The 72,089-nt window shown below is 35.4% G+C and overlaps 1 protein-coding gene across 3 annotated transcripts; it reads left to right on the top strand.

The window, feature by feature from the left end:
• The first annotated feature begins 5,861 nt into the window (after positions 1–5,861).
• LOC128983111 (transcription factor Sp9) lies at positions 5,862–49,958 on the top strand. Of its 3 annotated transcripts, XM_054402277.1 has the most exons (6): positions 5,862–6,097; positions 29,599–29,673; positions 45,343–45,733; positions 45,948–46,611; positions 47,205–47,290; positions 48,229–48,332. In XM_054402277.1, exons 1-5 carry the CDS (start codon positions 6,020–6,022, stop codon positions 47,248–47,250), a joined length of 1,254 nt encoding a protein of 417 aa, XP_054258252.1. In that variant the 5' UTR covers positions 5,862–6,019; the 3' UTR covers positions 47,251–47,290; positions 48,229–48,332. The 3 variants fall into 3 exon arrangements, with proteins under 3 accessions (XP_054258252.1, XP_054258249.1, XP_054258251.1); XM_054402274.1 differs by lacking the exon at positions 47,205–47,290 and having other exon boundaries at positions 48,229–49,958; XM_054402276.1 differs by lacking the exon at positions 47,205–47,290 and having other exon boundaries at positions 45,948–46,601; positions 48,229–49,958.
• The last annotated feature ends 22,131 nt before the right edge of the window (positions 49,959–72,089 follow it).

A 72,089-nucleotide genomic window follows, 5' to 3' on the forward strand; every position in this document is an offset into this window, starting at 1 on the left:
TTACTTAAGTCGAATTGGCTATCATTATAACGTCAAATCAAGGATTTCTAAAAAGATTGGGACAATGTAATCTGCACATACAACCAAAGTGACTATTTAGTTAGAAACCCCGACACGTTGAGTACAATTGACCTACATAAAGAAACTTGGACATTTCCTGACTTTAGAAATAATCACTAGACATGCCGAATGTGATTACTGGCCAAACTCCAAACACAGCTAGGGGTGAAGGCAATTCAGGTACATACGTGTACTGCGGGTGTTGCCTACCGCAGGGGTAGCACGGCGCACCCCACTACTAGTAGGCACATCATAATGTGTTCTAACATCTTACGTATTCATTTTTTAAGTTTAAAATACTCAATCATTGGTTTATAGAAACTCGTGCTATCGATATATTTTAAAATTTTATTTGAAATGCCTTGCTGAGCTATGAATACATTCTATAGATAGTGTCCTTTCCTAAAATATTGGTTTGGAGGTTTTTATATTAAGTACACCTGAGGGTTATTGCTACAAATAATTAATTATTATGTCTATTTGCAGTGAAAAGTATTTTAACTAATAATACAGGAATCAATGCTTTAAACAACTAATTATTAGTTACGGATGAAAATAGTTTAACTAATGATATTGCAGCTGCACACAAACAATTTTTACATATAATTAGTGAGTCGGTGGCTCAGTCGGTAGCGTCGCTGACTTCGGGCCCAAGACAGCGATGTCGTGGGTTTGGAATTCGGATCCTGGTCACTGCCGAAGACTTTTTATCAGTACAGGTCACCTTTGTACTGTACTGGCTCACTCCTTATACTTTGCTGTAAACGATCCACGCACGCGGTTAGTCTATGTGAACGGGCAAATTCAATGTTAAAATAGGCTGCCAACCTCTTAATTTATATATGTATATATATATATACAGTATATATATTCATATTTCATATTTCATGTGATTCGCTTATACACACTATAAACATTAGTTTTAAGTTAAAATTAGTACTTATTATTTTTAAAAGATATACTTTGATAACCCTTACATCATATTTCTCAAAGCAATTTTATGTATACAAATTGGCCGTATTTTAAACAAATTACCCAATCAGCTGAGATCAGTGGCGGGCTGAATGAGTATTATTAGCGCGTCGCCAGCGAGTAATAAGTCACTGGGAGAGTAATTCAATTGCCACAGAGTACAGAGAGCCAACTCAAGACATACAGAGCCCATACATCAACTGAGCAATCATCACCCCTAACAGGCTGTGATTAATAGATATCAGGAGTTGTTGCTAACTTACGAAACACTTTGATTTCATTGTCTAAAAAACTATTCACAGACGATTGGATTTGATTCGTATCTTTTTATCAGTTGTTTGTAGCCAACTTAATACCGTACTGAATGATAGCCTAATAATGATAATAATTGTTTGGTAATAGTTATTTAAAACCTGTAATGCTGTAATACTCATAAGTGGAGAGTGATAATAATAAATTACACTCTGTAATTAAAGCACATATGTCATGTTTTACTAGGTCCAAACAAATTATTTTCAATATATCCAATCATTTACAAAATCGTTCATTCACTTTAGACTTACTGCAATGGTTAAACTAAAATTATGATTAGGATAACCAATGCATAAACCAGTCATTTTTGGATTGCTACGAAAGTAAATAAAATAAAACAAAACACATAAAGGGATTTTTCGGAAAGGCACATCGCTTGGTTGTTGGTAATTCAACGTATATCGAACAGACCATCGCATTGGTTTTTTGGTGATTTGGAGGAACCTCTAGTAAATATTTTCCACATATCATCAGATCATATTTTGCTTGTGAAGAATTAAATTATATATATAGTGTTTTTGGGTAACATCTAGCAGAGAACGAGCTTAAATACCCAAATCACTAAGCATTTATATAGGTATATTAATCGTAAATAGGACTACTACTCAGGAATTAACCAATTTTCAGTTCAGATGCATGAATAAAAAGGTTTAAAACTTTTTTAGCAGAACACATTTCAGTAGCAATACATATGAATGAGACATTTAGCGTGAATACCTCGTGTGGGTATACAATAATTTTCAGATAATTGTAGGTTAGCGGACAATATTACTTACAGTAAATAGCTACTGCGTGTGGTGTAGATAGGAACACGAATGTTGCGAAATGTTTTGTTCAGTTGCGCTGCACGTGGGGCATGCACACAAACATACATTCGTGTAATGTAACATACACACATACATTCGTGTAATGTAACACACAAACACACATTCCTGCAATGTAACACACTTATACATGCTGTTTATAACATTATTTCACACTGTTACACAAAAACAAACTGTAGTGGAAGGATTTTAAGATGTAAAACATATTTAAAGGATAGTATACAATGGCTGTGCTGTGTTCAATGATCATAGTTCTGTGCGATATCTTTTCTTATCTATAAGTATAAAAGAGTATGTTTGTATATATATATATATATATATATATATATATATATTTGTTTGGCAGTGATAAACTCAGACACCGCTGAACCGATTGCCACGAAACTTGGTACATACGTGTAGAATTTCATGGAATAGGATTATACACCATCAATTCCGTGATCCGTCCAATCGGCTCCGCCCCAGTGGCTCTGGAGTTTCCCATGTTAACCTTATGAGAAATGGAATTAATGAATCTTAACAGCTGTTTCAATTAAACAAGTTGGTTCTGTTCTATGATGTTCAATAGCATTAAAGTTACAAGGATTACCAACAGGGTGCAGCACTATTATTTCTTTTACATTTATGACAACAGCTAATTTGCAACCAAAAGGTGAGTGAGCGTAGCGAACGAACTTCAACCTGGAGGCGAGTTAGCGTAGCGAACGAGCTAACCTGAAGGCAAGTGAGCGCAGCGAACGAGCTCTAACCTAAAGGTGAGTGAGCGTAGCGAACGAACTTCAACCAGGACGTGATTGAGCCATGCGAACGAGATCATCTTGAAAATTAAGAAGTTAAACGGGGCAAAGGCCGCGGGTTACAGCTAGTATACCCTATATGTATGTGTCCGTTAGCACGATAACTCGAGCAAAAATGATCCGATTTTGATTAAATTTGGTATAAACGTGTAAACCTACATGTATTTGAATGAGTTCGCGAACCAGCATGATCGGACGATGGGAACGGGGTTTATGGGGGGTTCTTATGGGGTAAAAATTGGTTTTTCCTTTTTTTTGACCCAAAAAACTAACCTTTTAGCAATTTCTTTCCATACCATTTTGTAGAGCTTAAAAACAAATAATTTAGTATATTGAAGCGTTATTATGCGCCTAATGGTTACGGAGAAAATTCCAAAAAAACTGTAAATTTAAAATTTCCTTGTTATTCTTATAGTGAATAAGTAAACTATTGTAGTTTGCTTGTTTTTGAACATATTTTGACCAAATTTGTAAAATGCATTCATATCTTACTAAACTATTTACATTTGAAAAAAAAAAACACTTTTTTGCGCTCCCTGTTGCAGCAAACCTAAGTACTCGTTAAACTAATTATATTTAAATAGGGAATAAATATGATATTTTTAAGGAGACATTTTAGTGTAAACATATACATCTGTGTTTGTAGACCTGTGTTAGCCTACAAGAGACCCGCTCCCCACACACATGTTGCCTAGTCGCCACTATCATTAGCGCAGGTCTAGTCGTGGCTCAATATGCACATTTGAATGGCAAAGCAGGGCCTATCGTGCGGTAAGTGGGACTCTTCCAAGAATACTTTTGTTTTTAGTTTCCTGTTTGAATAATTTGCATATCGGCGTGTCTCTGTCGGCAACCCGACTGTTGAAAGGTGCACGTCAGTGAGGAAGGTCTCACGAGTTGAAATTTACATGGTGTCTTTACTAAACATTGTACTAAACATTGTCTTTACACAAACATGTTTTTAAATTGTTAACCCATTACATTCGTTGCCCACGTCTACTTAAAAAACTGTTTACTTTGCTTAAAAAAATGTTAACTATTTTCAAACATTTTGTTTTACTATTTTATATTTCTTATACATTGGTTATACGTTTATCATACTTACTTGCTTTTATTATTAATGATAAATTTCGTGTTTCCAAAGTAGAAATTTATAGCCAAGTATATTGAAATAACAGTCATAATACTAAGTCCCTACTAATTTTCAGTTCTCGTGTAAGTTATTTATTTTTTAAACCTCTGTCTTCAGGTTCTAAGGATTTCTGTTGAAAAGGAAAACAAAATGTAAAACCATATTTATAAATATCCATTTCAACGTACACATCCTATAAATCGTGTAGAACCGTAGACCTATATCGGTCTGAAGATGACCAACGTCCTAAACTATCTAAAGTTTATATTTCGACCTTAGATTGCAAGTATCAATTTGAATTTAGTGTTGAGGTTGGATATTAAAAAAATATATCTATTAAGAATAAGTTCGAGTTTAATAGGAAATACTTTTTGCATTTGATAAAACACAACGTCATAACCAGTTATATTTCAAATCAAAAGAACACGAGGGAACCGAAACACAGTTAATAGCATTAAATATCCGTATCAAATTACAATTTACGCCCTCTCCATTTCATAAAATAAATATCAAAATGCAAATTTAATTAATGGCCCAATAACGCTGACCAAATGGAGGCAGGACATCGCATAAATATAGCAGAGTTCCACGCGTTCTTTGGGTTGTCCGGTTGATAAAGTGCTTTGCCATACTGGGAGAGTTTATAGATCAGGTAAGAATCAGCTGTAAGGCTTAAACCAGAAAAATGACTGCATTGTGGAACGTATTTTATATACACATCATATTCAATCCAATCGGATACAGTGTATTTAGAATTGATTTACTATTGAAGATCAAATAAGAATATTAACACACATTAGTGATACACAACACCTAAAGTAATTAGAATTCACATAAATTAATTTGGTCTTTGAGTTTAAGTAAACGGCATTAAGCAGAGAGGCATCAAGAATATAGCGTTTATTTCAGGCTTGCTTTAAATTAAATTATAAACATTGAGATCATGTTTCAGCCAAACAGAAAATTGTTGAGATCTACGACGCTAAGATTAGGTTTAATCAAATAAAATTACCTTTATTCATCAAGTACTTTAGGAATATATACATGAATAGTGTTAGATTTCTTAATGATAAAGTTAAAATAAAATATACATGCTTATAAATATGAGAAAAATTGTAAAAGAACAAAGAACTAACAGTTAAAACATACTTTGATTAGTAGGGAAAGAGAAGTCCATTACAGTTCATCAAATGAGTAAATAGCCCTGCTAATGAGAAATTTCTTAAGTTTGTTTTTAATTTTTTTTATATTTACTTCTGCTTGTATGTCCTTTGGAAGTTTATTATAGAATTTTGTACCGGCGGATTTGGGTTTCTTTTCTTTTAGAGTCGTCAAATGCTCATGCAATTTTTGTATAACATTTTAGTCAACACATTCTTATGTATACAGATCTCAGATAAGAGACCGTTCCTCCTAATCAATTGAACAAAGTGTATTCTTTGTTAAACACCAGTCCACACAATATATCTTTGTGTACCATCACTAACTCCTTCTGGTGGAGATAAGATAAGAGGTACAAGCAGCTACATGTTATCCCCATTCCCATAGAGTTACGACCGCACCCTGAGTACAGACGGTACAGACGCGACGGACAGTACGAAGTACACGGGGTAAGAAGGTGTAAATATTCATCGGCAGCGCGGAGAGTTATAGTTGCAAGGAGGTCCGCACCGAGCGCTTGTATCGATTGTTGCGAGGAGAGGGGATACGATAAGAGACCGTTTAAGTGTCGGGTTGTTCCCCTATTACAAGGCCGCGCACTGATTGGCTCTCTGTGACGTCAGCCCCGCCTCCTCACAGTGGAGGGGGAAGTGAGGAGACATGGCATCCTCAGTGTTTGTTTGAACGTCGAGCGGGATGGACCTACCTTTGTGCGCGCGTTGACGTTTTTACCGGCTTTCAGATTTAGGATTGTTTTGAAGATGTTGACAGACGTTAACCCAGTCACGAGGGTGGCCGGTCCGCTGTACAGCACGCATCAGCTGCCGATCAACAAATCTGTGAGTTTCAAATAAACCCTAAATATTAATATACCTACATATTAAATTTAAATATACCACTGTTTTGAAAAAAAACTAAGTCCAAGTTTTTTTTTAATTTCTTGAAACAGTATTAGGTCTAACATTTATTATCACTTATAATCAAAGATATTTTCTCAGATCTGAAGCCATTAACTTTAACTTAACCTACAACTTTTTAGCTGATCAGCATCGAAACATTGCTAGTTATCAGATATTATAAGGAAAAGAAATAAATGCTAATTCAAATCCTCTAATTTCTATTCTTTATTTGAAAAAATATTCAAATTCTATATAGCACCATTTCGTATAGAATTATAAGTTACCACAAATTTTAAAATGGCTAAATTAATTGATATTGATATTTCAACTTTTGTTTTATTTGAATAATTATGGACATGCAAACTAAATGTCCTAGCGAGTCCTGAAAGATGTATAATAGTCGTGCGTGTTAATATAATAGAAATAGCAACTATGAGTTTGGCCTTTTCCTTCCTCTATTATCACAATTCGGCCAAGCGCCGGCAACGAATCGTCCATGGACTGATATGATCACCAAAGTGAAGTGACCACAGATACCTCGCGTCATACAAAATACTTAAAACTTTATTAGTAAATTGGTTTAATCAGCGAACCAACGAACCTGGCACACACACAAACTGACGATATTTGTGCTTTTTGTGTTTGTTACTACTGTAATAGCTTATTTTCATTATATAGGTATCTTTTCCATATGTTAGTTACCCGTGTAATTTTATTTTTTAATAGTAATGCAAGAGGTTGAGAAATAAATGTCGGCTATTTTTAGCGCTTAAAATAATTTCCCATTAAAATCTATACAATATTTAAATGTGCACGTAAAACAATTAATTTAGTAGAAACCATTGAACTATAAGGGCCAAAATCTTAAGTAATAGACAAAAAATGGCCCATAGCTGCTAGTACCATCGTTGGCTATTACAGTAATAATATGTAGATGTCCATAAATTAGCGGTGATGCTACCCCATCCATGGTCCATCTGGACAAGACTCCTTAAAAACTGTTTTCATTTATTTATTCATCCAAATGAAAACCCCCATTTCACAAAAAATAACAATGATCTAGCATACATGCGTCAAGATTGATGTTAACAATACATAAAGATAGTATAACACTGTAGATGTGTTAATACTATCTAGGTTTTCTACTATTGAAATTGTTTACGATTTTACAATGCGGTAATCTTAATATACTCGAACTTTAAATGCTTGTCACTGAAAACAGTGATAAGTTCAGTTGCATACAACGCTTATAAACATTAAAGTAATCATGTATCCTAAACATCTGCAACAATCACTGATTATTGGTAAATTGGTAATATAAATTAATTGTTATTGTATTGTGTTATTGTATTATGGATTAATTTAGCCATAATAATTTATGTATTCTGAAACATTTAGAGTATAGTCATAAGGCTATATGATATTGTATACATATCTACAGTATAATTCCTTACGGAATACATATTTTATTTTACCCTCCAACGGTTAAGAACCAATTTACAATGGTATAGGCTACAATGATGACTTATTCCAACTTAAACTTTACATACAAATAAATTTTCTTGAAAATGGCATTCAATACAAATTAATAAATACTATTGAGTAGTAACGAAATAAAAATGAGCTCATTTATATCAGGTACAAAGCATATCAAATAGACATTTCCAAAGCAAATCAATAAATAACAACCAATGAACATGAACAACACACAAGAAGTACTTTGAATAAATGTATAAAATATCAACAATAACAATAAATATATGAATTATCAACAATAACAAAGATATTTTGCAAGTATGTTCAGTTTGTAATTAGAACAATTCATAAGTTGTATAGTAACAACAAATGTAAACTTAGGATATCAAAAATGACATGCTTACCTAAACAAACAACCCATCCAAGAGAGTAAACATATGAAAGAAAACTAGTGTTTTATGTCAATTTAACATTTTGTATTATTTCCATTAATTGACAAAACATAATCACATTTGAATGTACCTTAACATGCATCATAATCAGCTGCGTAATAGAAAACAAGTATTCGTTGATATTCACTGGCATATTTTAATCAAAGTTCTTCATAACAAGCTTAACATTTTTTATCTATGCTTTAACGCATTTCTTTAAAATCTGGAAATAAATTTGCTGGAAACTATAACTATTTTGACATACAAATTTAATATTATACTAACGATACTTCTATGTTTCTATGGAAGTAAATATTTGTCTAAATGGTAAACTGGATTAAGCCCGCCGAGGACCAAGGATCCAATAAGGCTCCAGATCGGGTAATGCACAGGAAGTGTTTCCAATTTGGCTCCAATGGTCTATTAGGCAGGACATTAGAGTCATCAATGATCTGACGTAAGCCAAACATCTTTAGCTGCGGAACATCATTCGTCGCTTTTTGTGATGACCAGCTCCAAATGAGTTTTCGATGATTAATTGTTTGACACTGAAAAATTCTGAATGGGATGAGTTCTGGCTCGCTTGTCTCCGTATAGTCTACACTAGATTATTATAATGTACATGATCTTAACGGCGGCGATAAATAGGAGTGTTGGAGGGATAGCCTACATTAGGAATATATCTATTTTCAATCAAATACTTTTCATAGGAAATATACTATAAACACTATTAAATAAAAGATATCACGAATCATCATATTACGTATTTTAGAAAGAGCTTTATCTGAGCAGGATGTGTTTTCCTTTTGTGTAATGAAACTGATAATTTCGTTGAAATTTATAAATGGCTGTTTAACGTAAACATCATGTTATGAGGGGTTTTTAAAGAGTTAACACTAAAATTGTATGTAGCCTAAATAAACAAATCGCCAATACCAACCAAATCAAAGTAATCAACTATTTCCTACCTGTAATGATGCTGTTTAGTAGAAACCATTGAACTATAAGGGCCAAAATCTTAAGTAATAGACAAAAAATGGCCCATAGCTGCTAGTACCATCGTTGGCTATTACAGTAATAACAACTAAGTTATTACCTCATTCAACTGCCTCATTTTAGCTGCATTTCAGCTGCCTCATTCAACTGTTGAGGTTCAACATTCTACAGTCAACTGTAACATATTGTAGATAACATATTGTCATTGACTCTGGTGGATTTGCAATAAACGATGATCAAAATATGTCTGATTTGTTCAACGAATTTTCGTTCAATATAATGTATTAGTAAAGTCGAGGGTTTTATTTATTTTTTTACTGTAGAGCTCTTACAGCATCAGGTACACTCATAGGTTTGCCGGGTTATAAACATTTCCTATAGCTAGTAATATTTTATCCTAGCGTAAACAGGTAGGCTAAGTCCTTTGGTAAAAAGGCAGTATTTAAACCATATTTTAAAGTACGAATAAATAAATTGTCTACAATCCTGTTAGTTCTACATTTGCAGATAATAATATTTTTACAATACAATGTTTTAACAAACACTTAAAAATACAAATAAATTATTAGATCAATTACTATTTGTTCTAAAACCTCTTCCATACGACGTTACAAAACATCCATATCGATGTCCAAAGTCACAAAACACGATATTGATTTAAGGCTGTGCGACAGAAGTGAGATATCAAAAGAGATGTTCCGTAAAACAATTGTAAGTGATTGTCCTAGTGTCGTGCTTCATTGAGCGGCGCGGCGCGGCGTGGCGTGTGCATCACTGTACTATACCACATATCTGCATATTGTGGCTACATTGTGTGGTTCTCTGTTTCAATAATCAGAGCCAATAGAAAATTTTAAAAGCAATCTATATTATTAATAAGCTACATGAAACCTTATGAACAAAAAGACTTTTTGTTTTAATATTTAACCCCACATATTATATACCAAAATGTTCGTCTAGGTGTTTAGGTTTTCACACTGACATTACATTTTTGAAAATAAACTCTCGGGCTCTGCCCCAGTGGCTTTAAAAGTTTCCATGTTATCCTTATAAAGGTCATATTTGTTTAAATTATAATCAGCTGGATTCCTCGCATTATTGCAGCATCTCATAACCCAATTTCAAAAATATTTCATACAAACAAAGGAAGGCATTAACTTGAAAATATCACTGGTATAGAAAAATACCCCCCTCCGCAGCAAACCTGCAGACTAAGTGAATTTCCATCTACCTGGCTGGAATTCCAATAAATTATTCCCATAAAATTGTCAGATTTATTTCCTATTTAAATATCATTAATTTTAATGAATACTTTGGTTTGTTGCCACTGGGAAGAAAATAGGGGGAGGGGGGGGTTATTAAAATATTTATATCTTAGTAAGAAGTAAACAAAATTTTAAAATTTTATTAAAATATGTCCATATACAAGGAAGCTACAACAGGTTATTTATTCTCCTTAAGACAATACACTAAATTACTACAAAATGGTTTGGAAAGAAATTACAACCTATTTTTACCCCATGAAACCCTCCATAAACCCCTGTTCCCATAGTCAATCATGCTGGTTCGCGAACTCGTTCGAGTAAATGTAGGTTTACCCGTTTATACCAGATTTCATCAAAATCGGATCATTTTTGCTCGAGTTATCGTGCTAACGGACACATATATAAATATATATATATATGAATTCGAACGAAAGGTGGTTTTGGCCTCTGGGGACCTCAAAACGAAAAAGTAAATCGGTCCTGAGCCTAGATCTTACTATGAGACCTATGGTAATAGCTTATTACCTATATTCTATAAAATGGGAAATTCGTTAAAAACATAACTCATCATCACTAAGACTAAATCTAGGTCGTTGTTGATCCTTATTCTCCTATATCAAGGTACCTAATCTAATTACATTCTAATTGATACTAAGTAGACGATAAATTAGCATTGTAAGGAGAGTAAATTAGTAGATGGACGTTGTAGGGAGGAGCGTGAGATTATGATAATGTTGCGAGTGTCAACAACACAGTGGTGCTGCTCTGTTATTATCTGAGGCCCCGGGGTAAACAAAGCAGAGTATGTTAGAAACCAGCTGGTCTTGGTCACACAAACAGCTGATCTGGGTGATCGTCGATCTAGGAGGCTACTATCGACGACGGCGACGCAAATGGAATCCCGTATGCGTGAGTTTACAAGGTAGAAAGTGATAATTTCATTGTTAAATTGCAAAACATACAAAGCATGTGTACGTTATATCAAACACTTCATATAAAGAATCTCATTCAAACGACAATTTGCCTACCATAATATTAGATGATGGGAATCAGCTGATGAAATAAATGGTAATTTGTCCACAGTTTAAAATGGTGTATCTTGTTAGTTTTTATGTATTAATATTTCATACTTTGTAATCTATACCGGTTACACAACTGAATAGATGATTTATTTTTTTAATGTTTTACATACTACAGCAGTAATATTATAGTATGGGTTGGAAATAGTGAGTTTTCATCCCGATTTGTAGTCGATGATTCGAGTATCCTGTTATTGTTCGTGTCCGTGTTGTATTCCTTCACATTTGTACCTTTTGTAAACCATTCTGAAGTAAATTCTAATTACCATTTATAATCGAAAATCTTCAACGAGTTTTAAATGCAAATTCAAATATGTTTTGTTTACATTGTCTAAAGGAACTGAGTGAAACATGTGAGATGACTTCAGCAGTTCACTATAGACCAGAACATCAATAGGACGTGCCAATTATCTCGGTTGCAATCAACGTCCCATCTCGTTTAGCTGACACCAGGTACATCCCCATATAACTAGGTCACCGTATCACCAGGGGGCGACTAGGGAACATTTCGCCACATGTCGGACAGCCCAACACTTGTTTGCGGCCCCGGGTCGAGCCTAGGACCCCCGCCGCGTCCTCACATTTAACGTTTTTTCCCTTTTGGGAAATTAACCGTGTGTATAAAGTGTCAAAGGCGGTGCCGGCCTAGCGCCGGGGCCTCTCTGTCTCAAATTTGGATCACCAAAATGAGATATGTTTATGGGTTCCTCAAACTCGGCCGCCGCGGTTTTGACTTTTACTGCCTCGAGAAGGACCGCGGAGTCGCACATTTGCATCGAGATATGAGCGAGAAGCCACTGAGGTGGTCGACAACTGTTGAGGTTCAACATTCTACAGTCAACTGTAACATATTGTAGATAAATATACTACATTAACGAGATATGAGCGAGAAGCCACTGAGGTGGTCGACAACTGTTGAGGTTCAACATTCTACAGTCAACTGTAACATATTGTAGATAAATATACTACATTAACGAGATATGAGCGAGAAGCCACTGAGGTGGTCGACAACTGTTGAGGTTCAACAATCTACAGTCAACTGTAACATATTGTAGATAAATATACTACATTAACCAGATATGAGCAAGAAGCCACTGAGGTGGTCGACAACTGTTGAGGTTCAACATTCTACAGTCAACTGTAACATATTGTAGATAAATATACTACATTAACGAGATATGAGCGAGAAGCCACTGAGGTGGTCGACAACTGTTGAGGTTCAACATTCTACAGTCAACTGTAACATATTGTAGATAAATATACTACATTAACGAGATATGAGCGAGAAGCCACTGAGGTGGTCGACAACTGTTGATGTTCAACATTCTACAGTCAACTGTAACATATTGTAGATAAATATACTACATTAACGAGATATGAGCGAGAAGCCACTGAGGTGGTCGACAACTGTTGATGTTCAACATTCTACAGTCAACTGTAACATATTGTAGATAAATATACTACATTAACGAGATATGAGCGAGAAGCCACTGAGGTGGTCGACAACTGTTGAGGTTCAACATTCTACAGTAAACTGTAACATATTGTAGATAAATATACTACATTAACGAGATATGAGCGAGAAGCCACTGAGGTGGTCGACAACTGTTGAGGTTCAACATTCTACAGTCAACTGTAACATATTGTAGATAAATATACTACATTAACGAGATATGAGCGAGAAGCCACGGAGGTGGTCGACAACTGTTGAGGTTCAACATTCTACAGTCAACTGTAACATATTGTAGATAAATATACTACATTAACGAGATATGAGCGAGAAGCCCCTGAGGTGGTCGACAACTGTTGAGGTTCAACATTCTACAGTCAACTGTAACATATTGTAGATAAATATACTACATTAACGAGATATGAGCGAGAAGCCACTGAGGTGGTCGACAACTGTTGAGGTTCAACATTCTACAGTCAACTGTAACATATTGTAGATAAATATACTACATTAACGAGATATGAGCAAAAAGCCACTGAGGTGGTCGACAACTGTTGAGGTTCAACATTCTACAGTCAACTGTAACATATTGTAGATAAATATACTACATTAACGAGATATGAGCGAGAAGCCACTGAGGTGGTCGACAACTGTTGATGTTCAACATTCTACAGTCAACTGTAACATATTGTAGATAAATATACTACATTAACGAGATATGAGCGAGAAGCCACTGAGGTGGTCGACAACTGTTGAGGTTCAACATTCTACAGTCAACTGTAACATATTGTAGATAAATATACTACATTAACGAGATATGAGCGAGAAGCCACTGAGGTGGTCGACAACTGTTGAGGTTCAACATTCTACAGTCAACTGTAACATATTGTAGATAAATATACTACATTAACGAGATATGAGCGAGAAGCCACTGAGGTGGTCGACAACTGTTGAGGTTCAACATTCTACAGTCAACTGTAACATATTGTAGATAAATATACTACATTAACGAGATATGAGCGAGAAGCCCCTGAGGTGGTCGACAACTGTTGAGGTTCAACATTCTACAGTCAACTGTAACATATTGTAGATAAATATACTACATTAACGAGATATGAGCGAGAAGCCACTGAGGTGGTCGACAACTGTTGAGGTTCAACATTCTACAGTCAACTGTAACATATTGTAGATAAATATACTACATGAACGAGATATGAGCGAGAAGCCACTGAGGTGGTCGACAACTGTTGAGGTTCAACATTCTACAGTCAACTGTAACATATTGTAGATAAATATACTACATTAACGAGATATGAGCGAGAAGCCACTGAGGTGGTCGACAACTGTTGAGGTTCAACATTCTACAGTCAACTGTAACATATTGTAGATAAATATACTACATTAACGAGATATGAGCGAGAATCCACTGAGGTGGTCGACAACTGTTGAGGTTCAACATTCTACAGTCAACTGTAACATATTGTAGATAAATATACTACATTAACGAGATATGAGCGAGAAGCCACTGAGGTGGTCGACAACTGTTGAGGTTCAACATTCTACAGTCAACTGTAACATATTGTAGATAAATATACTACATGAACGAGATATGAGCGAGAAGCCACTGAGGTGGTCGACAACTGTTGAGGTTCAACATTCTACAGTCAACTGTAACATATTGTAGATAAATATACTACATTAACGAGATATGAGCGAGAAGCCACTGAGGTGGTCGACAACTGTTGAGGTTCAACATTCTACAGTCAACTGTAACATATTGTAGATAAATATACTACATTAACGAGATATGAGCGAGAATCCACTGAGGTGGTCGACAACTGTTGAGGTTCAACATTCTACAGTCAACTGTAACATATTGTAGATAAATATACTACATTAACGAGATATGAGCGAGAAGCCACTGAGGTGGTCGACAACTGTTGAGGTTCAACATTCTACAGTCAACTGTAACATATTGTAGATAAATATACTACATGAACGAGATATGAGCGAGAAGCCACTGAGGTGGTCGACAACTGTTGAGGTTCAACATTCTACAGTCAACTGTAACATATTGTAGATAAATACTATACTAAATTAAGCATTGGACATTAACAAATGTTAATCTGACATAAAAACAAAGCTTTAAGTAAAGTTTCTAATAAGACGTTCACTTTGTTAATTCGAAGTGTTCTCTCAAAATATTCTTCTCTAGCTAGCCACTATAATTCAGTATCACAGTAAATACATTAATTTATTGACAGTTCAATAATTAATGGTATTAATAGATTTACATACATCTATTTCTCAATTTAATATATTTCACTTAGTTTCTTTTAACAACGACAAAAACAAAATAAATAATAAAAAACTAAAAAAATATTCGTATTAATACATAAAAATAATGCATACACATTACATTGGTCCTCAACCAGAAGAATTTACACATGTAGCTATATACAGATGAAACGCAAACGGGAAATTAACTTATAAATCGCAAAAATAGAAACATAACACTATATCGTTAGTATGGGCACAAACGGCGCCTTGAGGTTGTATAGTGACCCCATAAACTACCCCATAACAACCCCGTGTCACGACAAGTCCCTTATCACCACTCCCTTATCATCGTGTAACCGCCTTGTCCTCTGTTTGCCCCGGCTTAGTAAATTTTTCATCGATTCTTGATAAGTATTTTGCCCGTGTTGTTGCTATGAGTAATGGTAATTAACATATGTCGCTGGTTAACTTAAGTAGATAAGTAGAAATTGATAAGTATTTTGTGCACCATATGGGAGGGTTATTAATTTTGCGCTTGATCTAGATTGCTGGAGAGTAATTGTTTCAAAGTTGTGAGTTATTAGCGAGTTTGTTACTGATGTTTACTTTATGAAGGCTGCTTGCTGGTAATAAAAAGTTATGCAATTTTGGAGCTTATTTATTAGAATACCTATTTAAGGACTATTTTTCTAGCAATTAACTTGGCACGAAGCTTTCTCAACGTTCATGTAGTTTTACTACTATTATTTTTTAAATAAAAGATGGATTTAATGAAGTAGAGTCTATATGAGGTTTATTTCATTACTTACATCCCAAATCCCGAGACATTATTATTATTATTATTTTTTAGTGAAGATAACAACTAAGAAAAGATGATCATTTTTTGTTGGGCACGGAGAGTATACAAATTAAACCTCAACAAAAGTAAAAACCCCCCTACCAGTGAATCCTACTTAAAAGTCTGAGTTTTTTTTTCAAACAAAAATTTGAACAACATCCTCCCAAATGCAAAGCTTTGCAAAGTTTTCCAAGTCTCAAACGTGGCTCTAAAAAAGTTATTTTCTTTCCTTGCTTTCACTGTTTGGATTATATCAACATCCAATGATAAATAATAACATACGAGGTGTTAGCCCGTCCTACGTACGGGAATTCAGTAATCAGTTAAAACAGTGTACAATTCAGATCGGCTAGTTTACACATATAAAGACAAAGATTCTTTCAGTTTTAATGTGGAAAGTCATCTTGTAAACAAATGTTGTGTGACCAAATATGTTTTTATTCCATCATAGGCCTATACGATATGCATTTTAAATCCGATAATTTTACAATAAAACAGCAATTCTGCAATTTTTAAGATGTGAAAAGCGTTGAAGTGAGATTTGCAGCCGATTCACACAGACGCACACTGATTATAAGTAGCCTACAGTAGAGAGAGCAATAGTCAATTGAGAAGTGTATAAATAGACCTAGTCAACGATACCACCTTCCATAGCATACCTGTCTCTTCCTTAAATATTATCACCACAATACAACTACTATACACAATTTCCAGTAGGTCTGAATAGAAACAACGTAAAATAAAACGATAATATCCAATAAAATTCACAGTACACATAATTTAACTTTGGTGTCCTAACATCAAAACTAATCGTCACACCTATCCATTATATCAATTTCACTGCATTAATTGCTAAATAAATAAGCGTAAACAAAGAAAAGTAAAAACAAAAACAGTTTGTTTTGAAACAACTGTTTGGTTCAAATAACATTCATTTGAAAAAAAAAAATAACTGGTCACATATAGCAGGAATATAAAAAGTAAACACGCTAGTAAAGCTAATAACGTAATTGTCAATGTTTATTATCCATACCGTTATCAGTTCTATCCTTGATAATTACCCACCCTCATTGAATAAATGTACGTCGTAATTTCCCATATTATTTAATTTAAACTACAGTATATTCATAGTTAAAATAAAAGTTATATTTTCACGTTTGGGGGCGCTGATATAGGCGCCCCCAAACGTAACCACAACTGAACACGATTTCATAAAAGGATGGTTTGTCTAATTAATTGCAGTATCCTAGGTCAATGTTGACGTTGTGTTCAATCTATTTCATCCATCTGTTTATCTTTGTATAAAACCCGGCTGAGGTTGTGGTGGTAATTTAAAATCGTGATTCCTGATTCTGATTATTCTTAATCTTCTTTTTATGACATCAATATTTCCGGGCCTAATCCAAATAAAGTTAAAGCAGACAAACATTAATTGTAAACAAAAAGCAACCATGAAGAATTAAAACATGTAAACATCGTTATTTTTCTATTCTTTCCTTGAAAAGTGTAGCAGTAAAATAATTTGCATTTATCCTTTTTTATTAAGACTCGTGTACAGAGCCTCGATTTGTACTGTGGTTTAATTAATTTTGGTTAAAACTGTGGTATAACTATCTCTACTAATCTTACTTATTTCCTATAATCAATGACAAAATAAGAGTAAATAAAATAACCTCATTGTTCCATAGTTTATATTTAACCAGCTGTTAGTTGAAACAAATTATATTGCTCTAAAACAAATCGAAGATTTAAAAGATTGCATTAAAAAAATATTTAAAAATCCTAGTATTTTACTATGTATATTTAATTAATCCGTCATCTTCTTACAGAAGAATGAACGTATCAATGATTAGCATTACACATAGTATAAATAAGTCAACCCCAAGTATGTCTTTACATTTTTATCCAAATGCTGAATTTGTGACACAAAAGCTGAATGTTTACAGCTGTTCTGTTAAGCAAATTATTTTATGCCAAAAGCTAGTTTAGAATCTTAGCGTCGGCTGCTAGACTTTTTCAAAATTAAAACTTAATTTCTAAAAAACTGGTGCCCTAAACTAAAATTATGGCTTCGACATTCCCTAGTTCTCAAAACTATCTTTCTTCCAACACAAAAATCATGAAAATCCATCTAGTGGTTGATTCAGAATCGTGAAATAAAAAAAACACTGTTTCGTTTTAATATTATAGATGTGCTTTACAATTTTATTGCAAAATACACTCGCAGTAAATAATCTATTCCTGGTCCAAAACTATGTTGTTAACTATTTTGGGCTTTACAATGTGTAGTCATTGGCCAACGTCTGCACAAGTATATAGTCAAACTAAATCAATACCAACATAAATATAATTTAATTCGTGAAAGTATGTCCATCCACTGAAATGTTCTTTGCAGAAAAGAACAGTTCGGTTAAGAACAATATTCACAATATAAGTCATATCGACATGTCTAAAGCTAACTTATATAACACTGGCACATTTTGGCGCAACCATTATTCCACACAGCTTCTCTTTGTGGTACAGTAGCAAAACAACATAAAAACTTTCGCTTTGGTGTCTTTAAACGCTATTGGTGATATAAAGCCGTGCCATCTATACGAGTATAGCACGGTGTTTGCTGGGCGTGGTCCCTGCTAAACTGTATTTTATCGAGGGGTAGTCTATAGAAACACCCCTGTCCCCCACCCTCTCATACACATCTGTCGGTTAACGGACAACGCCATCATTAATAGGGTAAAATAATTACTTTTGTCTGGGGTGTGGAAAGGTGTCGAACTATCATTACTCACTCACTCCCGAGTTTATTCCCTAAAGATCTCATGTGAGTGTCTACATGGGGTTAAAAAGTGGGTAATACCAAATACACAATGCTATCATGTTCATGTAATACAATTTTCTTTTGAACGTGAAAAATGCATTCTCATTACTAAATTTGTATAGTAAATGCGCCATCCTAACTAAAATGTATGAGGTCATTGAAGAGTTACAGATTATCTCGTCAAAAATATTCTTTACAAAAACCCAATGCATTCTACAGGTGTAACGTAACCTATTCAGAGATAACACCTATGCTGCGTCGTTAACATGTAAGGTTTGTTGTAACTATATATACAATGTATAATAAAGGTTTTGGTGTCATTTTGAAGAGGGATACACTGTAGTAACAGTATTGGTTTAACCTATTTGCCATATTACTTAAATTAAAATTATTTTTTAAGTCTAAGGGAATAGGGATTTTAAACTTGTAGTTTTCATTAGAGAATCATTATCACAAAATTCCAAAACTATAGTTGAATGGATTGCTGCTATTCATGCAGTGATTCCCTTAAATTGTTTGTTGCTAGAGGTAATTCACTAAATGGCTGCACGTAAACCTATACAACTACCAAATTTGCTTTAAGGTAATGTAAAGTGCAATCAATAATTGCCATAATAATGGCATAAATGTTTAATAATTGCCTTTCAACAACAGTGATTTGTCAATAGTGTTTTTAATCACAATCAAGTGTTAATGGATGTTTTGGATTCCAAACAGTTCCTGACTTCCTGTAATGACAATTTACCGGTCAACTAGGCTCGGCATGTAAATATCCGGCATGTTGAGGACTCACCCTCGCACGAACCCCTGCTCGCGTGTCGTGTCATAACGAATTTATAGGGTGGAAACGTGTAAAAATACCCCAAAACCGCGGCAACTCAACAAGTACACACGCGGACAACCGCACTTGACTCCGACTGTATTCATGTTGGTGTTGATTTATAGGACTTCGTATTTCTAAAAGCCCTTTTAGTTTTTGCTCCGGGAGGAATAAGATTCACCAGAAGGAATAACTTAAGAACTCAATGCATTATCAGTAAATTAAAAAAAGTGAACACCTAGCTATACATTGGGAATAACATAATGCACTTTTAAATAAAGATTTATGTCTATGAGTAAGTAGTATCGCTCATAAGAAATTGCCTAAAACCCCTCACATTAGTCTTTTCTAGAAAAGCATTCAATAGTTTCCTTTGTCAATTCATTACTTTATATTGTATATTATATATTTCAGTTAAGTCCAATACAGGATATGTATGTAAATAATCAAGCTACTTAAATGCAATTATTTATATCACGTGTTAGGATAGGGTCATTAATAAACCACATTGTGTACAGTGTTGCCAAAAAACCTATAAAAGAAAATCCATTTGTAGAAAAATTGAAATTTTAATAAATCAGAATACCACACTAATGCATTCTTAAAATATTAAATTAGGTTATTATATATATTTATATCATGACCTAGTGCAGCAAGATAATTTTCTATGTCAGTTTAACGTGGTGGTAATACAGCTTTATATAGCATATTGGAGCATATTGTTGCCTCAGGAGGGTACGCGCGGCGCTCCAAGCCTTACGCAATGGACTTTTAATGCGCACAATTAAAATATCAAGCAGTTGGAGTTGATGTTTCACCCCGAGGCTACTTTTTGCATATTTATACCTTAAACACATTACTCGCTAATGAGTAAATCTGCGTCAATTAATCCCCTCTAAGTGGGTCAAACCGTGTGCACATGATTACGTTATATTTATGTGTCGCAACCGGAATCTTGTTTGAAAAATTGTCTTCGATGCCTGCCAGGTTACTTATACAGTATTAATCCTGCATGGAACATTACCTACTGTAGCTGATCATTCATTACAGTAGCTGCATAAAGTCAAAAGTAATGTACAATAAACACATGATCGTATTCTTGTTTGTCAATTTTAAGAGACTATTTCAAATGAATAATACAATGTTTCAATAAGACACATGTACAACAAAAATTAAACACATGTATGTTACAATGTACAATAATGTCAATGTTTTTATCCAACAATGTGTAGACTCGTTGTATCTGTTAACCTGTTATCTTCAACTTCGGAGAAATGCTTTTTACATATAGTTCTAAAAATAGGTTAAGTTGAAGTGTATAGCTTTATTGGGAGTTGCTGAATTGTTTTACAATATGTATCGAACATAAAAATACTGTATCAGGGTATGTGTACCCTGTATCAAGTATTTGTTTTTATCAGTATTGAGCGCGACAACCATTTCTATTTAGATCGATCAGCTCACCCCTTTACCTTTATGACTAATCTTGACAAACTCTGCCAAATGATGCCAATTATTCAGAATCAATCAACAGCGGGATTGGCCAATCGCTTGTCTAATCTCTCACCCTCTTGGCTCCCTTGGACAGCTCTTGGCGATGGCTTGATCTTGATAAATGGCTATTGACAGATCACTTCAACCTCTACGCCTCTATTTTAAGGTGTCTAATTCAATTTAGCGTCAAGTGAAGATAAGTTGTACACCTTTACAGATGTCTAGTAAATAACTTCTTAATCAGTGGATTTCGTGTTATGAATTACACAGAAAGTAAAAAAAAATAGTTCCATTAATACTTAAAATTTGAGAGAATTTACCTATTTGGTCTGATTATTATTGGAGTGTCCAATCTAAATCAACAATCATTACCATCTTCCATATATTGTATTTATCATCTCGTTGAAAAAGTTTAGTTGAAATATAGTACTTTCCGTTGATGTGTAGTAGTAGTTCATACCAGTTCGAATATCAAACTACAAACTAATTTAATGTGTTAACTAGGTACATTTCAGTCAGTTCCATTCAATCAGTCATTTTCTATGAACCTTTTAGTAACATAGTAAATAATATACATTATCATTTATTTGGAAGAATGTTCTTGGACGCTAAAATCTCATCTTATCATATTGAAGTGTCTGTAATTTGTCGGTAGTCAGCTCTTAGATTGTCTTAGGACGATTATATATTATTCTTTATTTAAGTGCACTCTTAAATAAAGTGTTGCCGTCTAAAGTATGATCGCATAACGCGTTGACGAAAAAGAGAAAGAATGATGTAAAATGTGAAACTTTTGGCTACGTTGATCCAAAAGGGTAACATATTTTCCGTTCTCTAGATATATTTGTAATATCAGTATGTTATTGATCATCTACTTGGTGTTCCAGCAAAGCAAAGCCTAACCCTTTCTTCCCCACTCCTCTCAGCAGCAGCAGCATTGCTCCTTCTCCTTGCTGGCTCGTCACGTTGTTGCGTACCTAGGGCGTGGCGACGCGTACATCGACCGTTACCTTTCCCTCCTCGTATTTGTCTCTCTCATTCCTGCACTCCTGTTTTGGCTAAAGGCCTACTCCTAGTCAAGATACTCCTCGAACTCTTAGGTATGCGAACAAGGAATCTCCTACCTAAGTGACTAATGCCATTCCTGAGCTGTCTAACATGCATGGCACCGCCAGGACTGATGCTATCTTTTGGCCGCAGTTTAAATTACAGTTTTAATTTGTCACGTCGAGGTGTCTTGTACGGAATAGCCAATCGGAAAATGCCTTTGATTTAAAAGGACACTGGGTTATGGACAAATGAAGGCTACATTACAAATTACTTGGGCTAAACTTAAGTTGTCCTTGTATTTTTACACGCGCATATATAGGCTACCCAACTTAAAATAGTAGTTTGTCTTTGTGTTTTCAAAATTTAACTCTGAATATGTTTGTATTGGCTTTGATAGGTGGCATTATATACCAGCTATGTAAAACCAGTTTTATCGCAATAACATCCCATATGTACACTGTCATTTCCCTCACCCATTTGATCTAGCCTATATCATTATTTTATTAAACTGGTTCGCTAGAATACATTTAATAATAATAATAATAATAATAATAATAATAATAATAATAATGTCTTTATTTAGCAAGCGTTTTTCAGATACAATATTTCTGCTTTTCAAAATAACTCTTGTCCTTGTATAATACTGTAGTCTTCCTGAATTTCCAACTTAATACTGTATGATTATTTTATCAGGACACTACTCGACCGAAGCACATGTCCCCTACAACTTACTTTTATTCCACAGATAAATACATGTTTTATACTTATCTGGCATGTATACTTTATTTTTGTTTTGGTTGAGATTACTTAATGTTTTCGCATCTTGTGATTGTCTTATGTCATTAAATCCAAAACATTGTTTGCCAAATTAATTATTGTTTATTATTAGAGTACCATAGGCTCTCTTTGTGCTTTGCCTGTCTTATTTTGCAAATAAATACTTGCATCTATAAAAACGGATCTACTTCACTTAACAGATATGACCTGGGGTTGGTTTTTCTATTGTAAGACATAAAGGCACTTTAATAGTAAAATCTGCTCGGGTGAGCAATCAATTAAAACAAGCGTCCCGCCACGCGGAGAGCAGGCTTCAGCCAATGATCCTTTGTGCGGTCAAGTCAATGCGCCCAGCGGGGGCCTAAGGGCCCGGTAGCCCCAAAAGCCGCCCCAAATTAGTGCAAAGTGACAGCCCCGAGAGCGCTTAGGCTAACAAAACGCGCCGAAGACACTGACAAGTGAAAGTCATTGTGGGCCCGCGGCGAGGCTAGCCTAGCGCCGACCGACCAGAGCCCTGCGGCAGGCTATGATTGACACGGCCACTTACAAATGTTTAACTGACGCGTTTAGTCCCCGTGTTATTATTTTAATAACACTCAAGTATTTCTCTTCGGCGAAACGCGAGCTTTCTATTAATCTGGAATTAAATTGACGTTTTAAAAGATTTCCGTTTCGTGGAATTCAAGTTGCGTCTGAGATAGCAAAGGTAGAAATATCCGTAAAACATAAAACTCGTTTGCACCGGTATGAGAGGTACAAATTATTAACAATAAGAAAAACCGTTAACCAATATAAAAAATACATCCCTTAGAGAATTCATACAAGCATATAATTTTCACAATATTGTTATGTTACCATTTTATAAATAATATACTGTAGTAATTTATGTACTTTTTGTCGTTGAAAGTCATGAACATTACGACAATCTGATAACAATCGTATAAAGGATTACCCGTTTTATCACCTGACATGGTTTGTCGGCGAAACACAACATCTGCAGTGAGAGTGAAACAACAAAACTACGACACGAGTCTGGAGAGCTGGAGTGGAGAGCTCGTTTGGCAGACATTGTTTTACAAAATGGACACATTCTCCACATGTGTGCGCCATCGACATATAAAACTAACGTGTGCGCACGCACCCGCAGGGGCCGACAGGCGCGCAAGTCGATACACCCTGTATCATCAGCAACAGATGTATCACATAGTGTATTGATTCAGCATCTTTGCCTCTTTGGCTTTAATTCCACAGTTTTCTGAAACAAAACAATCTGATGAAAATGTGAGTTTTTGTGTTTCGCGTAAAAGTGAGGGGTTTCAATTGAATTGTTTGAAATGTAACTGAGTTATGTTTCTTTGTAATATTAGAATTTTGCAAACTAATTTAAATTAATTTGAGTTTTATTATATTTAGTTTGCAGAAATGTATGGATATTTTAAAAAACTAATTAGAATTTAGTTGATATATACTGTCCCTGCCCGTGCAAACAACAAATCAACCTTTGGATGTTCAAAATATTACATAGCCACCACATCGTAAAAATATCACAATAACTGCGGCACATACGAGTTGTAGACAATAAATTCCACATATAATAGGCTGATAAATAGTCGTTATATAAAATCATTAGAAATGTAATAAGTGAACAACAATAGTCTAATCAAGCAGTCTTAGTTATTACATTAAATCGATGAATAACTGAATTGCTGGTAACGATTTCAAAGTAATACCGTCTTCTCGATTGCATGCAATTCAAACATGTCAAATCCAACCTGTAAACAGTGTATCAGTGGCAATTCCCGCAATTAGTGCCAAACTGCTCCGACAAGCTGCGGGAACGGTGACAGCAAAGTAACTAGTACTTGGACTGTGACAGCTACATTTGCATATGAATGTTAATAGCGGCACAACACCAGTAGCAAACCGTGACATGTCAGTAATTAGTCATCCCTACCACTACCGACCACCAGTTCATATTGTGCAACTTTCAGTGGCTTTCGATTATGTGCTTCGTTTTATACATTTTACCAGATATGTAATTTTAAAATGAATATGTAATTAATTATTAGAAATGTACGGTCATCATTTAGAAAGTTTGTCTTAGCGATTTATGACATTTAAAGTTGGGGAATGTTAAATTCCCGTTGAATGTTGTACAAAGAAAAAATATACTTACGAACCGTAGATAAAGCACTACTTCACGGTAACAATAAAGATTATTTCTGTTAAATATAATTGCAAAAGATTTCACATTGCCACCAAAAGACTGCCAGTGATATTTTTCAAAGACATTTACTACTTGAAATTCAAAGGTTAATAAGACATTCTCAACAGTGGAATTCCCCCACTTTTGACATCCTGTTGTTTTGAGCATAGTCCAATTACAACTCCAAGAACTATTAAAGACTGTTCGTTCTCCAGATGTCGTTTTTCTTCACCCTCCCTATTCTACTACATATTATACTGTAATCCAGTTTTTATAGAAACGCCCCATTGCATATCATTCTCCACATTTATTGTAAATATGAGATGCTTAAAGATTTTACAAATTTACTCTTAATTGACAAATTAACTCGAATGACAGTGGCTAATATTTTTTGCAGTAAGTAGAATAATTTAATCATGATAATAGTGAATGTAGAAATTGAATTACAGCTATCATGAGTCAAAATACCTGTAGCTCATAAAATGGTGGAAACTTTTTCTCAAACGAGTTCTAAAATTATTTAGTTATATAAAAATCGCACTAATATCTATTTATATGGTGCCAGAAAAGTTAAGTTCAAGGAACTCAAATTACCCTCAGGTTGCAATACATGAAATCTATTTGATGACAAACAACTGTTTTAGTCAAATCCTTTGTCATGGAGACATCAGGTCTTTTAAAAAGCTCTACATCTGCCTTTGGTCACAAGCCAATTAGCGGGTGCTATTACCCCCGACTGTACACAATTAGACTGCTGTACACGAGGTCAGGACTGGCCAGCTGGTCAGCCCAGCTGATTATCAGCTGATTATTATAAATACCAGCTGTTTGTCATAGTTTACACGATTAATGCAAAGTGAATGCATCAACGTCACTTCGATGCAGTAAATCATATCGGTTATCATTACAGCAGATGCACTCGTAAAGACTTAATCGGCCTAACTTTGTTATTTTTCATACATGAATGGTGAAGATAATAGTTTCGGAGTGGTTGAAATATTATTCGTACTAATCACGCAAAATAGCCAAGTTATTAGATCATATTTCTACGACTACGCTGACTCTGACACACAAGGTCTATACGATATTTTAAGGCAGAAATGAGTGAAGGATGAATATTGAATATTGATTGATGAAATGGCTGATTCGTTACTGACTATAATCATCCAGGGTCGTTTATTAAAATCCCATTTATACAATCTTTATTTCTCAATTGTTACAAAAAAACACATACTCGTTAGCATGATAGACTACTTGTACAAACTGATCCGGGAACAGCAGCTCCGGGAACACTATTTATACTGTACATACAATGTTCATGAGTTCCTCACTCGGCTACGGCATAAGGTCTCGGCCACGGTGACCAACCGAGGAACTCATCCAACCTAGAATACTAATATCATAAATACAGACCGTGCACATCAGCTGTAACCGACATCTCTGTTACGTCGGCGTGGTGCAGACTGCGATGCTGTGATGCTGTGATTACCGACCATGACGTGCCATGACTGAGCTGAGCGACCGCAGACTTGATGTCGGCCAGACGTCGCACGACGACCTTCACCCGTCCTTGTCAATGTCACTGTCACTATCAGTCGTGCTATCACCGCGGTGCCTGCAGAGTCTTGCTGATCATGGGTATGCCGTGGAAAAGGCGATAATCTGCTGATCTGTGACCATGTTTGAGCAGGTACAACAACAGCAGTCTTCCCAACTTTTAACATTTTTCTACAAATCCAACTGGACCGTGGATTGGTCTGCCATTAGCATCATGTGAGGTGGAATAGACGGAGTGTATACTACGTGACGATGATCTCTAGCGTGAAATCAATGGTATTACAATTAACGTTTAATAGAATCCAGTTCGGAACATTTTTTGTATAAACTGTGTATAATATTGATAATCGACCATTGTAAAAGTTCTTGTCTATTATTATTTTTTGTATTGCTTTTAGTTTAGGAGTAGATTAACACTTGAAACAATTCACCCATGTATCACCAAAGTTCGCGAGAAAAGTAGTACATTTGTTTTGGGTTTATTTATCCCATGTTTTTACTATGCTGCGTATTGATATAAAATATAGTTTGATTGTTCTCAGGTTTATTGCGATAATCCATAGAGCACATTATGGAATAGTCCTCAATTTGACGTAAAACTCCTCAATGAACCAACTTACTGTATCTACAGCCTCATACTTATCAACTCATACAAAGACCAACTCCGGCTCCGCCCATTACTAATAGTCTAGACTTTAACACTCCTTTGATCAAACCCGCGAAGGAGGTGCTCAGCCCTCGTGGACCACCTCGGTCTCTGATGGAGGCGTTGAATACCGAAGGCGGCAAACCTGAAAGCTCAAATGGTCCGGATTGAACCTGATGAAATATGAACCGCGGACAAACAGTCGGTTATGAAGCAGAAAGCTAGTTAAACACATCTGGCGACATCAAAGGCAACACTAATTGGGAGTACGCAGTCCGAGACATCGGCGCTAGGTGGCGTTGGTGTCTAAAATAAAGATGAATCCATCGTAGAGACTAGAGACTAGAGAGTTAGAGAGCGGAATGTGCGCTTGTCTCTGATAAATCAGACGAGGTGATGAGTGTCGCGTGGTCACTCCCCCTGGCGTTACTGTCTCATCTGCGTCTACATTTATCCAACCAATTTGTTTGTCACGATGTGTTCAGTTTTGCCGTGGTATATTTGTTAGGGTGTCAAAGTAGTGTGTTGCAAGGACTAATAAGCCGATTGTAAAATGAGCAGATTATTACTTAAGCAGATTATTAAATTAGAAAATAAGCCAACGCAGTTGGATCATAGACAATCTGGACAACCGATGACTTCATTACTGTACATAAAACAGGGGCTTAAATTAGTTTTTATTTTGATAGATTTTATTAAATTTTTCCCTGTTTAGAAGTCGATTCGAAAGTTGATTGTTGATATTACAAAAAGATTTAGGGCAATACGACTGGCAACTACACGATAAACAATTAATGTAAAATATACCTTAAAACAGCGAATTATGTATAGTTTGATGAAAATTGTGTTAAGTTACAATTTTGATAGTTTACCAGAAAAGTAATTACGAGTATATCGAACATTTAAAACTCATAACGTCTCAAAGGATGTACGTTCTCGTGCTGAGAAGCCTATATATAAAATGGATTTAGAGCCTTATTAGAGAGTTGATGAATGAGTCTGTTCAGTTGGTTATTGGTGGCAGCGGCTACTGTACGCCGCGAGCGAGAACTGCAGACAGTATATACTTGAGCTTCCAGTACCACGTCCACATCTGCTGACCACAGCATTCGATGGCGTTTCATTCCATGGTGTTAGTGTCAGTAATTTATTGAGAATTTTTACTGTTTATCAAAAGTAGTCAAAATAATGCGGTAGGCCTGAGCCTGAACGCCTTGCTGAACTTAGTACTGTATTATTTCTCTACTACAAAATTTATCGAACACCTATTGGTCGAAGAGAGACATTGTAGGTCGATAATTTTGGACCAATCAGACTAAACTGATTACTGTACTTACTTCCAAAGGCTTGCAAATCTACAAAAAACTGTTAATAATTAGCTTCATACTACTGTACATTCAGGTAAAATTGCACAAACACGCAGGATATCAGAGCGCCGTCAGCCGTAGCTCACGCGAGCGCAGCTGGGGTCTGGCAAACACCGCGGATAATCGAAATAATTGGGATTAATTGTGGGGGTTTTGATTGGGAAACTGCAAGTGGCCGAGGGGGACACTAGCGCTCGTGTCAAACAGCGCAATTTGAGGTTTCCGTGGCCGCCGCAGCAAGCGCTCTCACATGAGGCACCAATTACCTAAACTAAACGTCCGCACCTAACCTACCTAACCTCAATCATGCCCGCCATGTTGCCAAGTCCTGTCATTACTACTCGTTCACACGTCGTTTTGTTCGTCAACAGAGTTGCTGTTTGTTGTCAATGGAAGTAAATAGGTGGAAGTTTATTGTGTGTCGGGTTTGCAGATTTACTGTTATTCACTGAATAACTGCGCTTGTGAAATGATTGTTTGTACCCATATTCACTTGAAATTTACATGTTATATTAGTTATCTTACGTTTGTTAAAAATATTTTAACGTGTATACAATCTCATAGCGTGACTTATTCCGACAAGACAAGGAATTGGCATATCTAGAAAATAAATATAAATAAACTTTCTGTGTTTTAATTTTTTTTTTATAAGGAATCCATCTTTTCTAGTGAGCCAGTTTTAGGTGTTTATGCGGTCAAAATACTATACCTATATGGGGAAAATAATAAAACAAAAACATAGATGAAATATTATTTATTTGCAATAAAAACTTTAAAAGCTTAGAATATAACATTTTACCAAAACAATAAGAGGTTTACTTTTTTCCAAGCTGCTGAATGTACTGTTTTAATAATTTTTGTCGTGTCTAACAATGTTGCCAATTGTTTCAGGTGCCTGATATACAATCTGCTCTGGGCGGAAAAGGTGGCTGCAATGACTCTTGGCCCAGCGAGCAAGAAATTATGGTGAGTTTTAATATACAGTATATATGTATATATATATATATATAGAGAGAGAGAGAGAGAGCATTTTAATAGTTAGGTTATTTAAATGTTTGATTTTTCTTCTCGTCACCTAGTTAGTATTAAAATATAAAACAGTGTATTGATTAGTTAGATTTATAAACTAAAAACCAACTACACTCTAGTAAGGAGACTTTTGCTTTAAATGCAAATTACGTTGTACGTTGTTGTATCATTCGTTGTATTTGATTGTTTTACAGGATTGTAAAGGTTTCATACTTTATTCCGACATTGTAAAAGTCTACTACATGAACAGCATAACTACATATACTAAACCACCAATTTGCATTCGAAAATTTCGTTGGTTTATCCGTTACAAAATATAAATCACCCATGTTACCAACTTCTCATTCAGTAATTGTGTACCACACACACACACGGTCTAAACAACTTTTATTACTCTACAGCCCAATTTACAAACTGCAAATAAGGGTCGAAATGAGCCGTTGTCGCCCATATTGGATGTCCACGGCTGCAAGTAGCGTTTATCCAGGGGCCAACCCACCATTACTGTTGGACAAATGACCACACCGTTAAAATCCAGGAGTCATTTTTACCTGTCGCACCCGCCTTGGCTGGCAACACAACACCGACTTCTATCCCGTACACATATCGTGCGACACGGCAATACCAACTGTACCGCATTAATATTCTCTTTATCTTTGACATTTACTGAGTGTATAATAATATTATGGGTATCAGTAATCTAGTAAGAATTTGTTTTATCGCATAATGTTACAATCCGATTAACAATCTGGTTCGGCTAAGCTAGTTTATCTTAAATACAATTTTATGAAGGAGGCCTTCTTCTCTTTTTTAGAGGGAAAGAACTCACAAGGAAAAGTGTCTATTATATTCTGCACACAAACAACTGTTACGTAAATTAATCCATAGATCAAACTCAACAGTCTTAATGCCTATGATGATGCGCATAGTGACGATAGGAAATGCACTGATGTAGGCACTGCCGCCATAATCAACTCAAACAGCCATAGAAACATACCTACGTATAATTTGTATTTACCGTAAAGTGTACGTATTAAGACAGTACCGATTTAACAGTACTTTGGTTATTATTAATAAGGAAAGTTAATAAATAAACGTCTTATATCACTTAAAACATATATTTACGCTTATACTGTTACTCACAAGACGGTAAATATACAAAAAAGGTGGTAAGTTGTGATCGATTTCGATTAGACACTCCAATCATCATCAGACCCAATAGGCGAATAGGTGTTTTAAGTGTTATAAGACGTTTCTTTATTTACTTTCCGTAAATTTAATAACACGTACGATGCTGATCAAGAAGTTATTTATTATTAATAGTAATTTTGTAGACTGTCATGCGAGTCAGTAGGTAGAAATTAACGTATTTCTCTTCGGACCATTTACAATGAGTACCTCAGGGAAAATGTTGTGTTCATAATTTTAAATTAGATAATCAATATGTCAGCCAGTTCTTGGCCTATATTTCACCAACGAATAAAAAAAAATCTTTAATCCTGCGATAAAAAATAAAAACAGTTTGAACTTTCCATTAAACACGCGATAGACTCGGAATGTTTTAATTTGATCTCTTTAAAACAAAAAAACACCAATAGACAAACATTGCACAGGAAACGGCCGAAATGTCATAAATCGTGAACATTTACAATTTTACAACGACTTGAAGGTCATTAGAGCTAAAACGGTATAAATAACAAAAGCAATAACTAATAACCACCACCGTAGACCGTAGCAGGTAGGCGGCCGACGCATTAACATACGTGAAACATAACTGGTCCGTGATGGAGTGCTCGCTGCGATACATTGATTATTCGCCCGATAAATCGTACTCGAGACTTTTTATCAACTATCGATTAATCCGAATTATCAGTGATTTACGGGTGGTGTCGTAGTCGTAGGAGAGTGGTGCGTGCGATTTAATGTATCGATACGTACATGATCGATTGTTGGGTCTAAAGTCAAGGCGAACTCGGGCATTGTGTACGAATCACTATCGCCAAACACACAATAGCTTATGATTTTTATGTTGTCTCCTTTATTTTTTCTTTAAGCTGTAATTTTTCAGTCCAATGGCCCTCCACCGCTGAGACCACACGCTTACATCATGCATGAGCTTGGCAAAAGCGGGAGTATCGATTCTTAGGATCATTGTTGTAGGCCTCTAGTAATTTTTTACACATATATGTCGTTATGTAGTCGGCAACGGTATCTCAGAGGTTTGGAAATGTCAATCATTCTATTTTAGGTTATGTAACTATTTTTAGTTATGATGAATATGTTACTAGTATGAGTATGTTATTAGTTTTACGTCATAATCTGACTATCGCCACCGTAACTGTGTCAGAGGGTTGTGTATGGTGTTGGTGTGTTCTCGTTGGACTATGTAAGATGGTTAGAGATGTACTCATATACCATTTCAATTGTAGTTGTGCACCAGGTTTGAACATTCGTTGAGTTCAGTTATATTTGGTTTAAATTGGTAAACTTGTTTCGCTTGTGAACCTGTAGTGAGCGGCTAGATACTGGCTGCTCCCTGTCCCTGTCTCCCTCACACACACTACTGTACCAGGACCAACACCAGCAAGTTACGTGTTGCGCAAGTCCTGCGGGCAGCCCAGCCAATCTGACCAATTATTTTTTGACTTTCCAAACCAGCTTCTGAGCAGTGAGCACGCAGTAGGAACACCCACGGAAGTTACCTAGTCCGAAACTTGCTGGCCACTCTAGAAATTGCATAAACACGGTCATAGTTTATGAGGGCGGAGTTCGCAAAGTGAATATCTAAGTTTTTTATCCGTCTTTCTATATAAATATTAGTTGTTTGCACTTAGCCTTTTCTCATTATTATTTTTTTATATAATTTATTTTATTAAATTGCACTAAAACCACAATATTTTTTAAAGTATCCCAATTACTCCTAAACAAATCTGTCAACACATACGTTGGTTTATGTTAGAGGTACTGTTAAATTATATCAAATGCCTTGGTTATGAATCTGAAACGTGTATAAAATACGTGATATTCCTTGATACATCACAAAGCACCTAATACTAGCCTAACTTTTTTGAACTTAAGAATTGTTGGTTTATGCTTCACAATATAGGTACACATTAGCTCATTGCTCAATGCTCTTCCAATTTCAAGCTATAAATGTTTTCAAAAATTATTTAATTTTCAACTAAATCCAACTCCATATCGCTGATATAGGCTGTGGTTGGACAAACATGTGATTGAAAGATCCGCAATACCTGCATGGTCACAACGTTTATAAGGTAGTGGCGAAATCGGAAGTAATCGTGGGTAATGCTTCCTCGAACAAGACCAACATAGCTTACTAATCAGCGACTTTCTCGCCAATTTCGGTTGATTGCTTTTCCATAATGACACCTATAAGCATTACGTATTTGAGGAGTAACATTTGCAATTATAAGTACGGAGAGTATTCGAGTTGTTGAAAGTAAAAGTCAATTGATAATCATGACATTGGCGTATTTAAACTGCAAATTAGGTAAATATTAATAGCCTATTTAAAAGGTGAATTTGTGCTATGTGCCATGTGATCAGGAATGTATTTTTTTGTAAGTTTAATTTGAATAACACTTAAATAAGGTTACATGACGCAAATCATGGCGTTAATTATTCAAGGAAAACACTTTGTCACTGATTTTACTTTGTGCCTAATCGTAAAATAGTAACCACAACAGTTTGGCTACCCTCGATCACGTCTAAGCCAAAATTCCGCACCCTAATGTTGTCGTTAAGCTTAAAAACAGCTCTTTTACAATTTTAAATCTTTCAACGAAAGAATCTTGTTCAAAAGGAAAATGAAATAAATGTCAACGCGATACTTTATTTCGGACGTTTACGAAAAGTGGGGAACCGGAACGATCGTGTGGCATTTTTATGGACGATTCATCGCCGACTGACCACTACTGTCGTCATTCCTTGGCAAGGTCTGTGCTAGGACCCCTAGTGCGCGTGGCGTGGGAGTTTCTAGCCCTTTGTACGACCGACCTATTGTAGACAGATTTGCTTTGTCACCTGTAACATTGTCGGAGGCTACTCGAGATTCGCGGGATCACGGGGTGCCTCAGGGTGCGATCTCGGCGACGGTGTTCTTCATCCATTCATACCTTGTCGTTAATCTTCTTGGTGTCACATTCCTTGTATTTGGTTTTAGTGGCAGATCTAAGGTACATCTAGAGAAACCAGAAATGGGTTTCCTTTTAACCCAAAGCCTTAATTAATTATAGGATGCCTCTTCCTTTTACTACGCGTCTCGTAATTATTTTTTATGTGTGACATTTATTTGGCGATGGGAGTTTATGTTATGTTCTGTAATTCTCCATCACGATTAGTAATAAGCCCCAGTTTTCACGACATTTCATGATCTAGGATCTGATTCTGTCCTTAGTCGAGGACCATACGGAGGTTAGTCTATAATAACTCAATATTTTAGTTGTAATAAGTTTCAAACAATAATGAGAAAAAATAATTAATACGGCGTGGCTTTGGAAAACCTGACAGAACCTAGCAGCCTGCTCCCACACCATATTGTCCATTACTGAGTTTAATCCGTAAAGCGAGCGCTACAAAACGACGAGTGGCGATTAAAATTCACAGAAGACGTGTACCTCGTACGTGAACAGAATGCTAGCGACCGCTCGTGTGAAACTGCGTGATAAATTAAAATTCGATTAATTAAACCGTACGGAGAAAAACGGCCCGCCACACGGAGTCTGGGAACAATTAAAAATTCTATTCCCATTTCGATAAATTAAGATGGCGGCTACGGCTGGTTGTGTGTTAGCGGCGGTATTGGCCGCGGTTGGGGCACGCCCACACCTGTCTGTCTGTGTTTGTCTGTTTGTTTGTTTGTCTCCGGCCACGAGTGTGTTTGTTGCTAAGTGTCTGCCGTATGTTATCGAGTGATTCTCTGGCAGGCGTAGTGTAGGTTGGTAATGCGAGTTTTAATTAAGTTAATTTTTCTATGCCATTAGTTTGCGGTCAACTCATAGTACTGAGATATTGAAACTAGTTCTATATTTCTTGAATTAATACTACATGTACAATATAAACCTGTATACCTGAAGGTTCACGGCTAGAAACCACCACGGCAAATGCTAACTTGATTGTTAAATATTTTGAATAGTTCTAAAACTTTGGACCTCATGACCAGCCGTTAAAAAGAGGTCGAAGTTGGTTTCTTGAACATACAGCTAGGGTCACGTCCACGAGTTTAAGCTTGGGATTCACGATAGGTATCCGATATTGTGCTGGGGTTTGTGTTATGAAGCTTGGGGCTTACTGAAGTTTGGGACTCACGATATGAAGCTGTTAGCTGTGGCTCACGGTTCAAAGCTCTGTGTAGCGGGCGAGTACAGTATATCACCACAGTTCCGTCAACGCGCTTTTTGTACTGGATACGCCCTATCTCCCCCGCACCCCGCACCACCCTCATCGTGGTGTGGAAAACAAAGAAAAGTGGCAATGTATCTTTCATGAGATCATGGTTGCCAAGTTTTCACTTGGAGAACATTTTTGAGAGCTAGCGAGTTTTGTGCATGTATTTGTCAAATAATTCTAATTTGTATAGGCCTACTGCAATTATCAATAGATATAAAATGAGAATTCACAGCAATTAACTTCTTATGCCATGGAATTAAAATATTTATTGGATTTAATAGCGAAGTAAAAAAATATACCATATTTTAATTCAGTGCTTTGGATCTGACACGCTTCAATCATATTATAGTATTTATATGTATAAATCAAAGAAACTGTGTAATTCCTACGGATGTCACTACTTGTTTGTTTGTTTGTTTTGAATAGGTCTTTTAGGCTGCAAATGGTCAAAGGTTGCATTTAATACTTCAAAACACATAATGAGCATTCTGTAAACTATTGTTGATAAGTAACTGTAAGTATTGGAAACTATACAAACGCATTTGAATATTTTACAAACTTGAAAAGTATAATTCGAACTCAGTAACTCACCTAGTATATTTATCTACCAACTACATTGTTAAATTAGTAGACAAGTAAGGTTTTATGGCCAACTATCACTTAAACACTCACTTAGCCCAGCGACATTTGTTGGAAATAAGGTTACAACTGACAATCTTTGAAAGTAACTATTAAACAACTCTTCCTTGACACCAGTGTGGGCAGCTATAACTGTCAAGGAGTATTACTCTATGTTTCTGTCGAGGAGTAACTCTTGCGATAGCTCTGTGGAACGTGTTATTTGCTGGAGTTAAAGTCAACCGATAACTTTGATAACGCTTATCAATAAACAGCGGGCTCGCCGCTCCGCCCCACGTTTAATCTGATAGTCCACATGCTATTTGGGTGTTAACTCTTCTCTTGACCCCAGCAATCTGTTCATTATTCTACATTTTGAGTAATGGAGATTCTCGATGTCAAATTGTCAGCATTAGTAAATGTCAGTGTTAGTTGTGTCGTTGTGTCCGTTTCACTACACACATAAGAAATTATTTGGGTTTTATTTTGTCCATTCTGACTAAGCCAATAAATCATAAATGTCATAAATCATATGACATTTTGGTTTAAATTTTCAATTAATTAAAGCCTAGAAGCAATAATAACAATATGTATGTAAGTTTATAATGTAAGTTTTCTTTTGTGATATAAATTAAAATAATTTTAATCTATTATCTGCAGTTATTACATATTCCCGAAATTATTTTACATTGTTTTCTCATGGGCATCTCCTAAGAAGAGGTGATTATAGTAATACTATTTACGCGAGTTGCGTACACTACTTTACCTATGATAGTGTTTTAATTACTAAAAACCACCACTCATACCTTATAAGAGAGGTTATGTTTTCGTTTATAACCTCTCCTTGCCACTGACAGTGATCAACGAAACATTTTACCAAACTAATTGCACCACTCAACAATTAAATTGGCCTGAACAGCTGATTAGTTGAAGTTCGAATTATTACAATCTTACTTCTTCTCTCTCAGCCCTTGAACCTCATTGGTCCGCCCGTGTTGTTATGAGTCTATGCTGTTGTGAAAGTAAACAATGCTGTTATGTGAAACTTTTCAAATCTGAGAACTGAACTGAAACGGATACTTTAAAAAACGGTCGTAGGTACAAATTAATAATCAATCCATTTTTCGTAAAGACACTTTTTGAGGATTCATAACAAACGATTTTGTATTGTGACGCTCGTACTTCATCTAGGACATTTTTTATCAATTAAATATTGAACTTTTTAATATTTGACGCCTTGCATTTAAACCCCCCTAAATGCACGTAATTTCTAAAGCCCAACATATTTTATTAAACACTATTTCTAAAGCTTGCACATGAAAATATATCGTGCTTTATAGTGTGCTAACTTGTAATATATTAATATAAATTTGGTAGTGTAATGCATACTTAGAACAACTCTCGTATAAAAAATGATCAATCTATGTTGAATTACTGTCATTTAACAGTAATAAAATTGTTTCGCAACAATCTGATTTTCTCATTGTTCTTAAATTATTGTGGACGGACTCATCAATTTTGATGTTTATTTGTTTTCACGTCCAGTGCCTTTGGATGACTGAAATCTGTCATCGCATGCTGTCCGAAGACCACCATGAGACAACAGTAAATGTGATTTGCGTGGAACGTGTTCATTACGAGATTCCAGCATTCACTGGGCAGTACGAGCGTTCGACTCGCTTTTACAAACTCTGTGTGACAGTGGAAGAATTTAGCAATCCACAATGTCAAGAGTGCCCTACTTTTCAAGATTTCACAGAGACTATGTATATTATTAATTATACCTCAATTAAGTTTAAAATGACTTTGATTAGTCATATCGAAATTCAGAAATGTCTACTAGAGACAGCTGAAATTGGGTTCCAGATTCCAGGAACCAATCAGCATGCGATGACAGATTTCAGTCATCCAAAGGCACTGGACGTGAAAACAAATAAACATCAAAAAAAAAAATAATCTGATTTTATATGTTAAATGAAGTCGAACGTGTAACACTGTGCAATCAAGGTGACGTCTGTAATATTCATTCAACTGAGCAACTCTGATATCTAGTCCTGGTGGTACAGGCAGTCTCACAATTATTTTCATGAAAGCTGCCACTGCCAGTTTGATCTGGTCGTTAGTTGATTACGACTCACCTCAGCCAATGCCTCGCCAATCACGGCGACAATAATTACCGACCATTAGACCTCTTGCGATTTGTGATCAGCGCCAGCTTCCAGGATCTGTCCCGTGTTAAATGATTCTCATACAGGAATACTTGATTGGAATGAAATGTTTGACGTCATAGTTAGCTAGTCTGGGAATTCGGCCATGAAAAAATATGTAGCCTAATGGACTACGAATGAATAATGTTTCTTTACCCTACTCATTAGACTACTCTGTGTATGTCTTGCAACACTGGGTTCGATTAATATAAACCTAAACCAGTTCATGATTGTTCTCGAGATTGAGCAAAGTTATAACTTCATAGCGTTTTCTTTGCTTAACGTTTAGAATTCAAGTCAACATCCCTCATTAAGACCTTAACTGGACTGGCAGGGAATCTGGCAACGAAAATATGAGCTGGCTTGCATTTGGCTAATGCATGGATAGTTAGTTGTGCTACGAAATAATAAATAATTTTTTGCTCTTAGTATTCATTTCTTTTCACGCGACGCAAATTGAAATTCATTTTCAAATGTTTATCCCACATTGTTGTTTTTAAGAGTTGTCAAAATGATATCTTCGTAACATTTTCTAATGTCCTTTATTACGTAAGACCAAAGTAAGTTAATCTGAAGCAGAAATCAGGTACTCAAATACGGGTGCAGTTTCATTTACAGCATTTCATGCATCATCCGCTCTTCATTTTGACATATTCTTTTAAATATATAATTAGGCTTAATAATTATTAGTTTAATATCTTTGCCCGAGGACTATGTTACGCATAAATCTAGGCATCAAGAAACACTAGTGCTAATAGCGTAAGATAATTACTTAAGCATAATTTATGGTCAAATTACAGGAAACAGCGTAATGATTGAATAGATGATTATGGCTGGGCCCATTTACAGGTAATTTATACCACCACAAAGTTGTACCGGAAATGGTACCACTTTGCCTTCCGGAATCTAGTTTTTAGGTAAATTTATACTCAAGGTCTATTAGATCTAGGGGCCTTTCTCAGTATCACGATGTAAGGTTTTAAGTTGAACTCAGGAAAACGTTGAAAAGAATTGGGTACACACCAGCAAGGAGCATTTTTATGTATACAAAACAATATTTTGGTTAAAACCAATAATAATCAGATATTGTAAAAAAAAAACAACAGAAATCACCAAACAATAATAACAGGTTAACATTATGAAGGTAATTCATTGTTCTTTCAGCACTATTCTTACTTCTACTACCATTCTTACTACTATTATTCTTACTACTATTCTTATACTAACTTCCACATCCAATTATAACGGTGGCCAACAAGCTGCTCAAAAATATTGTAACAATGAATTATTGGTTTGTTTTCTCACATTTTAAGTTTAGTTTTCGTTCAACAAAACAGCCATTTATTGATCCTTTACCATTAGAAACAGAAATGGATTCTTATGTATGATGGTGCTACCAGCTAACATGTTGTATTGTCCACGTATAAATCATTGATATATCTGAGGTAAGTTTGAAAATAAAAAAAATCCACAAGTAAGTCGTCATTTTAATACTGTAGTTTGGAATAATCCATTTAAATTATTTCAATCTTCAGGTTATCAATTAAGACTCTCTCAGCCAATAAATATTGTTCTGATTACCGGTAACCCACAACATTTTTGGTTAATAAAATCTAATGCACATAAAAAAACCAAACAGAGCCTAAAATCTCCTGTAACGATTGCAGACAGTTGTTATCCTGGTCCTGTGATTATTTTCACATTCGGAGGGTTACAGTTTCTGGGAACAGGTAGACCTTTGTCTCGAGTCCAATCAAAGTTGGGACCGCTGGGAGTCAGACGCCGCCGGGGCAAAAAACAGAGCACCGAATTACGCGACTTTTCAAAGGGAAACCGCTAAAACACAATTAAGGCTACGGTTGCGCAATATATTATACGGTATGAATTATAGGCGGTGTTAATCAGAGTTTGGAGGAAGGACCCTCGACTCATTTGTTGAGTGGAAAACAATTACCAATAATTGTTGTTATGTTATGATTGTTATTGGATGTGTGTGGTATCTACCATAGGCCAAAAGGATACATAAAGCTAATCATTATTTAAATTTTGACCACCCATCATTCAGAAATTATCTCCCTTGTATTTGGTTCGTAAATGGTTTATTCCTTGGAATTTAAAAATACTTGTGCATTTGTAATAACGCACATACATACAGTTTAACATCTGTACAAATAATAAACGTAGAAAATACACATTGTATTATATTTTAATGTACAAATGGTATTTCGGTGTACATTGAAGTACGTACAAAACAATTCTCCTCCACAATACCAACCTCACAATGTGAAAGTTTATTAAAGGCTCGTTCTTTCAGCCCTTCATTGCTTGGTCGAGCGCCAAATCGTTCACCTCTATCTCTTCTTTTGGAGGGAACAAGACCCGATCTGACATTATTTTTACAGAAACAAAAACACACACTCAAAATTATTTACTGTTTGGTGGATTATGCGTCTGAGCTATGGTAGTTATTTGAATGCTTCTAGTGTTTTGTTTTTCAAGGGAAAATCCTCATACACATGACTAAATCAATCTACTTGGTCGATTATATTTTTAATCCTATTCAATGACTCTAGAACTTACGTACCCTAATTATCTCGCCTTATACAATCGCTCCATACTTAATACAATGAAGAGAGATGTGAACACATTTACACATGTGAACCATAATTTAGTGTGTATTTAGTAGAGGAATGGTTTTTCTTTTAGCAATAATTAATTACCCAACTGTTAAACTATAACTTACTTTCTAAAATCAGCAATTAACGATTAACTTGTAATAGGCCCTAATTCCATATTACATCAACTGTAATTCAAGCCAAGCCGTTATACTCTCCACTATTTTAGAATAAAAAAGATATTTGGCTTAGTAATTGGAAAAGGGCCAAACCAAGTGGTCAAAGTTGACTCAAGGTGTGTGTGTATCAAACGAAGATGAAACTTCAGCTTTAAGATCTTATTGTTTAATTGAACGAGCTTATTGATATCTTACGTAAACACGCTGGTTTGTGTTTTTAGATTGCAATTGAGTGTAGGGCGTTTCAATGTTTTAATTCAATAAGTTCAATGGTTGGCTCATAAATTCGCACACAATTAACATTCAAAGTGTTTAAGAAAGACAAAGAAAAAGAAATATTGGTCGAAAAAGTTATATTGTTGTACTATCTTTGTATTTGGCTAAATGTTAGGCCTAAACTCGAGATTCCTGTTGTTGCTATGTTAGAGTATTTATTGTTGTTTGTTAATCTTATTTTTTTGTTGTTGTTACGCTTTGGATATTTATAACCTGTTATATCTTTGTTAACTTATATTTATCATCAAATTTTGCTTACCTATTTTGTTGTATTCAACCATCATGTTTATCTTTGTAAATTGGCTGCTGCCGTTGGAAATAAAATAAAATAAAATAAAATAAAATAAATTCCGTGCATCGCTTACTGTGATAATGGTAAAATACAAATGTACATAAAACTAGCTAAAACAATGTCTGGAGAACGATGTCCCCATCCCCAAGTTCAGAGACAATCGCGTCGTCGCAGCACCAACCTCCCACAATGTTGAATCTACAGTCTCCACTCTCCACTCGCTACTTGGACTGAGACTGAGATCAATAAGACATCCACCAATCACAGTGCACCACGCCCAGTTCTTGAGCCAATTGTAACTTCTCTAACTGGCAACGATAACCGATAACCCCTCGCTTCTGGTTTCATCCTTGTCATCAGAGTGTGCACAACGTGCATTACGCTGAGAGTTCCAATTGTTTACACGATGGCAACTAGCTTTAGTCGAGTTGATACTTTTATATCAATAAAGTAGTTGAAATATTTTAATCCACAAAAAAACAATAATTTTAATTTGTAATCATTCAACTACTATAATCCTTGAGGCAAGCTGTATATAATTAAAATCTATTAACATTAATAGTTAAAATTCTTACTCCTCAGATGCGCCTTTTGTAGGTTGGACTCAAATCAATCACGTTTCGATTCAACGTTTCCATGTTGATGTAATGGTATAATAAATGGTATCATATTTTTTAGCTTAAACCCCTTTTTGATCAGTCAAATGTCCTAACAAGTACGCAGACTAGGAGGTATTTCAAATGTTTTAAAACATTATTGTTGATATCAGCTGTTGTGAGAAAATTAAATAATTTGCTCCAAACTTCGTTGTTAAGCGTGGTGTTTTACCGTGTAGTGTCAACGAAAGTTAACCCTTTGATCTGTTGTCGATTTATTTTTAAAGGTCTATTGTAAACACGGAACAACATCGACTTATTGTTTCCTTTTGATTGTTAATTGGTTTGATTTGAACCATGTGTTTTAAACTTTGGTGTAAATGCGGCTAAATGTTAAAATGTTGCATCAACATGTACTATGCTGAGTTATCCGCCTAAAACATAAAAGTTCGTGGTGGTTGGACGGATTGATTGACATATGTTTACGGCAAACATAAACTTATATATGATTATTATTAATTGAAAAGTATTTAATTTCGCTCACCCAACTATAAAACAAAAAGGATAAACAAAACAAACAATATTTGTAAAGTACTGTACATTTTCTCTTCTTTATTAGAGAATTAAAACAGGCAATTATTCAGTTTTTTTGTTATTACATAACAATACTATTACCATCACAAACCCACATTCATAAGATGTTAAATATTAAACTGTTGATACTGAAGATGAGCAAAACATCAGAAGTTTGAAGGCCTACGAAGACCTAAGGTTTGAGGCTAGGTAATGGTTTGAGTTCAGAACGCACAAATGCCTGACTTCAAATATTACCAATCACAGCACTTGCTTTTCCCAGTGTCAACACCTCCTCATGATACAGAGTAAGCCTTGCTGTAGGGGCACCTAACTAAAAACATGTCTCAAGCAACGCATAGACGTGCTCATGGGACAAATATATTGCTTATTTAGAGGCTAGGAATTGGTGTTAATGATGCTGATTTATATGAACAGGAAGTTGAAGTCATTTTTTCCTACGAGCGCCATTCACAGCCCCACAAACAGAGGTCGATGATAAGTGGAGTGCCTCAGGGTTCGGTCTTTGGTCCGCTTCTTTTCTCTTCTTACTCTATATGATAATGACCTGCAGCTTAATAGAATAACGCTACCGGTTACGCCGAAATGAAATGATTCATCTTTTCGTTTGGTCATGAGTTTAGTTGTTTTTTCATTTATAAACTGAATTGTACGTGGGAACCCGAGGTGTTGAGATGAGTGGAATAATGGAATGTCAGTCTCATCGCTGACTTTTTTAAATAAATAAATTTTGTAAGCATATTCAGTTGGCATTATAAAGTCGCTGTGGAATTCGATGCAATGGTATTTTTAGACACGTCAATTACTTACTTTAGATACACATATTCATAGTTCATACAACATTACGAACAAACCACAATTTATACTGAAAATAGATAATAACCAACCACAGGTATATCTTTTCCAGCTACAGTATATACACTCTGAAAAAAAATCATTCAGTTCTTTTCATTTAACAAACTAAATTGGTTTCTCAAACCGGATCTACAAATTGTCTCTCCAGAGTCCAGCCACTGTCACAACTCTAATGTTGCCATCGGCCGCAGCGGCGCCACTTGTCAGTGATATCGATTCTGCGCAGGAACGCGGGAAGTGCCAGATGTTGAGCCGTTGAGCCTTAAATCAGCTGTTGACTTTGCTAAACAAACATCCCCAAAAGTAAACATTTTGATTTTCAACTATCAGCATAACATCGGGTAAGCAGTGAACTCCCCATAGTATATACGTTATATTTACAACATATCTCTCGTCTTGGAACACAGTTTTGCAAGAAGAGCAGCTACATCTGATCTAGTAGTTCTGAGTGTAGCGGCTAGCCCTAGTCATCAGGTCGTGGTCACCGACAAGAGAGCGCCGTGTTAATTTGTAAAGGTGCCAGCCTCTAAGAGCCTCCCTTTGTTCCTCCGACTCCATTACGTCCATCCTCAATCTCATCTCCACCCCAAGGCTCGTTATTGACTCTAGTCGGTCAATATTGATCTTTACAGCCGCATTAAGTTCCTCAACAAATGGACGTTAATGTCTCTATTAATCAAGCGCCTCGTAAAGAAGCGGTGGGAAATCGTGTGCTGTTTTGATTTTGTTTTTGTTTTGGCTTCAGCGTGTGTGTGATTACTTACCGGGAGATCGCAAAGCTTCGTGGAAACATCAGATAAACTTGGAGTTTTACGATACTCTGGTTTCGAAATTCTTGATGGTAAAAGGTTTTGTTCAAGATCGGATGCTTTTATTGTTGCTCGCATAGTAACCTTCATCCTTTGATGAATTAGCCATAAGCTTAGGTACAGTTATTTACTATGCTAACTGTAATGGACAATGACTGCATTTACGGTTCATTTAAATGGAATTCAAACAGAAAGTGTCCCTAATAAACACTTAATCCCTGACAAAATTTTACTTTGGAGTTTCTCTGTTTTTAGCACCGACTCTTACTTAAATAGTTAACAATATTATACCGTACGTCCGGAGATGAAACAGTGATTTTGACATCACCCAAGTATCTCGACGCCGGAAAACTTATTCATCGTCTTCTCGCGTTGAATGCGGATTGTAGGCAGTCAGCTTTCCCTCTGTTTCTACAAGAGACAACAGTTACCACTTATTATTACTCGTATCCTCTCAGTGAGTCATCTAAAGACGGCATTAGCACTTTTCCTGCTTAGCATTCATCACTCCGCATATTCTGGCACGTGCCTCATTATCATCAATTGTTTCTGTTATTGCAACAGCATGCAGATTGTTTCTCTGTAATTGGTCTGATTACTGTCGATGATTTTGTTGGCAAATCGAGTCGCTATTATGTCGCAACATTACCTTAGCTACCCATCTATAGGATAATGTTTATAAATTTATATAGAATCTTAATCGCAAACGAATCCATTCCCAAGAATGTCGTGTTGTGCTGGCTGTGGTAATGTCGATAATCTTTTACGGCCTTGAGGCTTTCAAGGTTGTGCTACCCTGCACATAACAAAACACTATTATGGTGATATACTCGTACACTGCACGTATATTCTATGACAGTTAAGTTCTTTAAAGTTTTACAAGCTAACACAATTTATACGTTTCTCCCCACTACATGAATAGGCTAAGCTAGCCGTTACTGTATATGCATTGATATAACAAATTCCAGTTCCATGTTTCTCAATAGAGCCAATGTGTCTCATGTGTTTGGTCAACATTGAGTTTTATTATTATTCATATGCAAAACCAGTTATGACAGTTCACTATTACATTGTTGATGTGAAACAGCTTGACTCGCAGTCAACAATGTAGTATGTTCCCTGACAGCACAATCTGACCCACTGTTTCTTGTTCCAGGAGCACCCCGGACTGCGAGGCACTCCTCTGGCGATGCTGGCGGCTCAATGCAACAAGCTGTCCAGCAAGTCACCGCCCCCTCTCGCGGACGCCGCCGTCGGAAAAGGCTTCCACCCCTGGAAGAAGAGCCCCCAGAGCGGCGGTGGCAACGTCGGCCCCGGCAGTCCCACGGGCCCTCAGCGACCTACCACAACCTCCTCCGCGGCCTCCACCATGGGCAACTCAGCGTACAGCAGTAGACCTGTGATGACGTCGTGCGGCATGAGTGGAGGTTACACCGGCGGAGACTTCTACTTTCCCGGGGCCACGGCTCAGGCGACAGAGAACTCTCACCACCAGGCGGCGCTGCTGGGCAAGGTGGAGGGTGCCGCGACTCACCACGCTGCACTAGGTAGGTCATAATAACCCTCACTACATTTATAGCTAGATACATTTATTATACGTGAACAATGAACGATTATAATAAAATTATTGTAACAAAATCTTTCTTTGTTTTTGGTGTCATTTTTGAAAAGGCTTGGAGAAAATAAATCTATTCAATTATTCTTCTTTCCTCCGTAAGTGATGATATCTTAAATAAGTAACCAAGTCTGATCTTTCTCCAGGCTCAGTGTACTCAAGACACCCGTACGAGTCGTGGCCGTTCAGCGGGATGCCGGCGGCGACTCACCCAGGAGCGATGAAGCCCGGAGACGCGGGTGGATGGTGGGACGTCCACGGCGCGGCTGCGGGTGGTTGGCTGGACATGAGTGGAGGCATGCACGCTCAGATGGCCGCAAACTACACCAGCGACTACTCTACATTGAGTCACTCCCTCGCAGCATCCAACACCGCGCACCTCCTCAGCTCCGGGCAGCACCTGCTACAGGACACGTACAAGAGTATGCTGCCTGGACAGAGCAGCTTCGGCCTCGGACATCACCATCACAGCTCGGCTACCACGCCTACCACCGTCTCCACGTCCAACTCCCAGGTACCGTCACCTCGGTCCCAGCGGCGGTACACGGGCAGAGCGACGTGTGACTGCCCCAACTGCCAGGAGGCGGAGAGGCTAGGTCCGGCGGGAGTTCATCTTCGCAAGAAGAACATCCACAGTTGTCACATACCGGGTTGTGGCAAGGTGTACGGCAAGACGTCCCACCTGAAGGCGCATTTGCGGTGGCACACGGGGGAGCGACCCTTCGTATGCAACTGGCTGTTCTGCGGCAAGAGGTTCACCAGGAGCGACGAGCTACAGAGACACCTCCGTACTCACACAGGCGAGAAGAGGTAGATTTGTAAGACTAAACAACACAGACGTGGAGTAGAGACGAGGACATCTCCCGTCACTATCCCACTGTCTGTGATGGTAGAACGGGGTCCTCATCACCACAAGCTCAGTTTTAGGATCTCGAAATTGAAATCAACATTATCGTTGTTAAGTGTTGCCGTGAGTTTAGGCACTTTGTTTGACTCACAGGCCACTTTTCAAAAACAAAGTCATGATAACGTAGACCACCGAGCCGATGATGATGATATGGACCTCAGAGCTGACTGAAGTGTACGCGTAAAAAGTAGTCACAGCATTTTTTACCCACTTTATTCATCCTAAAATGCATTTTTATGTTTTATTTGTTATGACTTTGAAATAAGCTATATCCAACCAGCATAACAGTATTTTTTTAACGTGCACTGAAATAAAATAAAATAAAATATGTTTAACACTTACTACACAACTAGTTAGTGGTAAATACAAAAACATATCTACACAAAATAACTGTTGCGCCTATGTTCGGACTTAATTTCAATGTTCTGAAACACTTAGAATACATTGTTTAGTATATCTTTTAAAAATCCTACAAAAAATATTCTAAATGTTGCAGAATGACGTTAGATGATATAGCAAAACAATGTGTAGCACATGCCTGAGCCGCGTGAGCCACTTCAGCCAGCTCAGTTAATGACAGAGGTAGGACGACCAAGAACAATATCACTCACTATCTTGATACCTCTTTGAATATATTCGCACAATAAGCGATCAGTACCACAGAGTTCATTAGCAGGCTTTACAGACAACTTATATTAGTATTTTCTAAAGGTTAATTCGCTCACTTCTATCAAATCACACAACTTCTACTTCTAACAAAATCATACAAAATAGCTTTAAAAATAAAGTAATGCAATTTATGTATTATCTGCAAATACATAGTTACTTATGTACTTTAACTATCATCTTAATTCCTCTCGATTTTAAATATAAAAAAAGTGTTCGTCCTTCCTCTGCCACTAAGGGATAATACAACTTTAGAATAATTAGATTTAAAAGTTAATCATAGACATTATTATTATAGCGAAATAAAATACACTAACAGTATAATTACACGTGATTTGGTATAATCATTCATGACGTTGCAATTCACGCTGGTTTCTAGGAGCGTCTACCATTAGAATATACACACTTTAATAATACTAAATCATTTCCTGATAAATTTTTAAAAATAATTTGTATTTTGTATACTGATGCAGATATCCTGTATATTTGGATCAGATGTAGTCATGTTTTATTAAAAAAAGAAGATAATTGAATGAGCACTTACAGCTGTAGCTTATAAAAATATATTTCTTCCTTTAGTTTTAAATATGATTGTTGTGAATAAATATGAAGGATAAGAAATTATTAGTTTTATGAAAAATTAATTTCACTTTTTAAATAAATTAAGCGTCTTTTCCTGAAATCAGCAGTTTGAATCAGTGTTCTCTGTTCTACTAGGTCCATTTTCAACACTTGATCACAGGTTTGGGATTCCCACTAGCCCACTACTCTAGTATGATAGTAATGTACAGTATCACAGGTTTGGGATGCCCACTAGCCCACTACTCTAGTCTTATAGTAATGTGACGTTTCAGGTTCGCATGCCCAGTCTGCAACAAGCGGTTCATGCGCAGCGACCACCTCGCCAAGCACGTCAAGACCCACAACGGAAACGGAAGCAAAAAGGGAAGCTCCGACTCGTGTTCCGACTCCGAGGAGAACTCCCAGTCGGAACTCACCGGAGTGAACTCTCCCCACGGGTCGGTGAATACTCCTCCACCTGGTCTGGAGGTGGACGTGAAGCCTGGGGGGTTAGTCTGAGGGCGGTGGGGTCCGGCGCTGTTCTACCACCATCCTCACTAGCGCTAGGACCCCACCCCTTCCTGCACCTACGAGTCTGTCCCCCACCACCACCACATACACACACAAACATACACCAGACGTGTACTCAATAGTAATTGCTAAGAGGAAACCAGTAACCTAAAAATCAACTAGAGTAAAAAAAAATTATCAACCATCTATTTAATCTAGAATTAAGAGATTGTGTGCAATGAATATTTGCAATAGAGCACACTTTAAGACACTCACTTAAATACCTTAAAAATGCTAATTTCTTTACACTTACATTCTTTACTCTGTTATCTGTCAACATGAAAAACTTAATTCGTTCTTTTACAATGCATCACATATTGAGCCCTTAAAAATCTTCTTAAAGTATGTATGCAGGGAATATTTATTGAATAAAGAAAAGTACCGAATGAACAAATGATCTTTCAAAGAGTGTTCTTAGCACACTGAGTGTTCCTAAATAATGAAACTAAAAATTGCACATTCCTCCAACATTGTATTTATAAACTTTTCCAACCAACAAGCTCTGATACAATGAGAATCTGATACACAATATTTGTGCCTTTGTAGAGTTGTTTATTATTTAACGTTGCCTTGGTCAGCTGGATAGCTGATCAGCTGATCTATTGCACATTTCATAGCGGTGGGCGGACCGACTCCCTGTGCCATGGGAACAGTAATATTGAGTCTGTGATCAAATATACTGCTTCCTCCAACCCTAACTCTCCCCTTGTAACATAGACTTGTTAATAAATTGTTTTATATTCGACCCCAGTCATTAGCGAATGTACATAGACATTGATAGTGTTGTTATACATCGAGGTTGAACAGTACATAGTGCGTGTATATAACTTATAATTTACTTTATTATATACCTAATACTTGTTGCCAACTGTACATATGTATCATTGTACCATTGACATATCATGGAAGTACTACTGTAACGGTGTTTATGTAAGTATATGTTTTTGTACACTTAAAAATTGTGTTTAAATATTGTACTTTTTAAAATTGTCATATTCAGAACGTAATGACTTAAAAAAATATATTTAAGACTCCATTTCATTGTTGAAACTTCTATACATACTAAAAATAAAATAGCAAAAATTAGTGTTTTTTATAGTTAAACCTTAAGTTTATCATATGAGATTAAAGGACCAGATGCTATTCGAATAAACATTCGTACTATTTGATGTAGCCTTGTATAAATTTTGGTGTTATACTCTTACTTTGAATATTCTTCTATATTTACAATGGTATTGTCCATATGATCTGTGTTTTCCTAAATCAAATAAATATGATAAGAATCACATGAACTGTATAAGCTAAATTCCACTAAATGCCAATGTCATGTAGACAACATTTTTGAGCATAAAACTCTAATTGATACATTATACTGTCAAACACTGTTAAAGTAGTACAGAAGGAATCATTTCCTGGCCAAGCTGTTCCTGATTGTGTCGATCAATAAATCACTTGAAAGAATTAATCCATTGTTGAGTTTTTTGTATTGTTCCTCCTAGCCTGGTGACGCTGCAGAATTACAATCAGCTGATATTCATGCATACTGTTATTGTGTGATCAGTGTGGCTACTGGCCCGTGACAGTGCAAAAGCATAACAACTGTGAAATAATAAGTCATATAATCAACAAAATACTAGTGTATAGTTTGTAGAGAGTATTGCAAATCTGATTTTGGAAACACAATACGATTGCAATTGAAAACAAAATGCACAACGAAGTATGTTGAGTTTACAATATAGCAAAATAATTACACAAGAAAATTGAGATGGTTTACAGACAAATAAAAACCAAATTGAATGGTTTTTATTGTATTGGCATATCATTTGGGGTCCTTGATCAATCCATGATGATTTTTGCTTTCATTTGGACCTTTCAATGAATGTTCTTTTATTTTTATTTCGGTGTTTTTACGACAGTTGCATTTTTTATGTTCTGAAAGAGAACGGTCCAAACAAAGTATTGGCTAAAGATACAGCTCTATGACTCTTTGTTATGGCTATGAGCTGTAGTCATAACAGTACAAAGCTACACAAGGGATCCCACTCTATTCTACACTAATTCATCGTTCATTCAGGATAAGAATACACTCTGTGGCATTGATTTGTAAAGGTGAAAATATGTTAGAAATAATATTTAGTGAACTTTAAACAAGTCTAGTTAAAATAATCATCAGAAACCTAGACTAAATAATTTATGGAAAAATACAAAGTGTTTCTAGTATGAGCTTAAGTTAAGTTAATTCATTGTGAATAGTTAGGCTAACCTATTACAGAAAAAAGAGACTGCAGGTAGTTAGGTACTCACTCGGAAGTTGACTGTCAACAACATTTTATAATTGGACACCATTAAAGAACAACATTATCAAGAATACTTACTTAGTACAACCCAAGCTTTGAATTTAAAAAGACAGCATAATAATAAAGTGCATTCAAGAACTTAGTAAAATTAATAAATTAGTTTAAAATTGTGTTAAATAAAACAATATGTTTAGAAATAAAATTATTAAAGACAACATATACGCCATATCATATCTACCCGAGTTCTCATAGAAAGGCAGAGCAAATTAGAAGATGTATTGTAATCAAACCAATTATGAAGAATCTATTGAAGACAATATTTTTCCTATTTCGTAGGAGCATGACACAAAACTAACAGAATTCACACAGTAAAAGTTGGGCCCTTCAATAAGAGATACAGAGGGAATAAATTAGATACTGTTTATTTCGTACAATGTAATTTGATTCGGGTACACAAATATACGTACTTCACATCCTCGTTCCACTTCATTCAATAAAGAGAGCCAAATCTACTTAAGCCACCCACATTGATATAATGGTTAAACGTTCATCACACAATCAGATTGAACGGTTTAGGGGATGAAATAGCGACCCCAGACCCCACATTGGGGTGACAATTTGGTTATGCAGATAGACCGCACGCAGCGGGGGTGAACTTGCTGATTAAAAACACTTAGATTTATACAGCGATGTCGATTTGTCTTGATCCTTGTTGGTGACTGTTGGGGGGGGGGGAGGGGGGTGATCTCCCTCGACGGGTGATGAGGCGGCAAATGCTGGTGGTTGATGGTTATTGTCGTCGTAAAAGCGGGCTTCATTTCACTTGAAGAGGTTTCGACTTTAATGTGAAATCTTGGTGAACAAACTTCTAAATTGAAAATATTATTCGGTGTTTTCTGAAACACTGTCATTGGTTTACTATATGGGTTTTAGAGGACAGGGATGGAATGCATTTTTGTTTTATTGTCCTAGATTGAATATTTTATTTGTTTGTCTCTTCACCCTTTAATTTTATGAACAGAGTATAAAAAAAACAACCCTTATTAATATTATATTTTAAATTTAACCACCCAAGAAATAAAGAGATTTCGGTTTTATGGAATTTAAATTCAATATTACTCTCCAAATGATGACGCTATGCTTGATAACAACTTTGGGTGTACTTTGCTCCTCTATGGTGTACCCATCAACATAATCACTGATGACATCAATACTCATTAAAACAAAGTACCTCAGATGGAATATCACATTGACACCAATCAATAATATATTACACTATAACGCATCTTTATCTTAACAATTACTTTGATCATGTATTTAGCTGGCATATTTGAAACCATAGCATTGCTTGGTTTACCTTTTTAGAACATAGCGGTTTTACATCACAGCCTTTAAAATAATCTACAATCCATCCAGTTCGGTACTCACTCTGCATGGATGGATAATGGAACAAGCCAGTAATTATTATCATTTTCTAAGCCATTAATACATCTATCTAGTCGTTATAATAGTCAGTATTTCAAATTTAGTCTTCGCTTATTTCTAGTTAAATGGTCGAAAATGGTTTTTAAAATAGCTATTTTAGAAGAGAGAAACGACATCATAAATTTAAAGATTATTCATAAAATAACAAACAAAAACAGTCAAGTGTGTTACATCTACCTACTTTATGTATAATTCAGAAAAAAAAATCTGTGTACAACTATCTAGAGTTCTACTAGACAGATTTTATTAATTAACGAGTCGTTGGAAAGCTTAATTCGTGTAGATTTGCAAATAGTTATGAAAAGTTGTTTTTGTTATGAGTTATGATGAAATTTAAAAAAGCGTGTTTTTATAAGAAATACATTGAAATGGGTGTTTTCACAATATTTATTTGGATGCACTTTTGGCTGTCTTTTTTTAATATTTTCAATAAATGCATTGTATCAATTTGTAGGAAATTTTCTTTACTTTCAAAATATCACCGTCCAATTTGGTCGATTTCTTCACCATTAAAAAGTTATTTGCACAAAAAACTAAGCAGCCTCCGAATTTATAGTAGTGAGAAAATACTGAGTTAGTGATCTTTTTGTTAAACTTTGTACAACTAAATATAGACTTCTATTGGACCAATTTTGTTAATTAATGGGACATTGGAAAGCCTAGCTTATGTAGATTTGAAAACGATTATGAAAGTTTAATTTTATTAAATATTTGAGGTGAAAAAAATACAAAAAATACCAAGAATACATTAAAGACAGTTTTTTCAAGTTTTTATTTCCAATTCTTAGACTGCCTTTATTGAGTATTTAAAAAAATACATCAAATTAATTTGTGTGGAATTTTATTATCTTACAGAATATCACCTTCCACTATGGTCGATTTTCTCACCATTTAAAAGTTATTTAAAAAAAGCTAAACAACCTTCAAATTTATTGGGGTGAGAAAATACTGAATTAGAGTAATTGTTGCTAAACTTTGTACAACTAAATCTATGGTTCTATAGGACCGATGTTATTAATTAATGGGTCGATGGAAAGCTTAATTTCAGTAGATTTGCAAATAATTATGAAAGTTTGTTTTTGTTACGATTTATGACGAAAATAAAAAATAAAAAATATTTTACATGGGAAATACATTGAATACGGTGTTATATTTTTTTTATTTGGAGGCAACTTTTGACTAAGTTTTTTGTATTTTCAATAAATACATAGTACAAATTTGTTGGAAATCATATTCTATTTCAGAACATCACCGTCTACTTTACTCGGTTCCCCCGTCATTTAAAAGTTATTTGCAAAATAGCTATGCAACCTTCGAATTTATAGTGGGGAGAAAATACTGAGTTAGAGATATTTTTGCTAAACTTTTTATAACTGAATCTACAGTTCTACTGAACCGATTTTGTCAATTAATTGGTTCTTTAAAAAAAACGAATTCGTGTAGATTTGCAAATAATTATGAAAGGTTGTTTTTGTTATGAGTTATGGTGAAAAATTAATAAAAACGTTTTCCATAAGAAATACATTGAAAACGGGGGTTTTCACATTTTTATTTGGATGCAGATTTTGGCTACCTTTTGATTTGATTAAACATTTGTAGTAAAAAAGTAGAAAAAAAAAACAAGAGTACATAATAACGGCTTTATTAATTTATTATCAAGCTTCTATTTATAGCCAACTTTAGACTGCCTTTATTGAGTATTTTCAAGAAATACACTCCGAATTAATACTATATTAATTTGTATGAAATGATTATCATTCTCTTTCTTAAATCACTTTCCACTTTGGTCCTCACTATTTCAAAGAAAAAGTGCTAAGCAACCTCCGATTTTATAGTTGTTAGAAAATACTAAATTAGAGATATCTTTGTTAAAATGTGTAGAATTAAATCTACACTTCTACTTGACAGATTTTATTAAATAATATGTTGATGGAAAGCTTCATCCATGTGGATTTGCAAATAATTATTAACTTTGGATTTTTTAAAGATTTATGGCAGTAATGGGGTTGCCAGTATACATCATCTAGTCATATAAAAACATGTGATGATAATTTAACAGCTGATTGTTGTATTGTTATTTCATTAATTTTTCTTTGTTTGCATTTTGTTTTTGTTCACAATTTGCAATTGTGTTAAAGTGTATTCCTTATGTTATGGGTGTGTTTCTAAAGTTATGGGTTTTTGTACCAGTGTATTAGTGAGTAATGTGGTGCATTGATTTCATAACGGTTATTTTCCTAGAAACCGTTGTATTTAACCACAACGGGCTCTGTTGCTGGTATAAAATAATAAAACAAATCTGGTATTTATTGATACAACATTTTTATTATATATACGTTTTAATCTGATTTGTTTAATTTTAAATTTTATATCATGGGAATAATTTTATGTGTTAAAAAACAAACTAAAATACACTGTAAAGATATCGCTTTTTAGGAATTGATCCAAGGCTTTATTGGATCTGAGTTGTTATACTTTGAATTGTAGCCTACATGGGTATAGCTATATATTTTTCTTCGTGATATTAGAAGATCACTTTCAAAACTGAAACAAAATAAGCAGAGCCAATACGATAACTATACATCGATTCATGGTGTTGTAATGGCATTGAACGTCACGGACATGGTGTAAGTAAATAGTGTACAACAAGGACCGCGGCGAGCCGGCGACGACTAATCCTATGAAGAGGCTATGGGGTTGGCACCCTATGGGGGTCTGGTAACAATTACTGAAGCTGATGTGATCCATTATAAATCAATGTGTACGATGATATCCGCTAACAGGGTTGGACAAATGAAGACAGATTTGAGAGGAACTCTGTGGGGGGTAGTGGGGTCACCCCCTACACACACATACACACACACGCACACAGGAAGCTTTCAGACTGTTACCACCGTCGCTGCAATAACGGCAAATTTATTGCGGAACCATTACCGAAGGGTAAACACCGAGGGATATGTTTGCCACTAAAGAGGAAATTCAAGAGAGAGTCTCTCCCTTACAGTAGGTGTTTAATTTACTAAAAAGTAAGATTGGATACTAATTCATTTTTAGGTGTTATTTATTTTTTAGATTTTGGTCAAAACTTCGAAAAAAAACTTGTAAGATGTCATCTTCTTTTACGTAAAGAAATTTGTGTGCCAGGGTATGTTTAAAGTCTGTTTTTAGGATTTAGAAGTATTAATTGTATGCCAATTGTTCCACACCATTTCCCCTATAAGAAAGTTCATTGAATTTAAAAAGTATACTCTGTAAACATACCTGTCACTCATGAAATTGCAAAAGCACAGTATTCTGTTCAAGATTACTGAAGCGTATTGGAGACATTGAACTACAGACAATGCCTGCTATAGCGTTACTTGCCAAAGAGCAGCATTACACGAGTAAATTCAAAGAGTAAAATTAGCAAAATATTAATATGTAATAAACAGTTTACTACTAAAAATACCATAAAGTCCACAAAGTAGTTTCATTACATTACATTACATTTACACATTCAATACATTATTAGGTTTTAATCAATTACAAGGAGAACTCACACTGATTCATTGAAGTAGGCCTACTTAGTTTGTAATTTCAGACTCGTAGTATTTTTAATTACGTTAGTATTTTTTTAGCTGTGTGCCCGTTCTACGGACGGGGATCTTGTAGTAAGTTGAAACAGATTTTGCACATTTACAGGCAAATATTTTTCTAACAGTATGCGTAGATTTACCTCGCGATGCACAGGAGCTGAGAAAAATGGTTTTCAATAAACATGCTTGTCTATTAATATATAGAATTATCACCTTTTCTTGTGTTTAATATACATAAGAAAAGTAGAATTTCCAGTTTTGACCCCATAAACATAAATATTCTCAATTTACAAATAAAACCTACACATTATTACAGGACCGATAACCTTTATTTTGGTACAACCCGCGTGTAAATTGGTCCAGTAGTATGGCCAGGCTAGCTGTCATAAGTTTTGCAAAAGTTTGTTAATGTAATAGATATTTACTGTATTCATACATTAGTTTGTTTATAGAATTGTAGCTTAACACATACAATAGACTTATTAAGTGACTAAGATTATCCGCCCTTCAGAATATAGGGTGAGTCCAATATCGCAGCCCACAGAGGCTGTAACGGAACCTCTCTATTTGTTCGCATTTACATACTGCTTGGGAATCACTTTGCCGGCTGATTCGTGATTCCCTCTTGCGATTCCTCGACCCTAGACTACTTACCATACGACTATCGCCAACATCGTACAAGAGTTGATTAGCCACAGCGAGGGGAAAATACCTACATTAACTAAAGAGTCTACCCTGAAATATATTTGGGCGAATAAGGTGTGGTTAGATATGTATTGTTATAGAGGGTTTATAACAATATACATTAGTTTGGTCACTACTAGCCAGAGTGAAAATAAATTGACTAAAGTATTTCGGTTTAGGAATATTAGATCCAGGTGCTATAATTTGCGTTATTTCGAGTTACTTGCGCATTTAGTCACCTTTGGATAACGAGGTAAATATCAAACTATTGTTATTTTTCATCAAAATATTATATTAACAAATGAAATTATAAATTTAGTCATTAAACCCTTCTAAGGTGATTAATTATGATTCACGTTTAGGGGCTCAATCCTGAGGCTGTATTTTATAATCCATACCCGAGATTTCAGGATTTGTCTAAGCTGATCCCGGGTTCAATCCCGGGATTCTTATTTTACGATTTTTATGATTTTTTTAGGGAATTGCCCTATAGGGAAGTAGCTTTTACCGAAGGTCTCATGGTAAGACTTGAGCCCGGGACCGATTTAATTGTTGATTTTAATGTCCCCAGACGCCAAAAAAACTATTCACTAAAGTTTTTAAATATTTATATGTATATATTTGTCCGTGAACGCGATAACTTGAGTAATTGTTGATCGATCTTAATGAAATTTTGTTTGAAGGTGTAAGGCGGGATAAACTTGAATGAGTACGTGAACCAGCATCAGACGATGGGAACGGGGTTTTACGGGGGGTTTTATGATGTAAAAATTGGGTTTTCTCCTTTTTGACCATTAAAACACAACATTTCCCCATTTCTCTCTACACAATTTTGAAGAGTTTAAAAAGAAAAATAATTTAGTAAATTGACGTGTTTTTGTGCGGTTATTGGTTACAGAGAAAATTCCAAAAATTGTAAATTTAAAATTTTTATTGTATTCTTATGGAGAATATTGTAAAATGTTGTAGTTTGCTTGTTTATAGAGATTTTTTTTATCAAACTTGGCAAATTTATTTATTTTATACTAAGCTAGTAATATTTTACTGAACAAAACGCTTTATTAGCCTCCCTGCAGTAAACCTAAGTACCCGTATAACCTAATATTATTTAAATAGAGTAACATGTATATCAATTCAGGCTAATGTAAATTCGCTTAGTCTGCAGGTTTGCTGTGGCGGGGGTATTTATTATTTAAATTGAGTGTGGATTCCCTTTGTTGTTTGTTCCCTTGACGTTTTTGAACTGGCCTTACAAATGTTGAACAGCGCACTTTAGTCATCCCTCGAGGTATACATATTACTACTTAGATCTCCAATCGCCTGTCTTTCTTATTTACAGTATGCTCATTTTGATCATCAATAACTTATTATTCATCAAACACACCAAAAAGAAAATACTTTCACTCTAAAATAAACTTACAACTAATGCTGCTTAGTTCAAGAAACAAAAATGAAAGGATAAAAAGATAACATGGGAAGAATCAGTTGCAGCAGTAAATATTTTACGTTGACAGCAATAAAACAATTTAAGATGGAAAACAATACAACATTGTGTAAATGAAGCAAGCAGTATGGGGCTGTGAAATAATTAAAATATTACTAGGTACTGGCAAAAAAAAAATTTAAAACTAGCCTAGATCAAATTACAATGCAAATCTCTAAGCAATTGGGATTTGCTAGCAGCAGCTTTGTATAGCAAATATTTTCAGGCTTACGATATTATTGTGAAAATGACACTTAAATCGCCGATCGCACGTTATATTAATTTTGCTATATCAATTGCGTTCTTCGCGTTTCATATCAAGTAAAACTACAGAACTTTACAATAAATTAATAAATGTGTAAGTTTTTTGAATCCAATTAATTCTAGTATTGAAAGGCATTAATCACGGGATTTCAAGGTATTAAAAATGATACACCACAAAAGGTCAAATCATTATTTTAACCGTTTGCTAGGATAACCACCTTGAATTGGATCTGAACTGGAATAAATTATATTGTCAGGCGTGTTTAATTGTAAATCTGCCTTAATATGTTTCGTAGCAATGACACGCTACAACATAACTGCAATTTGGAATTAAAAACTCTGCATTGTAGAAATTAAATAAAAAATGCAGCTATACGGAACCGATAAAACATTCATTTTAATTTTAACATAAACCTGAGTCAAAGAATCGGTAGTAAAAAACTGAACTATAACCACGAACCATCATTTCTCATGACGATGTCCAATTTCCTATTTCAAATTTCAAGGCAGAACATGTTGACGTGAGGTTGAAGTGTCCATTTATTTTTACAGTTTTACAGTTTTGGAGATGTATATAATGCCTTTATTGCAAACTTTATAAAACAGAAAACTTTCTACAGCTTACATTCAAAATCGGCCGCTGCATCGTTTTAGAAAGCTTTGTATACTTTTCAATACAAAAAAAAAAAAAAAAAAAAAAAAAAAAACACATAAATTACTTGGTTTGATTTCTGTCAACCAGGCAAATCTAATAATTAATTACTGGCAACGTAACGTTGCATATTCACTGGAAATGCTGGGCATCGAACCCGTCAATCTTGCATCAATGGAACCTATATAGACTAGAGAGTTGTAGGTTGTAGATAGTGTTACTATATCTGTGCTACAAGCGCCACTGTACGACTATAGTTGTTATCTACACACTTGACTGATTGCTACTCTACCCCAGCATCTCAACACGACAACGCGCTGTTGGATGTTCACCACGGCAACACATGTTGAAGCATTCCACAGCTCCCCCGTGTTTTTATGCCACAGCTCGTTTAACATAATATATGTCGTTTTTTCGTCACCTTCTGTGCTTATCCAGTTAACGAAGTAGCTGGGGCCATCGTAAACTCTTTTTACAAAGGCTGTTTTGTAATTTTGTTATATAAGACAACTGCAGAGGTTGAATAGTATGGTTGGAATATGGGCAAATTAACTATAATGTCAAGAAATAAATAAATAAAACAACTGCAAAGAGTCATAGTTATTTTACATTTCCATAGCTCTAATAATGCTTTGAATGATTCATTTGTTTAAATTATACTTCTTAATAAAATAAATATTTAAAATCATTATTAATACATAACTGCTGGGCTCGTTGACTTCTACAGATGCTCAAAGTGCCTTCCATTTTCTTCCATGCAAAACTCAACTCTGTTTATGAATGAATTTTAAATATTTATTTTATTGAGAAGTAGCATTTAAACAAATAATTCATTAAAAGTATTATTAGAGCTATGGAATTGTAAAATAACTACGACTCTTTGCAGTTGTTAGCGAATTTCCCATATAGGGAATAAGCTATTACCGTAGTACTCATGGTAAGACCTGGACCCGGGACCGATTTAATTTTTCATTTTGAGGTCCCTAGAGGCCAAAAACACCATCCGTTCAAATTCATATATATATATGTGTCCGTTAGAGCGATAACTCGAGCAAAAATGATCCGATTTTGATTAAATTTGGTACAAACGTGTAAACCTACGTTTATTCAAACGAGTTCGCGAACCAGCATAATCGGGCCATGGGAACGGGGGTTTATGGGGGTTTTTATGGGGTAAAATGGGTTTTTCCCGTTTTTACCCTTAAAACAAAAAAAATTGCAATTTCTTTTTAAACCCTTTTGTAGAGCTTAAAAAAGAAATAATTTAGTATATTGAAGCGCTATTGTGTGCCTAATGGTCACGGAGAAAATTCAAAAATAGTGTAATTTTAAATTCCCATGTTATTCTTATGGAGAAAATGAAAACTGTTGTAGTTTACTTGTTTATGGATATATGTCGATAAAATTTGGCAAATTTATTTATTTCATCCTATACTATTGATGTATGGTAAAAAACACTTTTTACCTTCCCCGTAGCAGCAAACCTAAGCTCTAATGAATAAATATGTCTTATTCATGGAAATATTTTAGTAATAAGAAATCAGACGAGTTGAAATTCGCTTAGTCTGCAGGTTTGCTGCGGCGGGGGTATTTTTTTATTATTTTTGACATCATAATTGGTTTTAATAGAGACCCAGACGAGCACATTTACAACAGCAAACACTTTTAATGCCATTTAATAAATAATTAAAGTACGCTTATTTCACTATAGCTCTTCATCCGATAAAGATACCAAAAACATTATATAAAACAAATTGTAGCTACCTCTTGGGCACTTTTTTAGTTTAAAAATAATTTTGCTGAATTCTTTTGTGTCAAAATAGGGGGTCCCAGTTGCAATCAGGTTTCAATTTGCTTTTATATTGGAGTTTTAGAAGCCGGCCTTACACAACTTTAATTGAAAAATAGTTATGTGGATCTGCTTGTAGCGCATTCGTCTGTAAATATGTTAGCCTAGTCGTATAGTGTAATGTTACAAACAATTAATTTTTTTACAGTAATATGGTAATGTCAACTACGCCAACGCGATGCGGCAAAAAGTGAAAATCGCCTTGCACATTGAAGTTTACTAGGAAAACGCTGAAACTTGAAGATTTTCTCACCCCTAATAATTAATATATTCATAAATGTGATTCTAATTAGGGAATACATTTTAATCAAATTCGTCAAATGGTATGACGTGTCATACTAATATATCTTTTGTACGGTAATTTAGTCGTATACCTATTATCTTTATCATCATTAAAAATAGAGGTTCTAAAATTTTCTCACTCAAATTTGTAAAGGGGCGTAAGTCTGAGAGCAAAAATACGTCTTAAAGCGTAATGCATACAACATATTTTACAACTAAACAGTCAGATTTGTTTCATATCAAATATAACCCTCTGTCGCTCCATCATAAAAAAGATCATAAAAGACAAAGTTAATATTCCACTTTACAAAGTGGAATAATTACTCAAATCCTCAAAGAAAGTGCGTTCACGCTCAGTTTGGCCCAAATCAGAGACAGCACGTGAATCATTCGCGTCACAAATCACTAACTTGCTACCTTCGCTCTTCTCAGACTCAGAGAGTGTAAATGCGAGGTTCAAAGCAGAGATCTCTCTAAACGTCTCCGAGCAATTATGCAGATTATTAATTTCACGCGCCACTTTATGTCATATTTAAGTGTGACAGGTTTGAACATAGGTGTAGAAAATAGCGGGAGATTTATACTGCGTGACAAGAGCGAGTGTGTGTGTTGGTGTGTGTGTGTGTGTGTTTGTAATGCTTGGCAACTGATGTCTAGACATCACACCCACCAGACACATAACATCTAGCTACACACATTGAAGACCCGCCTAGCCATGAGTGAACTGTGTGATTAGGTTTGTGTATGGAGAAAGGTAGTTACGTAAACATATTCAACGACGATAGACGAGTTCGAGTGGAATAAGGGAGATTTGCCAAATATCATTGTAAGGTAGTAGACGTTACGATTATTTGAATGGAAGAGTAACTTAATTATGTAAGCATATGTTACGGACCTTAAAGCTAATGTGAGAATACTGTATTATTTGAAGAGTAATTTTGATTTTATTTAATAAATACGTATATTGACATAACATGTGATGGCATTGATTTGATTGAAACCTGTGATCCAGAGAACAATTAAATTGTGAGATAACCAGCCCCAAAATCTGTTATGTTTATATCTAATTGGTATGTTGAAAAAGGTATAAGCAATAATTATTATTGTAGTTTTTAACTACCATATAATTTTTCAATTAAAAATAAAGGTTCAGTTGAAAATAGTAATTACGAAAATATAACAAATATGCAATGCAAGTTTTTTTTTTCAAATTCCTAACCAAAATCGCTCTATGTAACTACAGTAGATTCAAATAACACTTAATTCAACTAGATATGCATATAACTAGATGAAAACATACATTAAGAGTTCATTCTTTCCAATTGATGAATGAAACTAATCTAGAAATGTAACCATTACACTAAGCCTTAAATACACTATTACACAAAGATACGTAAGATATATGTGTTGAAATCAACTCGATAGTCCACCTACATTTACCCCTTCATTTTTTCATTAGCCTACACTGTTAGCAAGTATAATGTACACATGTCCGTCTGCATAATGTTGAATAGCCCAATTCCTCACCCCAACGTAAAACCCTCCCTCGCAATAAAAATGAGCGAACAATCGTTCAATCCGAGATCAAAGGCTCAAGTTTGAACAGTCGAGGCGTTTGCGACGAACTACTAGTCAATCAAACAGCAATAACGACCAAGGGAACTCTGAATTGAGCAGATTAGCAATTGAAATGCAAAGTCAGTAGCAGACACTGAGACACGGTAGATCAGTTGATCGTTATCAGTGGTTGTGTCACGGATCAACGATCAAAGTGACGTCACTACACGCCCACAGTTAGCATAGAGTAAGTTGTTCATTTTCATTATCATTACGATTGACTGGAAGAAGGAAATGTATACAGTATGTATCTAATGAAAATATTTACATATACAAACACCGTCCAGCCAGAGTGAACTGGCTTTTCTTGCACACTAACAATATTAATAATTATTAGAAAAGTTGTATGATTTCTCAATTGCAATTCTATTTGATAAAATCTTGACCTTTTCCTGGATAGTTTTTGAGCCAAGATGCTATTTATTTGTTATTCGGCTATAGTATATGTCACTTCTAGTCCCTCCCGTAAGTGACTCATTTCAGGGCAAGATAATGATTTTCAAGCAACATGAACCCGAGTGCAGAAAAAGATATCGAGTCCCTGTATGGAACTTTCGTGACGCGTGTGTAGTGAACGACACTTTTCATCACGATTTAACTATCTTGAAATTAAATGGTAAAATATTATTCCATCGTCTACTTATCTATCCATAATATTATCAAGAAGAGTCTGTGTATGTGGTTTGTACGTGATAAAAACAAAAGCTACTGATACCAAATGGACTTAAATTTAACGCAAATAAAGATAGAGCTCCGATGATTTGTATGGAATTCTTCCCGCTTAGATATTGACCTAGAACCATCGATACATCGATGCCTAGAACCATATAAAACATAGTCCCTTAGTATGTTTTATCTATGCTAGAACGTTTCTATAATTGACTATTGGATTATAATCAAAGGTTGAAATGTAAACATCTGGCAAATTTACTTGATTTCAATATTCCACAGAGCTGGTTTAAACTTATTAAATGATAATATTGCACATAGGTAATAAGTCATTGGTATAGGAAATATGTAGGAATCTATAACCGTTATCCCTGATTTTTCAACGTAGCTTATAAGAATTTTTTTCTTGATCAAGTATATTTTTTTGTTAACAGTAATACAATTACAATGTTTGTAACTTTATTGATAGATTTTCGTTTACGGGTGAAGTCTTGTTGCATAGAGTGCAGCAACAGTATTTATTTTGTATTGATAAAATATTGATAAAAAAAGGGTTTGCATTAATTAATTTCCATGTGTCCTATTAATTTAGGTCCAAACCAGTTGTAACAAATACTGACTCTCATTACCTTAAGAATGAGGGAATGGCGGTTAAAGACATTTTTTTTTTGTTTTTATTGTTTTACTCCTAAAGTATTTGATTTATGTTACATTCTTAGGTGCGAAACAATATTTGGAACATATAGCTATGAGATTAAGAGTAGTTGAACTGAAATCTTTGTTTTTATGATGATTCTCCCTTAGGTGAATGCCATTACCCCAGTCTTCCCTAACAATTGCACACGACATTTGTATTAATTAACGAAGCCAAATAAAGATGACTAGTGGTCGCCTCGTGGTCGAAAACCCGACCAATTGTGCAAACTTCTCTATTTGCACCAGACGCTGTAAATAGAACAGGTGATTGTAATTTCTACTATTTGTTTTGATTTTCTGTTTATATTTCGTTGTTATTGCGTCACCAAAAACCCATCATAGGTTGTGCCCATATTACTATTTTTTTTCCTTTTTTGTGCTTATTTTTGAGTCTATTTAATTTATAAAGAGATTCTGCACATCTACAGGCACATCTTTATCTTTATACAGTAACAGTATGTGTAGATTTTCCCTGCGATGCACACGAGCTGGGGAAAAAAGGTTTTAAAGAAAAATGTTTGCCTATGTATAATGTATGTATATGTATAATCATATGTATAATGTATATTAATATGTATAGATTTATAAGATATAGTCAATATGCTACAAAATTATTATTATTTATGAAGAAAATTAATCAAGACAACAAAATTATAATACAACAATAATTAGAAGATAGAATAGAATAGAATATAATATAAATTATAATGATTCCAAGAAGATAACCACATGAAATGTAAGTGATTTTATTCATTATTATATAGGACATATAATAATATAGTATATAATAGGATATAATATAATATAGGACTAGCAGTTACCCGGCGCGCGTTGCTGCGCTAACAACTATTATTTTAAATGATAATTTATTCTTTATAATCTATATTTTTATATATTTATAAGATGTATGATTATAAAAGTTTTTACTTTGATAACGGGTTTTACCTTTTATGTTTACATATTTAATACTGTTGGGGAGATACGGTTGTTTAAACGTCGTTGAGTGCACAGGCGTGCTGCGATTAGGGTTTAATATATTTGGATTTAGCTAAAAGTAAAATGGTTTTCTGTGCTGCATTCTGTGGAAATATTGTGGCAATATTCCAAATCATGACTAATGCAGAATGTTATGATTAATCAAACCAACAGTTGGTTAAAGTAAACATCTGCTTTTAAATTATATTTATTTGTAAACATTGTAGTTCCAAAAGTCTGACATTGGCCCACTTAAAACCCTCTGGGGTGGAGCCCGTTTGACGGATCTGCTCGAAACTTCACACAAACCATTCTTGAATAATGCCTAATAATGCCTGAAAGTTTCATTACAATCTGTTGAGCGGTTTCGGAGTCCATAAGGTACATACATACATACATAGTTCCTCTTTTTTAAATATAGGTATCCAGAAACTATCCAAATCTGTTCACAGGCAATTGATCTTTTTTATGGAAAGTAAACTCTTCAGTAAAAAATAAAGTCCACTTAAAAAAAAAACAGTAGTTACATCTTTATCTAGCTTAGACATTTAGAGATTCTATCAATCTATATCGATATTCTAATTATCAAAATTTCATGCCCACAGTTGTAAATTTAATAAATTCACTGTTTTAGGTATCATTTTGTACATAACTATTGATTGGTGATATATCAGAGAATTAAAATAACTTTACATTGCTGTAATTTATCGAAGCAAAGAAAGATACTTTAATAACTTTACCCATCCCGACATTTCATCCATAGTATAATGAAATAATTTACTTTAGCTGAACTACAAAAATTAAAAAGATAATCTTACTAGCTTGCAATATTCATGTTTTCAAAATAATTATCCTCCTAAGCAAAACAAGACATTGGATACTAAGCCAAAATGAGTGTCAGGTTTGGGGCGTGACGTGTTGACAAATTAGCTACAACTCGTGCTCGCCGCTGTAGCGCTGCTGTAGCTGTTACAGCTATACCCACGTGCGACCAGACGTCTAGCTAAGTACCAACATCTATCACCTTCATTAGTGTCCACATCTGCCCGTGTTTTAACTACCTACTTAGTTTGGCTATTTCCGTAGTTATAAGAAAGGTCAACAACAATTTGGTTTGTTTTCAAAGTTTTTAAAGTTATGAAGAATATGATTGTTTATTTTTCGTATAGAAAATATCAAAGGGGGCTCAATATAACGTGATGTTCAATGCCTAAGTTTGGGATATTAGAGGATTTGTTTTTACGTTTTTTACTTGTTGTAAGCTCGATGAAGTACAAGTTTAGCGTCTTGTGAATGCAAAGCTGAGGCAGCTAAAATAGGCTTGTTGATTACGTTATTAATTTGTTATACTTTGATTACCGACATATCTCAAACAACTCAAACTGTCATTGTTCTTCAATCTCATTATACTTGCTAATGCTTCAAATGTCGTAAGTACTAAAAAGCGAGTGCAAAAGCTGATGTTTGCTTTGGATAGTTGTTGCTTTTGAGCCAAGGACCTCTTCCTGTTGCAGTGATTTCCTTCCAACATAAATACAACAGACTCATCAAATATTGCTGGATTAGTAAACGTTGAACGGAGTCAACGCCAAGGCCGAATGGTTTCCATTTATTTGGATGGTAGAACAGTTGTCAAGTCCAAGTCGTATTGACTGTGATATCTTACAGAGCATATACTTATAGAAATCGTAAGTGTTGTGGTTTGTTCAATCATTCGGTTATTTTGTCAACACACCATATCAGTGTCAGCGACCGGCTGGTTTGAGATCAGCCGCCCCACCACCTTCAATGCTGTCACGATCAATTGAAGTTATTTTATAATAGAACAGACAACACCAACAAATACCATAAACACTAGTTTTTAACCCCACTAAAATCCTTAATTTCAGAGCTCGAAAGCAACAAGTCTTGATAGCACGTGCTCTGCAGCTGCTGCTCCACTAATGCAATCACTGATCACTGATCACTTGGGAGGTGATTCAATTACGCAGTTTGGAAATACGAATTACTCGATGCAGACGGTTGGCTGGAGATCGTTGGCGGTGTTTTGGTGTTTTTAATTAACCCACAATGCCACAATACCAGGAGGTGTGGCTCTCGCTGGTGTACAATACCGGTGTCAATTACTTCACAAAGTTCCGATATTTTCCACTCGGACGAGCACATTTTGTCTGTTGTTTTGTTTTTCGGTCCATTGTCCTCGGCGTATTGTTTTAAGCTTCACACCTGATGGTGCCCGGGGCGCACCGTACCCCACTGTGCTGTTCGTTGGTGCTAAGAAACGCGTCGAGTTTACGCTCGAACGATCATATTATCGGACGCGTCGAGGCTGAAAGTCAGGGCGAAACTTTTGACGCGGATCTTTATTAGCTAGGGGTCGATTCTTTAACTGGCGTTTAATGGGTGGAAGGGTTAAACAAAGAGGAATTACGAGGGGAATTTTCTTAGGTTTCATTATCAAGAATTTAGAGGTAGAAAATGAGATTAATTAAAATCCGTTGCGGTTAAAACAAAAAGTCAGCCAAGTGAGAAAAATCAGACGATTTGTTTACGAAAATTCTAAAATGTGCCCAATTTACCAATTCCAAGCTTTAAACAATCTTTGCGAATCTATTTATTGAATAGTCATGTTTTATTATAGTGGATACAAGAATAAAACAGTATATTTACAGTTAGGAATAAAATATGGGAAACAATTTTATCTGTTCTAGTCATTAATTTATTTTTACACCAGTATGAGGAAGCTATTTTATCATTTCCGCCTTAAGTATATTGCACGAATTAGGTATTTTTAACGTAGGTATACTTCTAATGAGTTGATATATGCACAGACCGAACGTAAGAGACGATAACGAGTAAAATAATAATGGCAATAGATGTTTGAATTAATTCCCAAATAAAGTTCATGGATCAAAGAGTTAAAACCCGTTATTATTAAAAAAGTACAGACTTAAAAAATTTAATGTTCAATTTTTGTATGCATTATGAAGTACCGAGTTCGTATAGCAAAATAAATTTGTTTAACTATTTTTTTTATTATTTTTATTATTAACTTATTATTTTGAAGAATGCCTGTAGGTATGGCTACACATAAGAAGCAGGTGTCGCGATGAATGCAACTCTAGTGGGGTATAACGTATAACCGCAGTAGCCACACTAGCAACACGTGACTACTGACAGACCAATGGTCATCAGATTCCTTCCCGTCCTGCGGTCAGTACAGATGGAAGGTGGTCTTTACCAGCTGTTTAGAGGTGTAAATAGGCAGCTAAGTAGAGTCCTGAGCCTCGACACTTCGCTCACAGCGACCACAACGCTAAACAGTCGGTTGTATAACGCGTAAAACTAACCGCAGTGTTAAATAGCAGCTTGTCCATCATGTAATGCTGGTCACAGTGTTGAATAGTCGCTTGACGATCATGTAACGCTGATCACATTGTTGAATAGCCGCTTGACGATCATGTAACGCTGATCACAATGTTGAATAGTCGCTTAAAGATCATGTAACGCTAATCACATTGTTTAATAGTCGCTTGACGATCATGTAACGCTGATCACATTGTTGAATAGCCGCTTGACGATCATGTAACGCTGATCACATTGTTAAATAGCCGCTTGACGATCATGTAACGCTGATCACATTGTTGAATAGTCGCTTGACGATCATGTAACGCTGATCACATTGTTGAATAGCCGCTTGACGATCATGTAACGCTGATCACATTGTTAAATAACCGCTTGACGATCATGTAACGCTGATCAAATTGTTGAATAACAGCTTGTCCATCATGTAACGCTGGTCAGAGTGTTAAATAGCCGCCTTCCCTTTATGTAACGCTGGTCACAGTGTTAAATAGCCGCCTACCCTTTATGTAACGCTGGCCATAGTGTTAAATAGCCGCTTGATCGACATTCTGTTAAGAAAGCCACCATAGTGCGGTGGTCGCGAGTGAGCGGTTACTGAACCAAAAACAATTTTAGGAGTGGTAACTAGGAATTAATCGGCCACGTTTGTTAATTAATTTTGTCAGACATTTAGGAATTTTGAATAATGACGATCCTCTACAGGAAAAAGCGGCACCAAAGAGTGGATATTGCTGAATAGGGCACAATGTAGTGTTGTTTTCATTTCAAGTCAAACCTATATATAAAAACCTATATAAGTCATGATAGCTATGATTGATTGGATTCTCGAATAAATAATTCTACTTAATATTATAAATGTGGAAGTTTGTGTGTTTGTTTGAAGTTCAATCACGCCATAAACCAATGGACGGATTGGGCTGAAATTTGGCATGATGATAGCTCACATTCCCGATTAACATATAGGCATATACCTATCTCAAAAATCCTTTCGGGCTCCGCCCCAGTGGCTCTGTAATTCCCCATGTTAACTTTATGGTTATTCATATTAAAGGGAATTAAAGAATTTAGTCAACTGTTTCAACTAAAAAAGTTGGTTCTATGATATACAAAAGCATTAAAAAGTTATAAGATTTACCAACGGGGGTTCAGCACTATATTTTGTTTTTGCATTTATGTAAACAGCTAATTTGAACTAAGCAGAAACAAAAAACTGTGATACGCCTGTCAAATTAGGATTGTTTACAATTATGTTTATGTATTTAATGTCATGAATAGTTTGTGATTTTTTGTGAATTCGTAATAATTTATTTTTCTTTATTGTTTAGGGGAAGTGGTAGAACATTATGGCTATGGTAGCTGTGTAATATTATAGTATACAGTCAATTTAAAGAAGTAAATTTTATCAAACTTTGTCCTCCCCCATTGCAAACACAAAGCTTGAGTATAACTGCAATAATCATATTTTAAACTTATATGACAACCCCGAAAGGAAGGACGGGTACTCTGCTAGTGTAAGAATATTAATGTCCAGACTTATCTTAAATCTGATAAGTTTACAAAATTATACTCCTGACTTATTGTTACAACCATAAGACAGTCTATTATAATCCTATACTCTAATACGAGCAATGTTTGCTTGTATGTATGTATGTATGCTTGCTTGCTTGCAGAAAGATCTCGAAAACGGCTCCGACGATTTTCTTTAAATGTTGTAAATAGTTTATTTTTGGCCTAAAAACGAGTTTACTGCAGTTAGAACTGCCAACAAAAATCTAATTACGTAGAAAAATAAAACTGAAAGTCACATATTTTGAACATTAGTCTTATGGGTTGCTAAGTAACCATGTTGGTTGAATTAAATAACAAGGAAAAAGTAAACGAAAGACTTGTAAGTTGTAACACATGTGTTCATAAAGGCAACTACCCACAGTATACTAGAAATTACAAAATACAGTACAAAAGCAAAAAAACATCACTTGTTACTATTGAGCAATGATTATACTGAAGCTTACTCGATACATTGTAGTAAAGGCATAGATAAAACATACTCCCTTAGTAGATTTCTCATCCTTATGGAACAGCTGAAGACAATTTTATTGTTAGTTCTGTACGGTTTTCTGCAGATGTCATGTTTTGTTTACAATTTGTTTCCCGTTATTACAGCCATTTAAAGCCTCGTTTAACCAAATAATACGATCCAATCATAAACAATAACTTGTCCCCTAGTTATATAACCAAACAGTAAAGCTCAAATCAAGAAATTAACCCTAAAATAATAGAAACAAAGTTTCGTCGACACTAGCGCCCATGTGTCACGTACATGAACTAGACGCGAAAAACGTGCTTCAAAATTTACAATGGGATGAGAAGTCTACTTGTGTTGGTTAGTCTATGGTAAAGGCTAACTTAGCAGTGCGGAGTGTGGGATCTGTTATGACGATTAGATTAAGGTAGATTTCCCATCCTTATGGAACAGCTGAAACCAAATTTTATTGTTAGTTCTGTCCGGTTTCTTGTAGATTTCGTGCTTTGTTTACAATTTGTTTCTTGTTATTTCAGTAATTTAAAACCTCGTTTAACCAAATAGTACTATTCAATCATAAACGATAACTCGTTCACTATATTACCGTACTTTATAATACTATCGTTGGCTATATTTAACCAAACAGTGAGACACAAATAATGAGAAACTAACTCAAAATAATAGAAACAAATTGTAAACAAAACACGACATCTACAGAAAACCAGACAGAACTAACAATAAGAGTGGCTTCAGCTGTTCCATAAGGATGGTAAGGTATCTACAATCCTAAAATGCTATGGGAAAGTAAGGAAACAGGTCCGCGACGTAGGAAGTGGTGAAGGAAGTAGTAAAGGTGAGCGGTCCGGAGTGTAGGAACTGTTTGTGACGATTAGATTAAGGTATCTGCAATCCTAAAATGCTATGGGAAGGGAGGGAAACAGGTTCGCGACGTAGGAAGTGGTGAAGGAAGTAGTAAAGGCGAGTAGTCCGGAGTGTGGTAACTGTTTATGACGATTAGATTAAGGTATCTGCAATCCTAAAATGCTATGGGAAGGGAGGGAAACAGGTCCACGACGTAGGAAGTGGTGAAGGAAGTAGTAAAGGTGAGCGGTCCGGAGCGTGGTAACTGTTTATGACGATTAGATTAAGGTATCTGCAATCCTAAAATGCTATGGGAAGGGAGGGAAACAGGTTCGCGACGTAGGAAGTGGTGAAGGAAGTAGTAAAGTTGAGTGGTCCAGAGCGTGGTAACTGTTTATGACGATTAGATTAAGGTATCTGCAATCCTAAAATGCTATGGGAAGTGAGGGAAGCAGGTCCGCGACGTAGGAAGTGGTGAAGGAAGTAGTAAATGCGAGCAGTCCGGAATGTGGGAACTGTTAATAATGATTAGATTAAGGTATCTACAATCTTAAAATGTTATAATCTTTAAATGAAAGGGAGGAAAACAGGTCATAGACGTAGGAAGTGGTGAAAGAAGTAGTCAAGGCGAGCAATCCGGAGTGTGGGAACTGTTTATGAGGATTAGATTAAGGTATCTGCAATCTTAAAATGCAATGGGAAGGGAGGGAAACAGGTCCGTGACGTAGGAAGAAGTGAAGGAAGTAGCAAAGGCGAGCAGTGTGGAGTCTGGGAACTGGAAACCAATTTTAACAGTTAGATTTATG

The sequence above is a fragment of the Macrosteles quadrilineatus genome, unplaced genomic scaffold, assembly GCF_028750875.1.
Source record: "Macrosteles quadrilineatus isolate MER2022 unplaced genomic scaffold, UCM_ALF_1.0 Scaffold_1__1_contigs__length_201487025, whole genome shotgun sequence".
In the NCBI taxonomy this organism is placed as follows: domain Eukaryota; kingdom Metazoa; phylum Arthropoda; class Insecta; order Hemiptera; family Cicadellidae; genus Macrosteles; species Macrosteles quadrilineatus.

Excerpts from the sequence above, each read along its gene's own strand:
- LOC128983111 (XM_054402274.1), top strand. The coding sequence starts at position 6,020 with ATGTTGACAGACGTTAACCCAGTCACGAGGGTGGCCGGTCCGCTGTAC. Across the intron at positions 6,098-29,598 it reads AGCTGCCGATCAACAAATCT|GTGCCTGATATACAATCTGC; the intron begins GTGAGTTTCAAA and ends CAATTGTTTCAG. Across the intron at positions 29,674-45,342 it reads CCAGCGAGCAAGAAATTATG|GAGCACCCCGGACTGCGAGG; the intron begins GTGAGTTTTAAT and ends TTCTTGTTCCAG.